Consider the following 66,874-nt stretch of genomic DNA (forward strand, 5'->3'; position numbering starts at 1 on the left):
CATAGCCCTTAACCTCATCCATCAACATGTCCCAACAAGTGAGGAACAAATACGGTGGAGCATTGTTTTATTGAAGAATAAACCACCTGTGGCAGTATTTTGTCATTTGTAAGCTCAGAATATTTTCAAGACCTCAAAGCTGAGGTCTAGACCTCCTTTGAAATTTTCGGAGAGTTTCATTGTAAGAGATCAGAGCAACCACTCCAGTTTGCCTCAGGTTATTTATTCAACAAAAGACAGGTATTTTTTTACCAGTATTACAGGCTGACAGAGGGAAACACATCCGAAAACCTTAAACAAACTATTGATTTGTACACCAATACTAATAATTAAAAATAAAAAACGACTTTTGTATATAGAGCAGCTATTAGCCTCCTGGTTCACCCGGGTTTGAAACCATCTTTACATTCTGTAACAACTCAATGGGAAGTTCCTCTGAGGTGTTTAGGCATTTCTTATTCCCTGAGACAGCACCTTGACCCTTGACTCCTTCTGGGCAGTTAATCAGTCTGCTATTGTCAAGAAGAGCCCTTTCTTCTTCACAATCAAAAGATCATTTCTCTCATACTTGTTTTTTTCTTCTTCATTCACTCATCATTGTTTTGAGGTTCCTTGTTGGGAAATGTTTACAACTGCAACATGTGTTTTGCTGGCTGTGAGACTATGAAGATTAGCACTGACGAGCGTTGGATTACAGGGTCCCTGCTGTGGTGTCAAAGGGCCTGCCTGGCTCTTTTCACCTCCGCCCTCAGTGGACCAAATCTTCAGTGATCAGTAGGACCTACTATCAATGATTTGCTTCAAGAAGATCAGAAGGCCTAGTCAGCTTTCAGGCTCACTATTGACCTGCAGCAGCCCCCATTCTCATGCCATCTTGTTAAAAACCAACACAAGAGGATTTCCCTTCAGAAACCTCATTTTAAACAATGGAGGTTACAAGCTTAATGGGTACCACTCAGATACATACACTATGATGTGGCAGCTCTCCTTAAAAAACACAAAAACAAGCCATTGTGGACAGGTGTACATACACCCTTGGGATATGCTAAAGTAAGGGTATGTAGCTCTGGACACCCATCTAGCTCTGCAGCTTTGCACATATTTGGATTAACCGAACACTAACAAGATGGTCAGAGCATCCTATAAAGAGCTTACAAACTCGTCACAAAACAAATGTGATTTCAAGGAAGGTTTGTCTGGTTTTATTGGGCTTCATAAACTAATTTAAAATCACAAAAAAATGCTACAAAAGAATTTAATGCACATTATACATTCTTAGATTTTAAATAGATTTTGTATAATCTGACTTCATTGTTTAGAGACACTCTTCATTAAACACATGTCAAAGTTTTTTTCCGTATCTCTGCATTGCGTTGCGTTGCGTTGCATGACACCAGACTAAAAAGTACCCTTCCAACAGCATAGATGCCGGGGGAGGCTGTTCTTTTTGTTGTCATGCTTGTGTGCTCAGCTGGACAGCTCATCTTGGGATCACCGCCAACGTTTTTTGAGGAAATATAAGAGGGCAACCTCCTGCAATCAGGCTGTGTTGGTGACCACTCGAGTGCAACACAGTGGTGAGTTGCCACTCATGATGCCGCCAGATCATTCTTTAGATGTAAACTCCTGATGAGCTGTGTGTATGTAGTCTAGACTGGTTCTGGAAACAGCTGTTGTGTGCTAAACAGCTGCTGGACGTGCTACAGTCTGCACATGAGAGATGAGAGGCACCTACAGCTTAGTCTATGTGTTTGTTACATGCTCCAGCATGTGTTAATATTAAGTTTGTGAGCAGCTGCAGGCCACTGCTGCCCTCTATGGACCTCTTAGGCAATTACAGTCTCTTCTCACTTGAGCCAAATTGGACATTGGACAGATTGGTGGGGCTCTTAAATTATATTACAGCTAACACACACGCACACCCACACAAAACGCAGTCACAATGTTGTTCAGTCTCTGGTGTTTCCTTTGACAAACATGCTTTGCAGGATCGACAGTGTTTCAGTTTGAATGGAGACTTCCTGCAGTGTGCATCAGTGGCACACTACTGAAAGCCTTGTATGCACAGGCAGCAGACATACAGACATACATTGAATACATCGACACATCTGACCCCAATGCTGTGCCCGTACCCCCTGTTGCTCTTCTGTGTTTTCCCAAGAGGGTCCTCACATTCATTTGGCTCATTTGAATTCCAGTATGGGAGACCTCTGATGAAAGGGGTGAACTATTACACTACACGACAAGACAGATTAATCACAGCAACTGTACACATTTCTGTTGACTTGTGTACATAAATCTGTCATTTTTTCACTTGCAACCAGTCTGAAGTCCGTAATGTTTAACTGTTTTGTATGGAATCTTATTTTAGATGCACATCTATGTACTTATTCCTAAAAAGGTTCAGCAGTAATACAAGCAGGCTTGGGTACAGTAGTGCCGTTGGATTAAGGTTATCTTTGGTTGCACTCTGCCAGTGGGAAACTGGTCTTGAAAAACATATTTTTTATATGCATAGTTTTTCCAAATGACGGCACCAAGATGTCAGGCATCTGGAACAACCCCTCTCACCTTTGGGCTTTGGGCAGCTCCTTTAATCACAGCAGTAGCTTTGGCAACTTTGATCCAACAGTGGTCAGACTATAAAATGCTCATAAAAATTAAGGGAACATCTAAACAACACACATGAAACTCCAAGTCAGTCACACTTCTGTGAAATCAGCCTGTCCAGTTAGGATCAACACTGACTGTGGATCAGTTCCAGCTGCTGTTGTGCTCTCACCCCTAGAGGTAGCATGAGGCGGTGTCTACAACCACACAGGTTGCTCAGGTAGTGCAGCTCATCCAGGATGGATCAATGCAAGCTGTGGCAAGAAGGTTTGCTGTGTCTGTCAGCACAGTGTCCAGAGCATGGAGGAGATACCAGGAGACAGGCCAGTACACCAGGAGACGTGGAAGGGCCTGCAGGATAAAAACAAACAACATAACAAACAGGCTGTTCAGCAGAAGATCCAAATGTTAGGACCATAGCCTTAAAGGCCAGGATCTGCACAAAACTCTGGCTTTTTTTTCATTATCTGTCAGGTGTATGAGAAAATATAAAATATGAGCTGATCACTGATGAACAACACACAAAGACTAATATATAAACGAGATTAAACACAAATTTGTAACTTTATCACTGTTCAGTAATGTTGCAATAGCTCCACCATGTGGTGAGGTCAGAGCTGTGGCAAACAACAGCATGCTCACGTTTCAGCTGATGTGACATTTTGTGGAAACATTTCTGAAGCCTGTACAGTTAATGTCAAGTATTTTAAACTCAATTAGTCTGCAGGATTACATGTCAATATATTAAACATACTTATCCCCTTTCACTGCCTTATAATTTGTTAGTAGAAGAATCGTGTAAGTAGCCTTTCTAGGTTTACATACACTTGTGTGAGCCACAGACTACTAAATTAATCAGTCACAAATTGCAATTGCAAATATGAGGTGAAATAACACTATTAACAACCAGCAGGTTTTGCTGTCACAACTAATAAAATGTGGGAATCGAACCAGGAGCCTTCTTGCTGGAGGGCTGCTGGCTGCTGCTTGTTTCAAATAACCGATCAGAAAAGTGTTTGTGGTGGTGATGTTGTCAGACCAACAGGGCAATGTTAATTGTTCAAAACACTCATACATGTCAAAAGGTTGGTTTACAGGACAGATGGCAAGATGTCCACTGGCAAAGTTCTACCACATGGTGGCGACATGTTTATTGAAATCCTGCCTCTGAGTTCATTTATCCAGTAAACTAACACCTGAAAATCTCAAATGATATAATTGATGACATTCATTCATTAAAATACTTAATAAATTAATAACTCAAGCGATACACTCCTCTGATGAATGAGTACATCCCCAATGACACCTTTCACAGGCTCCATCCCATCACTTTTGCCTCCCACACTACAGACTCCCCACAACTTCCCACTCCAGAGTCTCCCTTCCCCAAACCCCACATACACTTACACCAATCTGGAGAGAGATGCCACCCCCTCCTTACAATGTTTGATGATCTTTGTGAGGGAATAAGTGCTCTCATGGGCACACTGCATCAGTCCGTTCACTACAATACATCATGAAAAATAAATTAGGCTGCAGAAATAGATAGTAAACAAAACAAAAACATCATCATGTTGTTCATCATGTATGTAATATCTGGCAAATGTAGGCCTGTATTAAGTATTAAGTATGTATTAAGAAAGCTAAACTTGTTAGCAGCGTGTCTGTGGGAGTTAGCTTGTAGCCCGGCGGATGTTTGCTCAGTCAGATCCGCCTGTCGCTACTTCCAGCTCCGCGCAAAACATGGTCACGTCTGGCACCAAAATGTTACATGACGACCAGGAAGTAAAGAAATCGAGGGCTCAAAAAGGGAGTTCACGAACTAGTGGGCGACGTTCAATTTTTTATATACGGTCTCTGGTCTGAGCCTCGCAGCTTTCTCCAGTTGATTTTTGCATGGAAGCTACCGTAATTAGAGCGAGAGGCTTTTAGAGCCAGGCGGTATTCTGGTTTAAACCACTTCCGCGTTGGCCTAAAAAAGATCAGCCCTGATGTTTGCCGCCTGGGTATTTGACAGTCGGCTTCCTGGAGACAAGTGGGCGGAGCCTATCATGGAATTCATCGAATGATGTCATGACGTGGTGATGTCATCGATAGGACATATGTTTTTTTGATGACATATGTTGTTTTGATGACATCATATTGGAGGCCATCAAACAAGAGGAGGATACTGTAACGTTCAGAATAGGACACTTAACACTTTCAGGATTTCACAAAATGTTCAGGATAACGGAAGAAGTCTTCAGTACGGACATGACAGAACTCACTGAAACAGACCTGCATCCTACAATGGACAGAGAGCAGAGCGTTGAAGATCTTCAGCTGAGAGTTGAAGAACTTCAGCAGTGCTTAAATGTGGTAACATGGGAAAAGAACCATTTTACAACACTATATTGGGGCACAAGCAAGGTGATCGATAAACTCTACGGTGACTGGCACAGCTTTCTATCTGAGTTGGAAATGCTTCTACAGGAATTAGTGAAGGAAAAACTTGCTGCTAAATGGGACCAACTACATCAGCTGATAGAAGAAAAACAAAGAGACGTGGACACGTTGACAAATGTATTGCATGATCTTAAAAGCTTTGAAAAGGCTTTCCCAGCCGACACACATCCAAGTACATCCAGGTACCAGACAGTAGAGAATTCATCACAGCTTGGTTTTTCTGCTGAGGAACTGCAGTGGTTCACATCAAGGTGTGTTGCGGAGATGCCAGATTCCAGCCTACTGAAATTTGAGAAGAAAATTACCCGTCTTCAGTATGAGTTATATAAAGAAAGGAACAAAACGTCCCACATTAAAAACCAATATTTCAACACAAGGGTTAAGCTCCAGGATTCTCAGACGAATTGGATGAGCTACATTTGCAAGTTTAAAGTGAGACTACAGATGGTAGACAGTGAAATGTCAGATACAGATGAAATAAATGAGAAACTCATTGCTGAACTGGACCAACTACAACATATGATACAGGAAAACCAAAAAGAAAGTGTGAGGACAGGATTGACTGATCTTCAGTGTCAAGTAGAGAAGCCTAACCAAACTGACACTGTGCTGGAGACAGAAGACAGTTTAATCAAAACTACACCTGAGAGGAAACAAGAAGACCCTTTAATCGCCATGCCACCTGACGACCAAAGTAAAGACCAAAAAATGGTGTCTTCTGCCACTCAGACAGAAGACAAACAGATGGTCTCTTCTGCCACTCAGACAAAAGACAAAGAGATGGTCTCTTCTGCCACTCAGTCAGACAAACAGATGGTCTCTTCTGCCACTCAGACAGACAAACAGATGGTCTCTTCTTCCACTCTGACAGAAGACAAACAGATGGTCTCTTCTGCCACTCAGACAGACAAACAGATGGTCTCTTCTGCCACTCAGACAGAGGACAATCACATGGTGTCCTCAGGTGAGCCAGTTCAGACTAAAAGTTCCTGGTGGCCCAGTGCTAAAACCCTTTGCAAAATAGCTCTACCTTTGGGCCTTGTGGTTGCATCTGTTATAGCGTACGACAGGATAGGTGCAACGTGTGAAAAGATTATAACAAACATAGTGGGGTGTCAGTGATTAGCCATGCATATTAAAATCATTGTAACACCTGTGAACATGGGCAGTGAACACTTTGCCTTCAAAGTTCATGTGTTAAAGCAGAAATGTGCTCCTAGTGTGCAGCTATTTGCATTTTATTGACAACTCACAGACAGTAACTACAAGTTGAACAGATGTTGGTGGTGGAGATAACAGCCATCATTTAGCTGACGGTGACGTCAATCTGCTGTCTTGATGTGACAGTTAATGTTAGCATGTAGCATATAGCCTAGCAAATAGTTGGCAAGTAGCCGCCAAATGAATGATAGCTTGATGAGGCGACACGTGACGTCCATTGCCATGGAAACCACATGGTTTATACCGGTAGTCTTCTTTAAGACTTATATAAATACTATTGTATTATAATATTATCTAAATACTATACATCATAATATTAATATGTTTACCATCGTGATTACTACCAATATGAAGTGCAATTTAAATATTAATACACAACTTAGAAAACAATATGAACAAACGTGCACCAGGCAAAAGATTGACACGGATAAATATGTGGAAGATTGTGGAGATGAAGTATACATTAAACCAGGAAACCAAGTAAAAAATAAACATTTAATTAGATGAAATCGCTTAGTGAAATGCATGCGTTGTCGCAGGCAATTTACGTAACCACGAGCGGCCCGCAAGTTGCATTACCATGGCAACGTGATGACGCTTCCGTCCAGAGCAGCTGCTAACCGACGTTAGCTTTCATCGTCTTTCAATCTAGTTGTTGTCAAAAATGAAATAACCACATGCTCACTTCAACAAGTGTCTCCATGTTACATCTACACACCCCATTTGCCATTATTTCATTAGGAAACGCTGTCGCACACAATTATATCAAGCACCGTTGCATTAGAAAACAACTTTTATCGATAACATAAACGTGTATGTCGACATAGATGGTCGTGCTGGGCCGGTTCGTTTGTGTTAAATAATAATATCATAGTGATTGTTTCCTAAAAACGTTTATTAAGGGCCAAATCGCTTAGAGAAATGCGTGAATTGTCGGAGCAACATGACTATCAAATCTGCACGTTTGATTGACTGTGTATCTTTTCATTTAGATCGTCATTTCATTTAAAACAGAGAACATGCACTCTTTAGCTAACTGCATATGGGATCGAAAAGAATCATGTTTTCCATATAGTCCGGCTGAGGAAGCGGCCTTCAAGCAGCAGATAGTTCGTGTAATAATAACCATCCCTCATTCATTTCTATTGGCGCGCATGTCCGTGGTGTCCACACATATTGAAAACCCGTGGTGTCCCTACGAAAATGCCCCGCATTGACTCTATGGAGACAGTTTTCCGTGGTGCCTGCACGTAATTTTTACAACTTTTCGTGTTGGTGCCACGTAATGCAGCGTTAACAATCCGTGCGTATGTCACATATTTCTGTGACATCAGGTTGCCATGGGAGGCCATCAAACAAGAGGAGGATACTGTAACGTTCAGAATAGGACACTTAACACTTTCAGGATTTCACAAAATGTTCAGGATAACGGAAGAAGTCTTCAGTACGGACATGACAGAACTCACTGAAACAGACCTGCATCCTACAATGGACAGAGAGCAGAGCGTTGAAGATCTTCAGCTGAGAGTTGAAGAACTTCAGCAGTGCTTAAATGTGGTAACATGGGAAAAGAACCATTTTACAACACTATATTGGGGCACAAGCAAGGTGATCGATAAACTCTACGGTGACTGGCACAGCTTTCTATCTGAGTTGGAAATGCTTCTACAGGAATTAGTGAAGGAAAAACTTGCTGCTAAATGGGACCAACTACATCAGCTGATAGAAGAAAAACAAAGAGACGTGGACACGTTGACAAATGTATTGCATGATCTTAAAAGCTTTGAAAAGGCTTTCCCAGCCGACACACATCCAAGTACATCCAGGTACCAGACAGTGGAGAATTCATCACAGCTTGTTTTTTCTGCTGAGGAACTGCAGTGGTTCACATCAAGATGTGTTGTGGAGGTACCAGATTCCAGCCTACTGAAACTTGAGAAGAAAATTACCCGTCTTCAGTATGAGTTATATAAAGAAAGGAACAAAACGTCCCACATTAAAAACCAATATTTCAACACAAGGGTTAAGCTCCAGGATTCTCAGACGAATTGGATGAGCTACATTAGCAAGTTTAAAGTGAGACTACAGATGGTAGACAGTGAAATGTCAGATACAGATGAAATAAATGAGAAACTCATTGCTGAACTGGACCAACTACAACATATGATACAGGAAAACCAAAAAGAAAGTGTGAGGACAGGATTGACTGATCTTCAGTGTCAAGTAGAGAAGCCTAACCAAACTGACACTGTGCTGGAGGATACACCAGACCAGAGGGGTGTCAGTGCAGTACAGATGGACATCCCTAAGCAAAGTGAAGACAGTTTAATCAAAACTACACCTGAGAGGAAACAAGAAGACCCTTTAATCGCCATGCCACCTGACGACCAAAGAGAAGACCAAAAAATGCTGTCTTCTGCCACTGGGAAAGAAGACAAACAGATGGTCTCTTCTGCCACTCAGACAGAAGACAAACAGATGGTCTCTTCTGCCACTCAGACAGAAGACAAACAGATGGTGTCTTCTGCCACTCAGACAGAAGACAAACAGATGGTCTCTTCTGCCACTCAGACAGAAGACAAACAGATGGTGTTTTCTGCCACTCAGACAGAGGACAATCACATGGTGTCCTCAGGTGAGCCAGTTCAGACTAAAAGTTCCTGGTGGCCCAGTGCTAAAACCCTTTGCAAAATAGCTCTAAGTTTGGGCCTTGTAGTTGCATCTGTTATAGCGTACGTCAGGATGGGCGCAAACTGCTACTGTTTCATACAATAAAGTATGTAAGATAGTTGTATGTTTGTACAAACAGAGGAAACAAGAAGACACTTTAATCGCCATACCACCTGATGACCAAAGAGAAGACCCTTTTCCTCCTTTCCTGCCTTTTGCTGAAAAACTAGAGGAAACGAATACATTTCAATCATGAAAGACTCAGAGAACTAAATGAGAAATATTTATTAAGTACAAAGTTTGAATGTGCATTGGCGTCCTAGACCCCTAGATTGCTGCTAGGCAATCACACTAATAAACTCTTGTTCTTCACCCTCTTTCTTCTTTTTCTTTTTTATTCTTCTGTATGTTTTTTGGCGCAGCGTGTCTTCAGCAAACATTGACTGATTTCAGCCATTCAACTATCAACATGTTCATCTCACAGAGGACATTCCGGGTCAACTTCAAGTTTTTTTTCAAAAAATTATAGTTTTTCAAATATTAAGCAATTTCGGTGTCATCTGCCAAATGTATCTCCTCCTACAAATTTCAAGCTACAGACTCCATCTTAGTTCTAAAACACTCATTAGATGCTGCTCTATCAAACTTGTATTCAGAATTATCGTTTCCACGCGCCAGGCTGTCAAAGGTGGAGTGGTTTTTGAGGTCTCCTCTGAGTTTAACATGGCAGGCAGAGCTGTTATCATAGTGACAGGCTGACACACAAGAAGCATACAAAGCAGCCATATTTGTAGTCTTTACCACATTTTAAGCATTATATGTGTCAGCCTGTGCTTCTTTTAATCTTATGGTATTATTCCAGCCTCAGACCTTTCATATGGTATATTCACAGGCTATTCTTTAAGGTCATGACTTCATACTGTTCTTGTCTTCAGCAGTGTCTCTTTCATATCTTCATGATGAGATTTTCTACTTTTAAAAATAAGAGCTTCATCTTTTCAAATTCTTAACCGTGTTTCAGCAAATTAAATTCAGATTGCTGATTCTCCAGCAATTCAGAGCAATCCTTCACATCAGCATGTATATATATATTTTATATAAAGTTTTTTTTTAATTATTAATGATTCTCTTTTTTGTAAAACAGAAAAACAAGATAAAAATACAATTGTTTCAAATATACAAATATTCCAAAATGCAATAATAAAGAAACTATAAACCATAAACCTACAAAATACTCAAAAGTACATTACATTATGCATTATACAGGTAATGACTGATACTGTCTCCATGTGCTGCCACATGGGGGCAGTATTTAGTCATGTTCATCTCTTTCTGCTAAAGCGGCTCGTTGCACCTTCATCCTCTGCTCAGTTTCCTCCCGCAGCTTTCATGCAGAACCTGCCAACAGTCCTATGTGGAGTGTTGTGTAAATATAGAGGCAGGTAAACAAAACAAATAAATAGTTCTCCACACCAGTTAAATAAAAAAAAAAATTAACAAAAGAGCCATTTGAAGAGCATTATTAGCATTATTGAGTTACATGCAAACAGAGGAATATATATTATATATTAGTGTTTCTTTACATTTATGTGAAATTAGAATATAGTAAAAACAATATTTCCCAAATGTAAAAAAAAAAATCCAGCAAATGCTTTTGTCTGTTTTCTATGCAAAGTGTCAACGAGAGGCAGAGCACGTGTTAACATAACTGATGAGAGTTTGTGCAGAGGTGACAAAAAAGGTGAATGAGCAGATAATCCACAGGCATGTAAGATGTTCAACTTGCTGTTAAAGTTAGACAACACTGCTCTGACAGAGATATTAGTTTAATGCTTGCAGTTATATTAACAGAATAAACACATTATGCAAAGTTGCACATATTTGTTTTTGCATCTGTAAACATATTTGCACATTCTAAATCCTACCTCTGACAATTATGCATAAACAATGCACCTTAAACACTGATAACACTTTACCCTCTGTACATAGAACTGCACATTTTGCTCATTTTATTTTTCTTATTGCTTCTTGCTTATGCGTATTTTTATTCATTCTTATGCCTAAAATAAGTCTACTGTTTTTTATCTTAGTTTAGTTGTACAAAGTCTTATGAAGGGTTAGGGTAAAAGTAAGAACTTCATTGCTCAGTGTGACTGTAAAGTGCTCTGCATTGGACAATAAACGTCTGGAATCTTGAATCTTGAATCATTAGGTCATTCACAGAACTCAGCAATCAAATCAGTGTGTGTGTGTGTGTGTGTGAAGGAGACACTGTCCTCATTCTGAGACTTGAGCGTGGAAAGTCAATCAGATTTATGGTGTCTGTGATGAATTTGAATGGCTCTCTAAAATAGAGGGTGTCTGTACATGAACAGTGACATCAATCGTTGCATCACAACAATTCAATTCAAACAGGAAAGGAGGTTATAAAACGTCAGTCATGCCCAAACGTGCTCAGACATCAAGGTTTGTACAGCACCTGTCAGAGGGAGTGACAGCACGTGTTTAAAAAAGGTGACTAAACTAAAGCCAGGTCACAGTCACAACCTCCCACATGACCACGGTCAGAGTCTCAAAGTCAGGATCCACAAACAGAGCGGAGAACTCTGCTTTGTAGCATCCACAGACACATGAACACAAGCACATGATGGACTATATCAACATGTCCATAAGCATTTAGGAGTGACTACTGAGACTGAGGTTTTTATACCCATACCCACAAATTTCTAATGGCAACAACACTGTGCACGTTTGTCCAGCTGACTGAAAAAGTTGTAAGGACATCGTTTTTCCATACACCATCATCTTTGCTCTATATATGTGGAATTAAAGACTGTAGTGGCCTAAAAACACAAGAGCGCCTTAGAGGAAGAACAAAGCCAAAGGTTACTCCTGGTTTATTTAGGGCCGCAGAGGAACAAGGACAGGTGCTCGTCAGGACATGATGGTTTGTAAACTGAGCCAGCCAGACTTCAAACTGCGTCACTGTCGTAACAGAGAGTCAAAAGGCTCGCTCTAAAGGCGGTGACTCGTGCCCTCACATAAGGATAGACAGACAGCCGACAATTAAACAAGTGTAGTTAAGCAACACACCCCAGGACCAATGCTATTTGCAGATATCATTTACTTTTAAAGAGAGACCATAGTGCATGGCTAAAGTTAGCGAGCAAACAGACAGATAAGATGCAGACATGCACCTTTTGTTAAATGATATCCCTTATTAATATCACTATTGGGATGTTTTCCTTATGCAGTCATGGTTTGGTACTTACCATGACTGTATACACTCACACAGTGTAAGTTATATGGCCTGTACATATTCAGTCTTGGAGACATTTAGAATATAAAACATGTCTCGTAAGAGACACAGTTACAATTTAAAGCAGTTTTCAGAATGCAGTTGAATAACACATTACAAAAATAATACTTGTTACATAGCTGTAGTTTATTTGACTCTGATCATAGCGAGCTACCTGCTCAGCTGAATCGTTTGCTGACAGCAGAACAGGTGCTCCCAGTCTGTTCGGGGACCTGTGCTGTCATGATCCTGAGTGTCTGGGTTATGTTGGTATGATTGTATTTTCATGGTTTGATTGTTTCCTGTTTTATTCTGACAGTCTCGTTCTCCTTGTGTATCCCTGTGTCAGTTTTACCTTCTTGTGTTTTCCCTCCTTTGTGATCAGCTGGCCCGCCCTAATGTTTTTCACTTGTGTCTGATTGTCTTCCCTGCCCTTGTGTATTTACTGGCTGTGTCTCCCTTTGCTCCTTTGCCAGATTGTCTTGTGTGTTAGTTCTGAGTATTCCAGCAATCTAGTTTCCAGTGACTTCTGACTGCTTTTTAGATTTTTTCCAGTGTTGATCGCTATCATGTGTTTGCCTCCCGACTCTAGAGAGCTGCTTTTTCTCTGTTGTACTATTGCTTGGTTTGACTGCCTTACTGTGTATCGATCCCTTGCCTGGACTGTGACTCACGAGATGTCTTATTAAGTTAGGTCTGTATTAAGTTAATGGAAGTGATTTTCACAACTATTAAATCTGAGCCTGCTTTTGAGTCCAAAACACCTGATTTTCTGACATGTGCTGTGTCTGCGCCATAGTGCTGTCCAAATGTGTAGTGAGACTTTTTAGTCCCTATATAGTACACTCAATCCCACAATGCATCATGAAAAGTAGTGTGCAACCGAAGGTCACGACATTAGCAATACGTCCTACAAATAGAATGATCTTTTTAACTCATGTAATATGACCTGTTAAGTTTGTGTTATTGGTTGTGGAGTGGTGGTGTCCTGATGACCACACAGGGTGTGAATATTGAATCTAGATGTATAATAGCAGGTACAGTAGTAGTAGCATTAATCACATTGACGTTTTAATAACTTGCAATGCCTATAATTACAATAAATAAAACCAGGAGCAGGAAAGGATTCATGTCTGAGAGCTGGAAGGTAAAAATGAAGGAGCCGTTTTTAGTTTGTTATATTTCTGTATTATCGTGGTCTTACCCAGAAAACTCCCAGAAAACACATTTTGTTTGTTCTACGTTGAAACATAGTTCTGACATGAAACCTCCATACAGAGAAACATACACCATTTCATTCCTTTGGATCTAGATCTTCTTCTGCACACTGCATGTTAAGTCTACACACACTCATCCACTGTACAACAGTATTTGTACTTAAAGTGCTCGGAGCGACAGATAAAACTACTGCCCAGCATTGAACAGCTTCTTCCTGCCCTCCATCCCAGACATGGCCTCCACGTTCTTACGCCAGTCTGTCACTTCCTCTTTCTGTTTGTAGAAAGAAGAAAAAAAACATTCTTAGTGATAGAATATATTAAACCCTGAAACACATGCAATACAGCACGATCTGACGATGAAGTCCATCTGCTGTCATAGTTACGGTACCTTCTCCTCCTCCTTCTTCACAGTCTTCAGGTTGGCCTTGAAGTCCACAGACTCTTTGACCTTAGCGCCCAGCAGAGCACCCAACATGGCGTCGGCTGAGATCTTCACCCTCTTCAGGGCGGGTCGCTTCATCTTGCCCTTCAGCTCGATGATCTTCAGAGACAGATTTTCAATCTGCAGGAAACAATAACGAATGTTACTATTCAGCCAATTAATAATCATATATAGACCATCAAAACCTCGTATGAATCATTTAATATGAATGAATACCTCTTTGTTGTTTTTGACCACCTTGGAATCAATGTCATATCGCTCTTCATCTACCACATCGATCTTATGATGTAGTTCTTTGCACAAAGCCTACAGACAGAGAGGGAATAAAAACCACTTATATCTGCTGCATAACGTTTTATTTTTCTAATAATAAACCAACATGTTAAATTTGTGTGTAGTGCTGGATGGAAGCTAGCCTCTACCGCACCTGTTGGCCATTACCACGCTGCGTACATGGCAGCTATATGCACTAGGAGGATGTTTATTTATGGAGCATCGTGGACCGTGTTATTTCACATACTTGCAGGTCCTGTATGGACAAACCAGACAGCTGAAGCGGAGGGACCCTCTCCTTCAGAGAAGCTTCTTTCTCCAACTTCTTTTCCTCCTTCTCCTTCTCCAGCATCACAGCTGCCATTTTCAGCAGCTTGGTCTAAATTATGTAAAAAAAAAGAAAAAGAAAAAAAAAAAAGTGAAATGACGTGATTGCAAACACTTTGAGAAGGAAAAGAAGCCGTTGAATTATAATCAGCTGTACTACAAACAAAGGAAGAGTTTACCTTAAGAGCTAGTCTGCGTGATGCAGAGATCTTTGACTTTTTCTACAAATAAAAACAAACATGTGTCACAACATATAAGCAAAACTAAACATGAAAACATACAGTGACATAATAATAATTATATAAACAACTTACTGGTCTGTGGACATTATAATGTAGAAAAAGAAAAGTAAAATCTATTAATGTCAATTACTGATTTTAGACATGCAAATGTGCATAATTATATAAAAACTGATTACTTACGCTTCAGACATGGTTGTTTTTAGTCTGGAAAAGAAGGTTTTATATTTTTGTCATCAAACAGGAAGCATTACGTATAATTATAATTGATAAATTCATATAATTCATAATTATGCCTTTAATTTCTCCCACCGCACACGCAGTTTGTTCTCTTGCATAACTTGGCTCCAACTTAGAGTTGGAGCCATTCAGACCTTGGAATGGTAACATACCAACATTAAACCTCTAAATTAGCAACACTGCATGCTTGAGTGCTGCAGATGGTTGGGATGATAGCCCCTATTTAAGCTCTAATGGAGCTAATCCAGTTTAAAGCCCAATTCAAAATACTATATGTTTTCTTTTTTTAAATAATATACAACATAATGTACTCACAGTAGATCAGACTGTGCATAGTTATATGTTGGTATAGTAAAGTTACATCTGATTTACTTTAGACATTAATAAAAGGCTTACACAGACAGAGTACCCATCGAACAATCTCTGTATAAATATTACATTTTATGAGCTGTAAGTTTGCCTGCATGTCTCACGACGCTTGCTTCTACTTAAATGAATTTTACATCAACGCAGCAGGTGAAAAAGCCAGCCCGTAAAAAATATCTTTCACGCCAACACGTACCTTTTTTTATTTATCTCAGAGAAGAAAAGCCCCTTTATGTGATCACTCTCCGGCTTCTTGTCAATGACCAGAAGAAAACTCAAGTCAAACTTAACGTCTCCTTTTGTCTTCTGTGAGTGGCCAACTAAAATAGCCTGCCCTCTCCTGACAGTTCATCACCACACTTCTGCCCTCCTCCTCCTCCACTGCAGCACACTCAACGACACATTTAACATTATCGACCATTTTATCTGATGTGTCGAGATTGTTAATTGCATATTTTTTGCATATACATTTTAATATAAAAGACAAGAAAAACACTCAAGTTCAAGTAAATGGTCACAGTGGTTTAATCGTGTTTTAGACAGTGAGAGCGCCATCATCTGTGTCATGCAAACACTGCACCTTGAAAGTTTTACTTAATCTTCCTTCAGTACAATTCCAGTATGCAAAGAGTACAGTATATAACACGGCCTATACGTCTGCAGTTATGACATACAGTAGTATTTATTCTAGTTTTGAGTATTTTACAGCAGGTTCTATTTCATCCTGACATGAAACCCGCCTGAGTTTTGACTCTAATTCTGACATAAAGGGATTTATTTTTTAAAACAATGGACATAAACATTACAAATTGAGGGTTTACTTCAGGAAGACGACCTTTTCTTAAGGTCATTAACCCTTAATACTACCAGCACCTTCTTATTGTCCGGCATTGAACAGCTTCTTCCGGCCCTCCATGCCAGACATGGCCTCCACGTTCTTACGCCAGTCTGTCACTTCCTCTCTCTGTGGGTTTGAACATAAACATGCAAACAGTTGGTTACGATTGTTTTCATGTCATTTTGTATTTTTAGAGTATTTTCACATCACGTTTACCTTCTCCTCGTCTTTCTTCACTGTCTTGAGGTTGGCCTTGAAATCGGCCTTCATGAGTTTAGAGGTGTCGGTGCATGCGCCCAGCATATCGTCTGTCGTTTTCTTCACCCTCTTCAGACTGGGCCTCTTGATACCCTTCAGCTCAATGATTTTCTGACTCAGCGCCTGGATCTGTGCAGCAAACATCACCGTTTAGGAAGAACTACAACAGCTAGTGAATACATTAAGTTAACATATGACACATTTTCTGTACCTCCTTCTCATTTTTGGCTACTTTAACCTCCATGTCATAACGTGCTTCATCTGCTACATCTATCTTATTATATAACTCTCTGCACAGATCCTGTGAAAAGGAGTAAAAAGAGAGCAGTCAAAGTGATGTAAAAAAATAACTAATTAGTGAATTAGCACAGCGGCAGTACCTGAAGCTCCTGCATGGACAGACCTGACAGCTTGAGTGGGGGGGAGCACTCGCTCACAGCCCGCTCTTTCTCCAGTTTTTTCTCTGCACTTTCAGCCACCAGCATGGAAGCCGCCTTCTTCAGCAGTTTAGACTAAAAGACAATAAGGCCTGAATGAATCCCAAGACACTGTCCAATCACAGTAGACACAATTCACAGTGCATAGACCTACTTTTAAAAGAAGGCGGCGTGTGGCTGAATATTTTGTCTTTCTCTGTAACAAAGAGCAACGTTTACATATTAAAAAATAAGCTGTAACTGTAGATGTGGCCAAAATAATGTGAACATTTAGACACTTCGTTGATAATTGACTCACCGGTCTTCATCATCACATGACATGGAAGAAAATAAACATACATACGCATGTGAAAAATTTTAATATGTCAGGAATTGTGGGTCCTTTTAAGAACCACTGATACTCACCCCTCAGACATGGCTGCAGCTGACTTTGGAATGAAAAGAAATCTTAATTAGTCATATATTTGACCACAAACTGTGTACTTTTGATACTTATAAGGAAAATTATCCTCAGACTTTAATGATAACTTGGTAATGTGATGGGGGGGGGGGGGGGCAGTGGAGGACAGGTGTATTTTAGTTTTTACGTGAAGCCTGTGCCACAGCTATATTTGGCCACATTGCCCCCGTGCTTTGGTGTGTCCCATCAGCTGCTGTGGCCTTGATAATGCCAGAGAAAGCAACGCTGCACAAAGGTTTGGCAGCAAGGACGGGACGGCACCAAATCCACGAGGGATGAAAGAGCACATAAAAAACACAGTTCTCATTCTGGATTATGTTTCATGTTGTTTGTTTTCTGTCTCACGGGCTACTTAATGTGTCACCAACATACACAACACATTCCCGGTTAGCTGGTTACAATGAACATGAGAAAACAATTGATAAACAAATGATTTATGCATCACTAAAAAATACGAACATGTCAGCAAATAAAAGCATGTCAGGGATGATTTGTACAATGATTTGCTTTAAACTAAACCAGTCAGAAAGGGGTGAAAGACAAGGTAAACAAGCTTAACCGCATTGCCCTCTCCACCCAGGAGCTTGTCAGTTTTAATACGAGTAAACAAGCATACCATCATCACTTATCGCAGCAGCCATCACATCACCTTTCAGGACACTAAAAGGGTCAAGCATGCTGTAAGGAGTGCCAGTAATTCATACTAAGGCGGGTAAAGCGTCAGGTTACATTTCCTCTCTTAAGATCAAGATATCATCAAGAAGCTTGAGGTGTCGTGGAAGTCACAGCAGGCACGGACGTTAAATTACTTTAAGACCTTAACAAAAGTAACGACATAGCAGAGATTCCCTCACATAAATACCAGGTGCAGTATCTGTGTCAGGAGCGCATGCAGTCTTCGCTGCTCCCTACATATAAAGCTGGACTGTAAATGTACTTGGATCCCTGCAGGAGTAAAGGTGCCACATTCATAATAAAACTGATCGGTTTCAATTTTCAACTTTGGTTTCAAACTTACCTTGAAGGGGAGAGGAGATCAGACGGAGCGGTGATGGGCCACGTAAAAGGAAAGCACTTTATGGTTAATAGCTAAAGATCTGTGTATTCAAGGTATCATGTGAATGGCTTGCTAAAATAGACCCCTGTCCACCTGACAATAGCTACATCATAATGCACGATCCCTTTTTGATTTGCCCTCAACCCGTGACCCATTTGTTTCATGTGATTGCACAACCCATACCTCACACGTCCCTCACCTCACGGACAGCTGAGCTCTCCTCTCTGCAGACGCCAGGCACTCAGAACCTGTTTCCTCTCTGAGCCCTGGTGGAATAAGACCAATCAGTCGTTTTAAAAGCCAAATGTTTACAAGGTTCATTAAAATCAAATGTTTTAATAGTTTTAGTGTTTATTAATGTAATCTAAAAAACATGACTTCCATCTAATAATAACTGTGCACACATATACACTTCATTCACTGGCTGGCAGGGATGAATGACAGATATCAGGACGTCATCTGTCTCCATCAGCAAATGCTTTAGAATTAAACACAGGCATCCACCCCAGTGAGCACTGTGTCTACAGCTTAAAGGAGAAGCACTCATCCAAAACAATAGAAGCTGGCATAACCTTTTTATTGGGTCTATTATGTTTTAAAAAGCACTGAGTGGCAACCACCAGTCCAGTGTCCACCTCTCACTCGTTGACAGCTAGGATAGGCTCCAACCGCCCCATGATCCGGTAGAGGATAAAGTAGGTTAAGAGAATGGATGGATAGATGGTATTATTTCTGCATTATGCCCACAAGAGGGGAAATATGTGCATATGTTAGCAATCGACGCTTTGCAAATATTCAATATCAGCAGCAATTTATAGCATTTGCTTCATCTGGGAGTATTATTATACCCGATTACTGACTTGACACCACATTCCTAAAATATTCAATATCAGCAGCAATTTATAGCATTTGCTTCATCTGGGAGTATTATTATACCCGATTACTGACTTGACACCACATTCCTAAAAATTGCAGAAAACATCAGTAACTTTCCACTGTACTATTCACAGTGTTGTTGTCTCTTATTTTACATAACTGTTGTTGCACTTTATGTTCTTTTTTGCTTTGGCATCAAATCAGTACTCAGTATATAAACATTTTAGGCCCTTGGTAAAAAAATAAAAAGTACATTCTTCTTTGTAGGTTTTATCCTAAGTGCTGCAGTATAGGATTAACAAAAAAAAGTTATCCCCAAAAGTGCTGTCATCAGCACCCTGATTGGACCCTGTCTGGACCCTGTCTGACCACCAGCAGGTGCAGCTGTGCTCACTGGACGCTCACTGAGAGTGATCTAACACACCCTCTGCTATCTATTCTGACCAGATTTCCTCAGCACATGACAATTTGTGTGTCTGTCTCACAGTAATGTAAAGTGATACAGCTGAGCTCAGTGTGCAGTAGGAGACTCAGTTACTCTGAGACAATGCGACAGGAATTAACACCAGTAGCCACGGCTGGATTTTTATCCATACAGTGTAATCCCTGGTAAACCATGCAGTGGATAGCTGAGGGTTCAGTGGTTAAAGTCCTGTATAGCCCGTTTGTGCATTGATCCACTGAACTTAGATGTTAAGGTATGTTATCTGCATAGTTGGGTTCTATTGTCCATGGGTCACCTTGTCCTTCTGTCTGCTATATCTGCAGCTGATGGTTATTTATTGTTTGTCCACAATCAATATATTCTGACATTATGGACAAACTGTGGAAATGTTTCTAGACTGACAATCGCAAACCTCCACTCATTTAGTAATTGTTGGAACATATAAAGAGAATTTAGATGATACTTTGTGTGTTTGTCAGCTTCCTGTTTTAATACGGCATACAAGTACAAAGCAATGATCTTCTCAGGTTTGGTGTGGAAGAACCAGCCTGTCCTGACCTCATCACCCTTTACAAGACTTTGATGGGAACTAGAAAACACCACAGCTTAGGACGTGAATGGATTTTTTTATCCATAGAGTATATGGCTCTCTGTGCAGCAGAGGCAGACTGTTCCTGTGTTTACATTTCCTATATTGGCTTAAATGTGTGTCAGTGTGTAAATCTGTGAGAGCTTACCCTTCTATTCCTCTGCAGTACCTGCTGCGCCACACTGGTGTTTTTACTCCATGTAACTGCACCTCATTCTTCTGAGGGTAAATCCTTCCCCCTAGTGGTTAGATGGAAACACTGCAACTTAAAAAAAAATACCAGTGATCAGTCACACGTGATTTAACAGAGCTGCTGAGAGTATGTTTACACTCTTTCTATCATCTAAATGTGAGTGTCTGTATATCTGTAGAAAGAGAGATATTTCGATACCTGCTCCACCAGCTGTTGATCCTCCATCCTGTCACTCCTTCACTCAGCTGCTTCAAAGCTTCCATCTTTCCCTCTTGGCATTTTTAGCATTGACATTTGCTATATAAACAATGGCATGGTGAAATGAAGTGATATTCATCTAATGTCGTATTTCCCTAATACTATGACCCACTACGATCAGATAATGATTAATAGATGTGTTTTACAAATTAAATTCACCAACAGAAAATGGTAACAACAAAGTTTATTGTATGATACACTGCCTACATGATCATAAATAGATTAAAAATCCTTACCCACATAACCCCTGTCATTTCTGTCCATTGTGGGAGAGCTGCCTGATAATGAATTGCTTGCGTTAAGTCAAAAAGGTTCAGATTACGATACAGTATTACTTGCATGAATTACATATTGCTTCAAAAATGTGCTATAAAAAATTGAACACGCCACTTTAGAAAAATATCAAAATAGAAACAAACCCCCCCCCCCAGAAATTTCCTCACCCAGACATCACCTCTCAGTGAATGTTTCCTTGCTACCAAGCGGATAAACAACCCCATTCAGAGTGATCTACAGTGTCTATACTAGTGGTAATTTCTCCCAGGCCAAAGGGCAGTTCTGGTGAGAACAAATGGGTCAACTGTCCCATAAGGATTTACTTACGCCTGTGTCTCCTTTCATGTCTGACCACATGCAGTCAGTGAGGTGGGCTATGTGGGTGCACTGCATTAGCCAGTCCCATATAAAGGACTGAAGGATCTAAAATCTTATAAAAACAGAACAAAAAGCACAACAGAGCACTAAAACCCACTGCATGTAAACTCAAATAGGCATAATGACAGTGATGGAATATTAATCATCTATGATCGAAATTTTAGTTTCCCCAAGCAGCATTTGTCAAACTGTAGATAATCAATACTAAAAACTTTATTATTCAAGATTTTTTTTTCTTGAAATTGAATATTGATACAAATTTTCTACCTTAATCCATGATCATGGTTTCTGTCTGCATGTGAGCATAATTAAGCAGTGATCAGCTGCTAGGAAAAAAAAAAAAAACTTCATGATGAAGGTGGACCAATTTTTCCTCATGCAGCGACGTGACCTGATTACACCACGTGTCTCCTCCCAGCACAGACCACACTGAAGAGTTTGAGCTGAATCAACCTGAGCACCATAGAAATAATGAATCACTCTATCTGTATAGCTACAGAGCAAAATTTGGAAATTATACAGAAACACGTGTAGACATCCTGATATTACTACAAGCACTGCTTGGTGCTCAAACAAAAAAAAAATGGGAGGGCACTAAGTGCTAACAGTGTCCAGGCACTTCACCATCAGAAAAACACCTGGCTCAAAGCATTGGGTTAAAAACTACAGTATGACCTTCAAAAAACTACAACCATGCATGGATAAACTGGCCTATCGGTTCTGCACTCATGTCTACATTTAAGGGTTAAATACACACAAAGACACAAACAGTTCACAGATTAAAATCAACATTAAAATTAGTCTCTTCTGACTGCCACAAAGTTATTCAGAAGCTACTCTTTGAATATACCTCCCTCTTGTGGTGGGATGAAAACTGGAGCCTGCAGAGAAAGCGTTCAATTAAATCTGTGCTCTTTTTTTTTTTCCAAGGAACAGAGAAGACATGAGCCAAGTTTGCTGTTTGGGTTGTTGTGTCCTATGGCAGCCGGCAGGGAGGTGGTGTAGGCATGGTGAGGGACTGCTGAGGGTCTTTAATTGCCGGTGCTCTCTGTAGCACTGCTGCTGATGCCCAGATAGTTGGCTGCCATATCCACAACACCCTGGAGCGGGATAATCACGCTGTCCAGGTGGCCTTTCAGGGTATTAATCTGATCGGAATCCATGTTCTGGTAGACATAGTAGAGAGACCCACCCACCACAACAAGGAGTAGAAGCTTCAGCAACATGGACAGGAAGCCTCGTCGAACGGGTGCTTTGCTTGAAGAGACGCTTGTGCCCGCTCGGGAAAAAGACTCCGAATAGGAGCGGCTCTCAGTGTGGACGCTGTGCTCCAGAAGGGACTCGTCGAGCCAGTACTCACTTGGTTTTACAGGCCGACCAGCAGCCCCTCTGATTGGACGCCTGCAGGTTGCACTAAATGGAGACACAATGAAGTGAGCATTTAGATTAAAGTTTATATTTACAGGCTTAAAAAAAGTCTGCTCATTTGTCACAGCATGCAGATCTGTCTCATCTAATGTGATAGAAAATCTGCCTATTCCTGCAGTCAAAAGAAAAAATAATTAACATAAGACAAATGATCAAGTGTTACCTAATTCCTGTTGGTGTGCTTATTTCATTGGCGAGGATATCCTCGACAACGCTCTCACTGGCCTTTTTAGGGGTTCCTTCAGTAATAACCTCCTCCACCACCTGTCAGCGCAACATAAAAGACGTTTGTGTGTAACGTGTTACAAACAAACAGTGAACTGCAATCAACGAGATTAGAAAGCTAAGACATTTGTCTCACCTTGGTTTGTCGTCTGCTGCTGGTTCTGACAGTGACTGGGGCTTTCCCTCTGCTTCTCACAGGCTTCTCTACCACAGGAACTGGCTCTGGCTCAGAGGCAGCGATCTCCTCTGAAAAACATACAGTAAGACGACAGTGGAACGTGACTGTATATTAGCACAATAATAGGCATTTAAAAGTTTGATGCAAATATTTTAGAGAATTTCAGTTGAATAAAACGACATAAATTAAACTTACCATCTTCTTTGTCGCTGTACTGGTCTGAATTTGTGTTGCCGTTCTGGTTGCTGTCTGCCTTGGGTAAAGTTGTGACCTCTGTGGGAGCTTCAGGTTCAGCTGAAGGCTGGTCCAAAATCTTCTGAAGCTTTTTCTCATACACTTTACGAGTAGATGCTATGAACAGGTGTAAAAAAAAATAGGGTTTGCTCAAATAAACCACTCATAATTACTGTGTAATTACTTAAAGCTTGTTCTTAATAACAGAACAATTACAACGTACTCTTCACACAGCATCACCACTTATGTTCAAAATGAAATACCAGTCCACCAAGTACTTGATATTTACTAGACTCAGCATTAAAGCTGCACCTTGTCTTGTTCCGTATCAGTATTTCTTCCTCTTTAAGTGTAAATCTAAGACAGGCACGCAGGATCTCACCAACAATAGGTCCCGAGTCCACACCATGCTTTGCCAGCTGCTGTTTCAAATCTTCATCAGTGAGATCTGTCACCTCCACCTCTTCAGTGCGCGGCTTATCCGTCTTCTTGGTCGCTTTCTGCAGACAGATGCGTCCATTATCGCGAGAAAATGACGGAGTAAAAAGTTAAATCTGACCCACTGAGTCTAATGTGATTTCTAAAGGGAAGAAAAAGAAAACTTACTCTTCCAGACCGACTTTTGTTGGAGACCACAGGAGCAGGTAACTCCTCATCGCTGGAGAAGGTATCTGCAGGTGGATTGTTCTTGTTGTTCAGGATGGTTAAGTTCTTCAGATACAGCTGCACGTACACTTCTTTCTTATGTTCTCCGCTCGGAAGTGGTACATTGTTTGCCGTAAGCTCATTCTTTAGCTTATCCTTCGTGAGAACCGACGGGTCTTCGAGGAATTCTGCCATGCTGAACCCTTTTTTTTAAACAATGAAAGATGTCCCTCTTCGCTACTCGAAGCTAACGGAAATTAGCTGGTTCGCTGAGACGCTACAAATAACAACACCGGGAACGTGACGGTACAGCGTCAAACAGAAGTGGCGCCTACTCTGCCAATCGAGCTAGGAAGACAGAAGCGGTTTATCAAAATAAATGCCCACGTTTGCTTCTTAGCCTCAAAGAAAAAATATCTGGGAATAGCGTTGATTTTTTGTAAACAGATACAGACCTGCGTGTTAAAAGAAACTAATGAAAAAACCTGATTTAAGCAGCTGTAAATTGATTGAATTAGCTTAGCTTCAAAACCGGTCCACTTGCTTCTGTCTGTCCGCGGTCGCAGCAGGGCCAAACAACGAGGAGCTTTGCTATTGGATGGCAGAGCGCAGTAAGCTGGCCTCTGATTGGCTGGCTATGAATGGAACACAGTCAGGCCGCTGCCACAAAGAAACCACAGGCTGCGCGTTTAGATAACCGCGCTGCATAAAAACCCCGCCGACGAAATAAAACTAACTCCGAGCAACGACTCGATTAAGATTTTTATATCGTTGAGTAGACGACTGCGAGTTTGAGCCCAGTATCGAAGCCGCGACGAGAGGTTAATGTTAGTGGCGATATAATGGGTATTGTTTGCTTTTTTTTAGTGTTTACACTTCAGTTTCAGTCATGTTTATGCCGGCATTCCATTCATATTCTCGTTCAATACAACCGATTAGCAATTATAAATACTTTATATTACATCGTTGTTTGAGGATTTAACGTTACATAACGTGGTTTCGGTTGCACGTTGAGTTATTTTGATCAAACAGAAGAGGGCAGCATTGAGCCACAGCATTCTGATGAAATGGGGGGTTTGGCTTGTAGAAGTTGTGCTATTACAAACCAGCAAGCAATCAGATTAAAGTTATAAAATACCCAATGTGTTTTAGAAGACACAAGAACCTGCATATATAAAAAATATCATTTATTTTTGCAGGTTCCTTTTCTTTTCTTTTCATTTTAAACCACAAATAGTGCTTTAATCATAATTGACAGCTGGAAAACTGAAAACAACTATATGTTAGTCAATAAGCCCCTTTTACAGCTCCCCTGTCAACACACACACACTCCCTCACATGCACACATGTAATGTTTCTAAAGTGTAAAGAGAATGTATGCAGCGATTTGGACTTCATTTTTTTTAAATAATGACTCAAAAGAAAGCTTCTTGCAGGTCTCCACACTCTCTCACAGTCACGGCAGTGTTTGACCTCTTCCGGGACACTCAGTGGTTTGAGGTGGCACTTGTGTGGCTCCCCACCTGTCCTTCAGACCTGCCTCTCTGGGGTTTCTGGGATGCTGCTGCTGAAACCAGGCAATTGATCCCTGCCTCAGCTCCAAACCACACTAAAATACAGCACTTCAAGTGTAGTTCAGCTTTTCCATAGTGGATTTGCCAATGGAGTGTAAGCGTAAAAAATGTTGAGCCCTTGAGAAACACCTCTTAAGCTTTCTTTGTATGTAATTTATACAGAAAATAAGGCTTAGGCCAAGAAACACAGTGTGTGCCTCTTTAAGCATAACAGTCATGGCCTCTGAAAAATGATCAAAGACGACTCTTTAATCGTCAACATTCACATTTTCAGAATGAGTTCATTTAAAATGGAGCCGCTCTGCCCGACGTCGACCGAGATATTTGATGACATTTCATGACAGATGATTGCTAAATAAATCTGGCGAACAAATGAAACCAGGGGGCTAGAGCAGGACAAAAAGCAGTGCAGTTCTAAAAGTCGAATTGGCGACTGAATTATTAAATGTTATGTTGTGTTTGGAACAGAGAGTACATCTCAGATGAACACAAGCTCCAACATTCATGTTCTAAAAGAGGATTTCTGATCATTTAGAAGAATGTTCAACACAGACTCCTCCGTGCAGTTTATCTTGGATTTTAAGTAGTTTTAAATCCCAATTGAGCCAACCACAGAAGTACCTTAGGAAAAGCCAAACTTTACCACCCAGGTAATGTCTGATCCAATTCCACTGACACAAAAAAAGCACACGCAGTACTTGCGAAATTAATTAACGCAGCAGTAAACAGCAGAGCTTTCACCTGACAGACTCACGTCTCCTGTTGTTGTTTGGATAATAACAGTCTCTAATATAAAAGTCTATAGAATCACATGATCGGAGTATTTTCACGTACCACACACAGCCGTAAAGGTCAGTTTTCCTGCACTAATCTATCACAACAATCTCTAATCCTCCAAGGATGTTATTACTCACTGCCAAACTAATTAAGATCAAGTCCTGGGCAGTTTCCTGTACAAAAAGGAGGGTAGGATGCGGGTAGCAGCAGCAGTGTATTAACCGGAGTTGAGATTTGTGTGTCCTGGCCTACGAACAGCCATCTAGCCGTGCTCACACAGTATATTTTCATCTGTTGACAATCCAAACTCTACTTAAAAGACACACACTTAGTTGTAGACATTTCTGTCAGAAGGAAAAATGAGACTGCCTCTCTGGCCCTTGTTGATGCCCATTTGGCCACATGCCTGTATGTATCCTAAGCACTCCCCCATATATTTGCATTGCTATTATGATTTGGGCTTTTCCCGTTTTATTTGGCCATTGAGCACAGAGACACACTTGCTCGTGTCCTCGCTGAACTTAAAGCAAACATTACTGTGTGTGAACTTTCATGTCGTGGATGAAGAATTTCTGTTAAGTCCACACACGGAGGCACCCATGGGACACATCACACTGGATACTTCAACGGAAAACTTACTGTGGACCATCCATCTCCTTGATAGGTAATGCACTGACATAAATGGATTGACACAAATTTAGTAACTACTGGAAGTGCCTCTGCTGTGAATGATGACCCATGCATGTCCTCTGCACCACAAAGAAGCTTCAATTCACAACATAACCATCGTTGTTTATGTGAACCTAGAGACCAAAAAAGCCTCTTGCAAAGCCACTTATCACTATTAGTGTTGGAGGCTGATCCATTTTTGGGAATCCTTGTTTTACAGGATAATGGAGCAAGCTAAATCATGCTAATAATAGCTAGCAAAAAGTAAATGCACACACTGGTCTACAATGCATATGTTGCAGTGTGCTTTAGTAATAAAATTGTAAACCTCACTTTGCTTACATCACATGCTTTGTTTCTTTGATTAGTTGTATGTCTATCCAGATACATCCAGAGGGGGCTTGTTTCTGGATTCATTGGTACTGACCCCTTGCAATGCAGCTTGAAAGACAAAGACCAGACCAGAAGTCTTTACCTGGAAAAGAATTATAGTGGGGCTGGCCAGGTTCTAATCAGCAGAAGGTCAGTATCTTACTAGATGACACACTTACTATGCCTACATAACACAAACCCATGTAAAACATAATATTCTAAGGTGAAGAATGTTCTTACCCTATTGAACCCTATCTTAGATTAGGAATATTAGCCTTTATTAGGGTTCGCAGTTTAAATTGATGAGGAAATGTTGCATTTACAGCTTCTTTTTGCTGCCCCAAATTCAGGGCAAAAATTCAGCTAATGCAATGTAAAGGACAGGATGTGCAAGTTACTTCCAAACACAATCACCAACCTTGCCCGAACTGAAATGTATCCACCATGTTGCAATTCGAACTTTTTTAACAACGAACAGATTTATTGTAGCCTAAAAAAACAGTTAAGTAGTTTTTACACTGAAGAAAATACCATTTAGTTAGAATATCAAAATGCTACATCCATTTGTCAGATTTTACAAATGACTTTGTTCATGGTTCAGCGCATGGTAGCCGTTGTTTTTTTACGTGCCGGACATGGCTGAACCGAATGGCCGATGGCTTACGACTAAAAAGTGAGGGCAACCTTACACAGGTGACTGCCAGACTCTTGAGTTAACAGGAAAGAAATATTTCCGTGCTTAACTTGGCTGAGGTGCTCAACAGACCTGCCTCTGCTTAGTTTTTCTGTCCGCATGGCTGAACACTGGTACCGGACCAGTATGGGAAGCGCCAAAGACTTCTCAAAAGACTCCTGTGATGTGTCGGTTGTGACACCGCCATGCCCCTCAACTGTTTCCTCTCTTTTGCAGATGCCTGGGCTCTGAGCTCACACGCCCCTCACTCAAGAGAGGAGTCACCATTTGGGAGTGTCAGCAATAAGCGCACCTAATGAATGAGAAGTAGACAATCAACAGAGGCTCAGCAGCACTCATAGGTGCAAGTGCCAGATCAAGGAACATGCCAACAGCTCAGTGTATTCAGCATTTTATTGCAATCGTTGGCAAGACTCAAGCTCAATTTTCAATTAAGTACCAAAAAAAGGGAGTGGATTTTATCAAGGCTGACAACAAGAGACCTCTTTGGGGACCTTTGTGTGAGGTGCTTCCATGGACTGACATTACTGTGCTTGTAATTTCCTTGCCGGGTGAATTTGGGGCTTTCTGGTGTCACGTTATTTTAAGTAATAGCTTTCAGCTCTGCATCTGCTGCAGCCAAGACAAACCTGGTACTGCAGCTGATACGTTCTTATCTTTTCAATCTTGAAAATGCAAACCTTTAGCCCTCAGTGTGTCTCCTTTGCTGGCCCTACATCATAACAGCTACAGAGCAGGAGGTGCAACATGTGGAGAAAAAAAAAAGCACTTGTCGTTGTGTTTACAGTACTTTCGGGAGGTAGTCCTGATGGTTCGGCTCTTGTAGCAGCTCATAGTTTTGGGTAGTAAAACACCGGGGGCCTATCGATGTTCTGAAGCCTCACAGCGTGGCTCATCCGTGCCAGCGGTAAAGGACAAATATGCCAAAGTCTGCTGGGTTTGGCTCTTGTCTCACCCCCTGGCGTCCAACACCGATGTATCCAGCTGAGGTACAATAATTTGACACCTCTTAAGCAGCTGGACCCTTTAGCGTGACAACCACTGCTTTGTTTTATATTCCTGCGTATTTTGAACGCAATAAAAAATTACCGTCAGCAACATCTAAACTGTGTTTTTATCCACTTTGGACTCCTGCCCTTCCCCACCCCCTTCAATCTCCTTTATCCCTCCCTTTCCTATGTGGGATTTAACATACACTTTGTGGTAACCTTGCTTAGTTATCAGTTTTTTCTACATTCGCTTACACTGAATAAAGGCTTGTTTCTCTGCGCCTGCTTGTTAAGACTTCAAGGACAGCTCCCTCCATCTGGTATTAAGTATTCTCGGTGCCAGGGTCGGGTTAACTGACACTCCTGCACTTAAACTAATGGCAGCGAACAGTCATCTCCCATGAGGTGCTCACCTTGGAAAAAATCACCCAGCTCCCTCATCCCCAATCATAGTGGTGCTCTCGCCACCCACTGAATGAAACCGTGGGCATGAAAAGAGGGATTGTTTCACTATTCAGGCACATATGAGGGCAAATGAAAACATGTTATACGCATGTCCTGTCTTGGATTTGCTCTCCTCCTGAGTTCAATGAGACGTTGAGGAGTGGGAAGAGGAGGGCAGCATGCAAACAGGAAAAAGTCTGAGTCAGCAAATGAACATTAATAAAACATCTTCGTAACAGCAGAAAACATTGAATCAAGAAACAGAACTACAATTTAAAAATATACAGTGTATAATCACGTTGTAGTTCACTGCTTTTTTCCAAAATGTTACGATCTGGAATGAGACCTGTTTGAACATTTTTTGGTCACCTTCCGTGTTAATAAGTGAGTCAAATAATCAGAAAAAGTTTCAGTTCACATTAACATTCTGACATTTACACTCCAGCATGCACTGCTTCCATCCTAGAATATTGAGCCATAAATATCTCATACAGGTGAGTCCAGGGCAAAGAGAAGCACCTCTCAGACCACAGCAGTGCAGCATCACCACCCGTCCTCCTCTGAACCCCCTTCTCAATGGAAACCTAAACAGCTTTTTAAGAATGAAGAGGTTTTTCAGTTTGTTGCTAAATATAGGCCAGCCCAGTGGGAGGTGGCAGGTTCCAGCGCCATTTTCAACAAAGATGAGCCCCTAGGTCCTGCCCAGGGCCCTGGCGGGTGGTGACTGCCGGTGGTCCGCCTTTCTCTTATGCACCGGCTCTTAAGTAAACAGTGCAATCCTGCGGTCAGCTACAGCATGGCAACGAGCAAAAGGACTCACTGTGCAGTTGCACACAGCTATGGTGTGTTGTCTCCTCTGGCTCGCTTAGTCCTGGCTCCTCCCCATCACAGAGGCCTGGGCAGGGGTCGGAGGGCCAGCGACAGACCTTGATGTGTGAGTCCAGGATCCTGCTGGGAACTCCTGGTGGGGGCAGTGTTGCCTCAGATCCCATCTGAAAATACAGGCTACTTTAATAATATTATCATGTTTAACTTTCTATGTTTTACATTAACAAACCATGACCATCAGATATCTGTTTAACTCTGATAAATCTCTTCAATGCTCTGAGGAATTAAAGGTTTGAGATAAAAAAGACAGAATACTTCCTATTTTAATTGAATTAGCTATTATCATGGAAAGAACCAAAGCCATGAGTTTTGACATAGATGTTTATCAGGCAGAAAACACACAGGTTTAGTGTGCTGAAGAATAACAACCAGAAATATCAGTTTCAATCAGGAAATATCTGAGAAATGAATGTTTTTATCAGAGAGGCAGGATAATACACCATTAATCATCAGAATCACATCCAATAAAGTGCCAGATTAATCAACACAGAGGAATACTGACAGCCCCAGTCCTTATCCACTGAGGAAAATAAGGGGCAACAGGTAAGCCTTTATCCATTGAGCTCTGTTCTTGCGTTGCTCTCCTATACATGGAGATCATAATTTTGGGAGTCTCAGTGGCTACCTGTAAGGACCACAGGGGTGGCAAATAGCAGGGCTGCGGCTTTCTGAGCTTCTTAGTGGTGCGAGCAGAAGGATTTACGGTAACTCTCAGACAAGCGTTCACAGCTTGGACTCTTGGCACGGATTCGATATTGTCTCTGGCTGAGCATCAAACCCACTGAACCTGAGGTCCAAAAGTACCTACACAAAACCCTAGGATGTTTGAATGATAAATCGCCGACATTTAGTGGCAGAACAAAAAATATTGGCCTTGCTGGGGATATCAATTTTAATTTTAATTTACAGTGAGAGCACACACTGGGTGGCTTGATTGACCAGAGATCGGCTTCTGGTTTAATTGACATGCTCTTCTCTTACTAAGGCAAGGATATGAGTTTTCCTGCAAATTCAGCACAGGTGCAACAGTAGAAAGCCACCCTGCAGTGTCAGAGGTGCAGCAGTCACCAGTGGGGGTGATACTGAATATCAACTATGATTTGAGGTATATTAACCAAGTTATAATATCCAGTCCTTTTGGGACACACAATTTATTTCTTCTCTGTGTAACTGGAGCTTGTTTCTCGGTGCCGGCTTTAGCCCACCATCCTAAGGCGCTTCTGGTTTTGATAAAAGCGAAACCAACTCCATGAGATTTCCTGAGCAGCGATGAATGATAAAACCATCTGGCTAAAACACAGCACAAAAGTTAGTATACTGTATCTGACATGCGGAGTAGCATAATGGATCAATTCTGTAATCCGTTCAAGGATTAATGCTCAAACTGAGGATGTTTTTGGAATCGCTGGTATCATTATCTTCTGTGTTACATTCAGGTAAACGCATCATATACAAGGCTAATGCTGTATTTTATTAATGTGCTGACTGCTGATGATGCCAGGAGGTGCTTTACACAGCCGCAGGACTGAATTTAAGGTCAAAGAGGACGCACTGAGCCAACGCACACCAACCGCCACCCTGGAGAAAAAAGCTATGGTGCTAATATTAGGGGGAAGACTGATTACAGTGCTACTATTAGGTTCTGGCATCGATTTTTGTCCAAAGTAGGAACGCCCTCAACACTTCTCTTTGGTGTTCATGCCCCTGGTCCTGAATGGCACACTACATGATATTATGAGGAGCCAGACCAAACATGCCAAGCCAGACCACAGGGTTACTCACAGCCCCTGCACATTCTTTTGAGGCTGAAATGTGACCTGGTCCTATTTTTCAGCAGCTTGTCAGACTCAGTGTGGTGCAGGGAGGTAAACTAGGAAGGAAAACTGTTGTCACCTTTCTATAGCTCTTACTTTTTCAGACTTATAAGATGGCAGCCTCAGGTGTCAAAAATGAGACCATATGGCTGGTTGGGTGGGAGGCTGGCAGTCAACACGGATACGGAAAGAACAGAGGTAGCAGACAATGAATGGAAATGGGTTTACTGGCGAGAGCTGATGGACACGCTCTGGTAAAGTAATAAATGTAGTATCCATATGCATTAGGACATACAGAGTAATGCCGTACTGTATGTGAGACCCAAATTGAAGTGACAACATAATGATTTGAAGCAAATTCAATGAAAATCTTTGCAGCAGCTTGAGGAAACTGCACGTCCAGCTGTGTGTGAGATGCTAAAAACATTGCTTTCCTGGATAATGTCTTATTGGTTTCCAAGAACATTTGTTTTTTTTTTTATTTCCTCCCTCCATACGATTGGAGAGAAAAGTCCTTGTTGGACAGCATCAGAGACTTGGACCAGAGAACACTGTCAGGCATTCAATATGTCCGAGCTTGTCATCAGATGAAGCTCGTTTTGAAAAATGCTTGTTATGACTGCTGCTAACCATATCCACCCACTCATTGCTCAGTGAGAGGGGACAGAGAAGAGGAAGTTTTTCAGGCAGCTGGGTCATGCTTGATCCCTGCAGAGTATCAAATGGATGAATGATAGACAGAGCTTGTAACGTTCCCAGGAAATGGAACTTGATGTATCCTTCAATATATCCAGAAAGGATGCAACACACCATTGGGAGTACTACAGGTAGATTCAACGTAACACACTACAGCGTTCCAAGTTAGCCAATGCGCTGAGAAATGCTATGGTGTAGCTTGGTGATGAACTCATATTCCACTTTTGGAAAGGTAGCGTGGCCGAGCGGTCCAAGGCGCTGGATTAAGGCTCCAGTCTCTTCGGGGGCGTGGGTTCGAATCCCACCGCTGCCAGACTTTTGGGGCATAGTGGAAGAGCAGGGTTGTCCAATAACCGGAAGGTTACAGTGAGAGCACACCCTAGTCTTTGTTGTGTGTCCTTGGGCAAGGCACTTTACCTGCATTGCCTCCAGTGTGCTCACTGGTGTGGCGCTCCTTGCTGGACATTGTATGACACTGCTTGGCAGCAGCCTCATCTAAAACAAGACTGTTGGATATTTTATTCAATGGTAAGTGACCAACGGTGTAGTTTTAGCATGGACGGAGGGGACGAGTCCCCACCCATGTCCAGCAATTACTAAATTGTCCCCACCAATAATTTTATCCCCTCAAAAAAAACAACAACACAGCTTCGCATTGGGTGCGGGAAGGGTTAAATTCTGTTCTTTTGCTGCATCCTACCAAAAGATATCCTCCTGTCCCAAAGCCCTTGGTATTCTGATTCTGACTGGGTTATATTATGGGCTCTGGTCCGACCATAACACATGGCCATGTGATTGGCTGTGCCTTTCCCTGCTGTCACATGTGTGGCTTGGTGCATATCGAAGAGATGGCAGCCATAAAGCAACAATAATAAGCAAGTTGGCTTATGAAATTAGTTCATCATAATAATTATTGTAGGATAATCACCTTGATGGTGACCAAACGTTGCACTAAGCAGTGATCCCACAGTTCCTCTTTCTTTCTGCGGATGCCTCATGTGTTGATTTCTTTAGCCCAGTTTTACACTTCTGTAAAATTTTGTTGTGCATCTCACGTGACAGCAACTATTAAGGGTTTTTCTCCCCTCTGGCATGACCACAGATTGATGATGCTCTGTCTATATTGGAGTTGACCAATCAGAGATTTGAGGAGTGATGGCATCAGTAAGGATTTCTGTTTGGAAGGATGATGAGTCCTTCGAGATGAAAGTCAATAAATCAGTAATTTGTATTATTACTGGCAAATGTACTTATTTTATATCATTTGGCATCGAACACGCTGCAGCAACATGTTGTGGTGAATTACCTGTAGGAACACGGGCTCCTGTGTTTTCATTTTAAACATAAAAGATTGCCGATTAACCTTTTCGGCATGCCACCGCCACGAAAGCTATACACATTCCTCCTCTGAGCACAGCCACAAAAGCACTTCACATTCTCACTGACCAAAACTTACTGTGCGAGTATTCAAATAAAAGGAATCGAATCTCCAAGAAACACAGTGAACATCACCACCACTGAAATAGATTTCAATAAATTTTAATTTCCGCAGCCACTTTTCCCGCTCCTGAGAACGTAATGAATTAGCAAACAAGACCCTGAAAAGAATTCAGTCCCATTTCTCTTTACTCAATGAATTACCGTCGACCACACAAGGAAAACAAAAGATGGCAAGTTTATTTTTCTGTGGTGGGGCCATTTCAACATAGCAATTATTCACTGACACCACCTTCAAAAGGTTCCTCAAAGGTTTTAAGCACCACTGATAGTGCTTAGCAACAGTGGGAACATGCAAGTATGATTACTTTAAAAAAAAAAAAAAAAATTTTCTGTATTTAGTCATAGAAAAATACAATCAGTAACAAAAAAGTTGTGCAAACCTGAAAGTAAAATGACAGGTACTGTATATTTAGAGTTGTAGACAAGCGATGGTTGCTTGAATTTTAAATAAGCAATTATGAGAAAATACGTGTGACTTGTTTACTGACTTTACTTTGGAGACAGGATAGCAAGAGTATTAAATATATAGCCATCCAAGAATATTTACAAAAACAAATGTCATTGAAAAGGCACACATGCCATTAAAATGGGGGTTTAAACAGATGTTTAAAATGTGTTGCATTTGCTCCGACAGACTGATTGCAGAAAATGCATGTGTGTTTGTTTGTGTGAACTTGTATAACTGTGGCCGTCTGTGTATGTGTGTGTGTGTGTGTGTGTGTAAGTGGCCTGTGTGTGGTCAGGTTCACTGGGCTGATCTTGGCCCCTGGCTCTTGCTGGCGTTCAGCATGTCTGTAAAGAAACAGCTGGAGGCAAAGCCAACACCAGTCCCGCTCAGGAGCTCAGCCCTGCCAGCAGCGACAGATTCCAGAACTTTCCATGGTCCTGCGTCGCCATGCCAACAGGTCTTGGCACGACACAGCTGTCCTGATCTGCACACCTGGCCCACCAAGAGTCCAGAATCACCTCTCCTGTCACTGTGTGATGAACAGGTCATTTACAACCCAAGTGTTTGTGTGTTTTTAAGAGCTATGGGCCCAGGTAAAGAAAACACCGTGGCAGAGGACCTCCTGTGTGTTGCCCTAATCAAACAGAGCTGAGGACCTAAGCCCTGTAGAATAGCTGCACTTGAATTAGTTCAAACTTGTACTGTGGAAAACCCACACAGAAGGATATTCAATAACAAACTGCATTATAAATATGGTGCACGTTACTCTAATCAACATGCACATAGCAGATACCCTTTATATTTCTTTGGACCATAATAAGTGATCCTGCTTCTGCACCCTATGGAGAGTCTAAATCAAGCAAACCTCATAAATACGCATCAGTGTCTCACAAATATGTGGAACAAATGGAGCCAACACTCCAGCAGTGGTGACGCTATGAAATAATATGTGAAAAACATGGGAAACTTGAGTGCAGACTTTCTTTTTTATTACCATAAAAACAGATTATCATTTCAATAAATTAAATTACAGAATTTGTTTTTCCTCACAGACCAAAACAATATTAAGACCAATATTTCCCAATGTTTAATCTTAAATGTGGGGACTACAGAATTACATGGGTACATGTGAGAGTACCTGAGTGTTGCCTGCACGTTGTGAGGTGGCAGGTGGTTTTAATCTAGAGTCCTTCCTGAGTAGTGAGTGTTTGGTTAGCCCAGTTTAACCTGCTTACAGTTTAGGAGTTTAGCGGTGCCATAGAGGAAATGAATTCATGACGAGTGAAAGCAGAGTTTAAGATGTTTTTACTGGAGAAACGAACACAGGAAAAAATCCATTATGCTGCTGTTAGAATGATAGATGGATACCAACGACAGTGGGTGTTTAAATGGCTCGCTGCAGTTGTCTGGACAGTGTTGTGAATCACAAGGAGGGATGTCTCAAGTGATCCTATGACTAGAAAACTGAGCCAAACACCAAACTGGATACATACAAAACAATGGAGCACAGGCTAAAAGACAAAGCGGTCACAGAGGAGAGCAGGACCTCAGCATTCCAACATAACGTCTGCAACCACGAGCCGGATGGATCAACCAGGGATGCAAAATGTATTAGCAGTCAATAAGGCAATTCAATTAGATTTTATTAACAATGATTCTTTTCAATTATGACTCAGCTGCAGTAATATGTAACAGTTCTCATTTTAAAGGGCTATCTGCTTCTGAAGAAGGACTTTAAGAAGGACTTTTCAGTAAAACACTGATTTCCCCCTCCATTCTATGCCAATCTGAGAACAGCGATAACAAAATATGACAATATTGTCATTTTACTGGATGTTAGTTGGAGGACTTGTGATTTAACATTAGTGAAAAGCTAAGGTACATGAAACAAAGCGTTGATGTTGATAAATACATAAATGTAGCTCTTAGCGTAAGTTCAATCAGGAAGACTCTGTTTCCCATCATTCACCATTTATCCCTATCCGCTACCTAGTCTTTCTCCTTCTATCCCTCACTCCTCTGCTCCCCCTCTCTTTCGCTCTCTTAGTCAGGTGCTTAGTAGAAAGCACCTCCCTCACCAATCAGCTGTCGCTTTCCATCCCTCTCCTGACCAATCACAGCTTAGCACGAAATTTAAAAGTCTTCTTCTCTCCTCCAGCTGTCTTCCGATCGAACCCGGCAACCCTCCTCCACCCCAAGCACCACCAGATCCACGCCAGTAAGGCCTCCTATCTCCTGCCCTCCAGCTCTCCACCACCACCAGGTCTAGACCCCGGGGGGATCTTCTGATCCAGCGGCCTCTCCTCTTGCGTTTTCCCCCCTTTCCGGATCTGGTCTTCACGACGGGGTCTAGGACGCCAATGCACATTCAAACTTTGTACTTAATAAATCTTTCTCATTCAGTTCGCTGAGTCTCTCATGATTGAACTTAACTTATATATAAATTATTGTGTGCCTTATGTTAGGGTAATTACCTTTACAATTGAAATTCCTTTAAAGCAAAAAGAAGCCCAACAAATTAAAATGAAATGTATGTATGAAATGTATCATATTAGTTAGTCGTTTACCATTTTTGGTGACTGGGAACAGAAAAGCTTGTTTACTATGTCTAGTAAAATTAGCTTCCTGTCTTTTAGTAATATATCCAGTTTAATAAAAGTAAATAAATAAAATAAAATCTGTAACTCAGATCATTTTACATTATATTGAACACGTTAGCATGCTAACTATTTGGTATTGCACCACTCTGATTGACAGAGCAGTTCCTCTAAGACAGTTTGTTATGCATCTTCTGCCTGATTTCCTGATCTGATCACAGATTCTGTGCGAGTACAGGATATAAACACTAGATGATGATGGTCTCCAACAATAATATTTTAATAATTACCAATTTACACTGTGCTTCACTATGTGAACTTCCTGGATAAAGGAGTGAAGAACTGTAGGTTTCCATTGAAGCTGAAGCTTTTTTTTTTGTTCCCCTTTAATCCTTCTGAGCACAAACTGAGAGGAGCAGCTCTTACTGCTAAATTGTTGCCATCCTGGGAGGTTTGAGGCTGACAGAAAATGACCCACCAAACTTTAACATGAACACAGCCAGATTCATGACAGCCAACATATGCAGCCATGCCCTAAGATATCGAATGTCATACCCGATGTCAAGTAGTCAAAAGTGACAATTAGATTATGGCATTTCAGTTGTGAGCTATGTAGTAATCCTGATTACAGTCACCAGCTTGAGCTCTGTAAACAGGACAATTTTCCTGTCAGCTGCATTAGCCAAGTGATTCTTTGACAGCATCTGGGCTGAAAACTGTTGATGTGTTCTTGAGTCAGTTGTGACTAGCCACTCTAATTCAATTATGGAAAAACCATTTCAAAACCTGATATTTAAGGAGGAGAAATAAGAGGTTATGCACATCATAAAAATGCACATTTCACCTGGTGTACTTTGGCTCGCCCTTTTCATAAGAAGCCAATTGGAGTTTTGAAGTGGTGTGTGTCTGACAGGGATTATTTCTCGCTCTGTCTCCCTGGATATAGTTGCCACCCATGACATCTAAGTCCAAACGTACACACACACAAACACTCTCACACACATTAGGGGTGGAGTACTGAGAGAAAACATGATTTGTGTGTGGATGTCCAGCATGTGAACATTTTGATTGATGGGCAGCTAAAGAACACAGGCTGATCCTTATTAGAGGCTGAAGCCTGCCAGCTCTGAGGGATGCGTGGGCATGTCCTTCTTGGTAAATGATCAGGTGTTTGACTGTCTGGTAGGAAGGAAGTCCTTATTAATGTTGAGGAGAAGGCCGAGGCTCAGCAACCTCAGGCATGCCTGCCCACACACACACACACACACACACGCTCCCGTCCAAACAGCACAGCGCACTGTGGTTCATTACTGTACAGGAGAGCTGGTGTGCTTTTACACGAAAAGTTCTGATTGGGAACATATCTACAGCTGTGGAGGTGTTAAAATAAATCTATCGACATCTTTTACTGTTTTTTTTACATTGAAATACTTGAACTTTTATGAACAGTTTTGGAGCCAAACTGACGTGTTATTTTATTAATACATTGTTGTTGCTGTCCAGAAAGTGTGTGTGAATAAAGCAACACAAAGTTTTGCTTCTGACAAACATTCATTCTATTTTTGGCTTTAATCGAACCACTTCCACATTTTGGGATGGCTGCATCTCTCAGTGCTGGTGGGTCTTGTTTGAACAGGGAGTTAGAATTTTCCATTTTCTCAATTTCAACTGAAACCACTCTCAAAAAAGCTCAAAAACTCTGACCCCAGAATCCAAGATGGCCGCTACTGTGTTATGTTTTAAAGTTCACCTCAGAGAGGGCCCGAATTGCAGACTCAGAGGAAAACAAATGTCAAAAGGGGAGCTTTAATTTAAATAAAGCCAAGAAACTCTCAAAAAAAAGACAAAGACAAAACAAAAGAGTGAAAATGAGACTAAAAACTTACCTGAAAACAAGGCACGACGGCAGAGAGGCACACGTGGAGCACACACAGGGGCTAAACAAAACAAAACCCAGGCAAAGGGAAGCGCAAGACTTAAATACACAAAGTAACAAGACACAGGTAAGAAATATTAGGGCGATCACAATGGAGGGAAAACATGCGAGGACATGCAAGGAAATATGACTTTCAAAATAAAACAGGAAACAAACACACGGCAAAATAAACCAGGAAAAAAAATATATAACCAGGAATACAATGGAAAACCTGACTGAACCATGGATCTGACATACTGTGTAACAATACTGTTTATCTGCAGGAGGCAGGCTGGGGTACACACACAACATGGTGGATCTTCACTCTGAGGGTCGAGCTCCTACTGCAAGCTCTTTTGTTTTTAACTGGATTTGGAGATTTGTTTGGTTAAGTTTTCTTTTTAACTGCAGATGGGTTTGAAAAGAGAAGTTAAAGGCAAAGATCATCTTAAAACACATTTCTAATAAACACACTGTACAAGCAAAAAATGCTCATGTTGCTCGCTCGCCTTTTTTGGCTGCCATTGTGACCCAAAATCATGTAGAGATGTGATCAGAGAAAAACAGACACACACACACAGAGAACTGAAATATAAACCTCATGTTACATTTTCCTGGTGAGGACAGCCTATACTGACACTTTTGCCAGAATCTCTTTGAGGAGGAGGAGGAGGAGGAGACCTCAGCGCCTCGGGATTCCCCTGGAAGAGCTGGAGGAAGTGTCCGGTGGGAGGGAAGTCTGGGTGTCTCTGCTTAGACTGCTGCACCCCCAACCCGGCCCCGGATAAGAGGTTTGATGATGGATTCATGGGGGAACGGATGGATGGATGGATGGATGGAATAGAATATACTTACAATAGAATATACTTTATTAATCCCTTTGGGAAGGCCCCTCAGGGAAATACGGATGGATGGACGGATGGTTGGATGGATGGATGGATGGATGGACGGATGGATGGATGGACGGACGGGTGGACGGATGGATGGATGGATGGATGGATGGATGGACGGATGGTTGGATGGACGGGTGGACGGATGGAGGGATGGATGGATGGATGGATGGATGGACGGATGGTTGGATGACACTTTTGAATGACAGATGGCTGTTGTGTCAGATTGCGAGATACCTGCCGGCCCATCTCAGCTCCACCTGTACTCCACCTCGTTGCTGCCAACTGGCGCTGTCATGTACAATCTGTGGTTCTGAGCTCTAACTTCCAAAGTCATGGGACACAACATAAAAACATAGTTTGCTTTATTAAAAAATAACAGAACTTGCCTAAAAAGCTCCTTCACAGCACTGTTAGTAGTATGTAGTGTTATTTTAAGAGACATGTTGCTGTGGTCGCTAGCATCTAACACATCGCCTGCTGTGTGTTTATGTGATTTTAAAACCTAAAACAGCTGCCTGCTGCTAAACAACAAAAAAATATATCAAAGCAATGAGCTCATAGAGCTTACCGGGCTCATTACAAGGTGTCAATTACTTATAAAAGAAGTTATTCATTCAACTGTTGATGTATAATATTGATTAGTGTAGGTTTAAAGTTGGTATTTTTACGATTACAAAAAAAAAAACACCCTCCAAGGCCGGCGTGGGAATCCCCCTCTCCCTCCACTGACGCGGACAGAAATGGCAGCGACCTGTGAAACCAACACATCACACCTACACAGCCACTTCACTCCCACCATTAACACTGAACTTTAAGCGTCTACAACAGCTCTTTCCCCGCTGTAATCCATCTGCACCACAAAGCTCAGCTCTCCTCAGGGACAGTGTAATATAAACATGTTCAGCTTGCCTCAGTATTTCCAAAGCCACCCACACAAGCCATACCCCATCTGAGAGAAAGGGGATCTAGGTCTGAATCAGTGCTGCTTTATTTACAACTCTTACAAAACAAACTTTAAAAAAAAACCTAATTCCTTTTTGCTCATGCAGTGGAGACGCAATGAAAGCCTGGCCTTATGTTACAGAGTTGTGAGACCGTGGGCAGCATAAAACAAACAGTTGTGAGCTCTGCCTTCCTTCCTTCGCTTTACAAGGGGATGCAGATTGGAGAAATATGTTGGCTGTTGTGAGCAACTCCGCCTCATGGATTTAGACTGTTGGAAAACCACAGTCGGACAGAAAACAAGCTGCCTGGCCGGAGCCCATGTTTGAATTACACTCGGTGTTGATTTATCTCCTGCCCAGAGTATGTAATCGAATGTCTAATGGACTCACTGTTCATTAGTAAATTAACACTTCTGAACATTTACATCATCAAGGCCGAGCACATGTTTTCAATTTATGAAAGAAAAAGTTATTTTAGAGTTTTTTTGCCTCAGAGGGTGTGGCTATATTTTTTCTCTCTATGAACCATTCTGAAAAATATAGAATTACAGAACAAGTTTCATCCACTGAAGGTCAACACAAGACCACAACACCTCTAAACACACACCTCGTAAAGATTTAACAGGAACATTACTGGCAAGCACCAGTCCATAGATGTGACTGATACAATGGTGCCTGTTTTAGGTGTAGCTCAATGTTTACAGAGTTACAAAAGTACTGCTTCTCTGTCATGACTGTCTATCCCCAGACAACATTAAGGGCTCTGCAACTTGTATTTTTGTCGCCTTGAGTTTGGTCAGCATCTGAATTTGATTTACCGCATTTTTATATTTTTGTTCAGGGCAGTTCTGATGAGGCATAAATACTGTATGCACGAAGTGTCCTCATTTATTAGTCTTGTCTGATGACTGAGCTCATGTTTGTCTGCCTGTGTTTGTTTAAAAAAAAACCAGTAACAAAAGATGTGGCTGTCAGTAAAAAGGACATGATGTCACTGCTCACCACATTCAGCTTTATAAGCCAGCTTGAAAGCATTTCCAATAAAACAACAGATCCCTTTATTCAATATTGCTGAATTAATAGATCCTTTTATAGAGAGTTCTGCTAAAGACCACATATTGAAACCTACCAATTAATCATAACTAACATAATAACAAACATAACACATCACTTCTCTATTTAGCACCAAGGATTCTGACACTGAAGTTTTCCATCGATCATTCTTACAGTTGTTTTGATATTTTGTCCATCTGTGTGTGTGTGTGTGTGTCGCCTGATCTAAGGTTCTCTTAAAGAGGGCAGTGACTTACTGTTTGTTTTAAATGTATGAATAGAATTTGTTAAATTCTTCATCTTTAAACGTATGTAGGTCCAAATCATGTATTGATTACATGGATCAATACTGCAGGTAAAGTAACGGACGTATCCACATACGTTTGTTGCTAAAAAAAATCAAATGAGGTCCTCCTCTCTCCCTCTCCCAGAGGCCCCGTTCACACTGGAGAAAGTCATTCCAGCTAGAGTAGGATTGAGCCCAGACAGCCTTTAAGCTGGATGCATTCAGACCTATTTTCAAATCTGGCTAGCACACACTTGTGTCCGCATTCAATCCGGCTTCATCCAGCGTGTTTGCTGTCCTCCAAACCACTAGGTGGCGCCTCGTAATATACAGAGTCCGTTCACGCCGCGGTAGGACCGCGTGTGCACATGCGTCATGCGCTTTTTTTGTCCCGTGTCACGCCCCGTGAACCGGAAGTAGCACATCGATAACTGGAAGTAGCATGTTGCTAACTGGAAGTAGCATGTCGCTAGCCGGATTCGCTCGCCACATTTGCGTTCACACCTGAGCCACATTTGAGCCAGTCCGGCTAGATCCACCTCTCGTGGGTGGATCCAGCCGGATTGAAATCAAACCGGATACTGCCGGATTCAAGGTGTTCACACTCAGAAAAAAACACATCTGGATTGATCAGGATGTGGCCGAATCCTGCTTAAGCCACATTTTTTCCCCCCAGTGTGAACGGGGTATCTGTGACAACTATCTTTTCACTCCGTCTTCCCGTGTGGCTGTTCAGGGAAACTGTAACCTGGCCCTCATGATCTGCTTAAGACCACCACTTGGATCAGGTGTATTTAATCTACTTAATACTAGAATCTACTAGCTTTTCATTTCTCTGGTTAACCCTGATACCTTCTCATGGTCCTGACGTCTTTTTTAAAAAAAAAAAAGTCCACAGTGTTCTTCAGTTCTCCCGGAGAAGCAGAAAATTGAGAGGTGAAAACTGAGGCCTGGGAGTGCCGTGCCAGTCACTGTGCCCTGGTGAGAACGAAGCGGGTGGCCTCGCTCGACGCAGGATAAAGCTGTCCAGAGGCTGCCTTCAGCATCCGTGTCTGTCTGCCAAGCTCTGCTAGCATGTCCCAGGGCAGGCTGGGAGGACAAGACTGCTCAACAAGGCCTCTGCATTGACTGCAGTCCATTTAAAATAACCTATGGATAAATAAATACAGGACCTAAGTTCACTGTACAGTAATTGGCCAGGAAACCAACAGAGACAAGCTCATTTACAGTAAATGGATCAGCTTTGAGTCGGTGAAGTGCACTTGGCTCGCACTGTGCATTATAACGATTTGGAAATTTCAAGTGAAGTTTTTTTTTGGGTGTTTAAATATTCACACTGAAATGTCTCACATATATTTTTTGACTAGGAAAACAAAACTATCAGTGTGTGTCAGAGCACAAGTAAACAGAGCATGGTGTTAAATATAGAAACATTACAGTGTGTTTGATGATGGATGATGTCAGAGCAAAGTGACCACACACAATGAAAACAACAGGAGTGTGACAAATTCAGATATTAGACAACATAGTTTTATTTTTCAAGGGCATGCAAAAGAAAATGTACACAATCTCTCCGTCCCCCTCTCTCTCTCTCTCTCACACACACACACACACACACACACACACACACACACAGTGGTTAGTCTGGCCAACTGTGTTGACCCACCAGCTTAGCTGTGGTTGCACGCTGGACGCAAAGCACTCATTAACGATTTGAGCCTGCTCTTCACTTATGCAAACAAACAGACTCAGCCCGTCATTACCGTAACACCATGTGTGTGTGGTCTTCTCAATCAGACCTCTATTGATTCTTCAATTTTCGCAGAGGCTGAGGCAATGCAAAAACGGCACGATTTGTCAAGCGAGCGAGGACATGGAGCTCGCCGGCTTGCGGCATGCTTCAAAATTGGTTCACACACTGGTGGGCACATTTTTCATCAGCCTCAAATATTGTACAGTAGTTGTTGCAGTGGGCAGGAGTCTGTTCCACAGGCAATGCCGCGGCATCACCCCAAGCCACAAAACATAAAACACCACAGTCGGTTTTTATGTCGCGTGTAAAATGCCATCATAACCAAAAGCACTTACCAGATTCACTCTCTGCCCTCAGACAGAGCTATCTTTACATGGACGAGCAGTGCACAGTCTGACTGTAAGCGCTGCTGTGTGTGTTGCTTGGCAGCTGGGCAGGAGTTTATGGTAATGTTTTGGGTGATAGGTCAGAGGCAGGAGGGTGGTGATCACTGGTGGTGGCTGTGTGGGGTTTCAGGGCATGTCCAGCTGGCCTGGATGCTGCCTCTGAGGTCAGGAGAGAGGGAGAGGGGGGCATCAGACGTTGGGCAAATTGTGGTTTGGGTTTGGGAGGGGGGGTGAGGTAGGAGTAAGAAGCCCGCCCCCCCTCTTCCCTAGAGCCTGGAGCACAGGGCCACTGCAGAGAGGCAGGCACCCCACCATTAACCTCTGCCAAAGAGAAATGCTAATGTGGTGGGCACCTCATAAGACCAGGTCAAAGACTTTGGAGGCTTTGGAGTTGTTTTTCTTCTTTTTGAATCACTCTGAATCACATCTAGCGATCAAAGACACGGTTTAATCATAAGATGAACAACATGTAGAGTTTACTAGAAACAAGCAGTAACTTGGAATAGGTGAGTGTAAAAAAAGCCTTCAGTTTAGATGAGGAGAAAACTGTGCCAAGCAGGAATCATTTCATCTTAGAAATACATTTTACAGGCGAAATGTCCAATGGCAGATATTTCCTGTCTGAAAAATAATGATTTAATGTACCTGTGCTGCAGACTTAGTCTGGACAACATGCTTTTGTCCTGGTGGGACCTCCCCGACTGACTGTCTCCAGGAGCTTGACATTTATGGTTAACATTAAAACAAAATGTAGTTGTAAATAAGAAATCAGTCCCAAAGCACTACCTGAGGAGGATTATCGTATATCAAGCAGCAGAAACAGAAACAGACAAATCTTGCAGCTACTTTCAGATCAAATAAATGCATGACGGAGGAGGCCGTGTTTGGGTAACCCTGAGCAGGAATTAGGTAATGTTCAGGATGTACGCCTCTTAAAGTGCGGAGCACTGACCCTTCTCTGACATTCTGACTAAACAGCCCATTGTGCATTGTGCTTCTGCATTTGCAGCTGGAAACAAACTCAAAAACTGTTAAAGGACATGAATGTAATACAAAGGCGATGCAGCTGTGAAACACTGGATTAAACAGTGTTTTAAGTGGGAGAAATCTCTCAGTAAAAAAAGGACTGCAACAGCTGTACCAATGGATTCCGGTATTGTCACTTATACTGACCAAACAGGATTCACATTTTTAGTTAAGTAGTTTAAATGTATATGTTACAAATGTTCACTTAAACACACACAAACATTCTGCTACCTTTATTTTCACAAACAGGACCTCGTCTTTACCATCCTGGCATGCTACATTGTTTTGAAAGCTGCACCCATTTACTGCCCATTTGAGGTCTTCATGGGTTTGTGGTGACATCACTCACGTTCCATGATGCCAGGCTACTGATGGTTTGACGTAGACCAGGTCTGACGATGTTTAGTTTAGTCCTCAGGTCAATATACAAAGCTAAAAAGTAATCATATTAAGAAAATGTAAGTAAATTGAAACGTTGTTTGGCAAAAACCCATCACGAGTCAATGAGTGAGTTGAAATATGTGACCGAGAACGGCCAAACTAGAGTGCAAAACTAGCAAACATTAGCTTACCAACGCAGAAAATACACCAAACAACACCAGATTCCAGCAGTGTATATAAGTTAGCGATAGCTGCTTAGCCTAGCTTATTTGCTTGCATTTGTCATAAGTGGCAAAATAGGATCTGACCAGATATGATCATACATAAAGGGTCTTCACCGAGAAACGTTTTGTGTTTCACCACACATGTTGAAAATACAATAAAATATTTTATAGATTTGACACAAATCCAGACTCAATTTCATTTTCTTCTTCATTCTTATCCCCTTCCCTCTTCACCATCCTCACACTCTCTTTCACTGCACTGCACTCCCTCTAGTGACCTCCCACATAGTCAGGTGTTTAATAGATGGCACCTCCCTCACCAATCAGCTGTCGATCCGTCCCTCTCCTGCCCAATCATAGCGTAGGAAGAAATTTAAAAGCCTCTGTCTCTTCTCCGAGCTGTCTCCTGATCGAATCCGGCAACCCTCCTCCACCCCAAGCACCTCCCGATTCATGCAGTTCATGGTCTCCCCTCTCCTGCTCTTCTGCTTCTACACCACCACCAGGTCTAGACCCGGGGGGTCATCTGATCAGCGGCCTCTCCACTCGAGCTTTCCCCGCTTTTGGACGTGGTCCTCACGACGGGGTCTAGGACACCAATGCACATTTACAATTATTGTATTAATAAATTCTTTCTCATTCAGTTCGCTGAGTCTCTCATGATTGAAATATAAGTTAGCCCATATGTCTTGAAAAGATAAGACAGTGAGTTTCTATTAACATGAGTAAAACACTATTCAGGGGAACATTACAGCTCTTAAACTGCAGTTCAAAGTGACATCTTTAAGTTCTCTGTTGATCTCATGAAAGTCTGGTGAGTGGACGCTTAACGTAACAAAACTTCCTATTAAAAAAAATGTGCACACATCATGAGCCACCAAGTGGAAAAAAAGAAAACACACAGGATCAATTTTAAATATGTATATAATCTTCTCCTGAGCATGTATGAATAAAACGCTGCCTCAGTCGTGGGGGCTGTTGAAAATGGCCGAACCAGAAGAAGGTAAAGAGGAATAAAAAGCATTCCTGCAATGACAGTTATGATTGGTAGGTGTGAATGATATGCAGAAAACTCTTCCAACTGCCCACAATACTACATTATAAAGCACGCCTCAAATGAACTAGCTGAAATGGCCCGTACAGTAACTCACCGTTAAAAAACCATTAGTAGGGAAAAGTAACTCTGCAAAAGTCATTTTTCAACTGAGGTTTTCCAGGATAACAAACCTGAAGTTCTCATGTGAACAAATGGCCGAGCGATCAAAGCCCTGCCTGCATCATAAAGGGACCATTATCAAATATACTGTAAAACCTCTCATTTTGTTATTTGCAGCTGAATATATGGTTACATGGACCTTTTTAAGGGGTTTGCATAGGTTTGTAGGATGGCTTGTTAATAGAAACTGCAGTGAATTATTTTTTTAAAAACAGATTTTTGATGTTTTCTGTCTTCACTTTACCATAATGTTCAAATCCCACTTTAAGTGACGGTTCGGATTTGAAGGCTGTGAAAGCGGCCTTTGCATCATTGTGTGGCAGCGAATTACGTGACACACACGGAAGAATCCTTGTGTGTCACATGCATGATGATGACTTTGAATGTAACTCCGCAACAGAAGCACGGCTGTCAGGAAGTTAAGTCAAAATATATGACATAATAGGGTGGACCAATGCAGGGAATGAGTACAAAACATCCAAAAATAGACGTTACATTTTGGATTTATACATAAAATGAGGGTGTTTCTCTGGATGCGGAGTGTGTATGAATTAGTTGCCTGGAACATGAGGGTACACATTCTTTGGAACTGTGGTGGGTGGGTGTGTATATATGTGTCGTACGTGTGAATGTGAATTAGGTGCAGTGTGAAAAGGATGAAAAACGGACAGGAATACTGTTCTGTGTTGAGAGTGCAATTTAGCATGAATCAAAAGCAGCTTTCCTGGCTCCTGTTCCATGCACTGCAGTCTGCCAGGAAATGGGATTTTTTTTTCTTCTTCTTCTTCTTTTTTTTCTGCAGGTAAAGTCTTTGCAGAATGGAATCAGATGAGGTATTTTTTTCCCCCCACCGAATGTTGGAAGTTTGAGGCAGACTCGCTGGAAACAGAAGAAAGCTACATTTTGGAGACAGCGGGGGGGCTGGTCATATATTTGTCCCAGCCCCAAAACCCTTTCTGGACCCCTTGCTGAATTGAATCATGACTGCTTGTAAAATACTGAGCCCTCTATTAAGTAATTTACCACCAACTGGTCTCCAGACTAGCCTGAAGTGATTCTTTCAATCATCACCGTACATAGTAATAATTTATGGGTTTTACTCATCAGGGGAAAAATGGAAGTTATTCCATTTTGTAAAGCAGTTAGGTACACAACCACATAAATGACTCAGGATTTTGAATAGACTGTATCTCATCTCAATCAGCACACAAATATTCATATTTTGTCAGAGGAGAGGAGACATCATCCCAAAATTAAATATTTTGTAGACCACAACTTTTCTTAAAGAAACTAAAACTCCAAAACACATGTTAGCAACATCTGTTTTTACAAATAATGACCTGATTACTCTCAAAAATCCTGTTTGTTGTTAGTCGACCAGGCAACTGAATGACTGCAAAGGAGACAGTGCACATTAATGTTCATGACAAGTCCTGCTGTCACTTACATGAGCCTGTCCCACAAATAGTCCCTTACACAAAACTGAAAATGATAAACTATTGCCAAATGTATGCAAGCATCTATAGGCATAACGCAGGTACATGATCGCAGAGACTAAAGGAGGGTTTGTGCCACACCACCAGTCCCAGGAGTCTATAGCTGCTAATAAATGCTATCATAATGCTAAGCCGTTAATATTTGAGTTAAAGGTTCACGTCTCAGCAGGACGTGGCTGACGGGAGGGTCATTATGTGTACAGGTATCTGGACAGAGTCATAAAACAAAGCCACGCACAAAACAGCATAATAACCAGATGATGGAGCTGAAGATGAGACGTTGTAGTGAGAGAGGTTCCAACTAATCCATCCAAAAAGTAAAAGTGAAAAGAACGTTTTAGCCAAAACCATAAATGTGAGTACATGGTGTTGCTGTTAAAGGAAACATGGGGGATTCGTTTTCCGGGAGTCACGGATGTGTGTACACAATTTTTACGGTAATGCATCCAACAGTTGTTGAGATGTTTGAGTGTGACGGACACTGATAAACCATCAGATTAATAAGAGTTTCTGTTCCAGCACATGATGCTTTGGTGTCCTCCAAACTCACCAAACAGCTGCTACCAGAGCTGAGCTTCAGTCCATTGATCATATTGATCGTTATGTATCAGTCATTTTTATTTTTGTTGTACTGATCACTTTGAGCAGCAGAACAACATGTTCAAAATGTACCAAACAGGAATGTTTTAGGTGGAATTTGCCAACAGGCGGAGGCTGAATTTACAGTCCTCAGCTCCATGAAAATAACACTGCAATTCATTTTATATAAGACATCGTATTTTTAGAGTGAAGAGTGCAGCACTTTGCTCCAGACTAAAAAATATCTCAACAACTATTGACAGATTGCCACGAAATGTTGTTCAGGCTTTCATGATGCCCAGAATGCTAATGACTTTGGTGATCCTGTGACTTTTCCACTAGTGCTGCAGCAAGGTAGACATCTGTGGTTTTGGGGCTGCACCACAGAGCCACTAGTGTTTTATATTGTTTATTACATTTTTTTTTTCACCCTCACCAGACAGTCAATAATCACCCCTCCTGGTTGCATACTCTGCCACTCAGGCATGCAGCACTCCGTCAGTCAACGTGATACTAAAAATACATGCACATTCGGACTCACAAGTACCGAGTGGTCCATGAGACAACTGAGCGTCAACATTTTAATACATTTTTCATACACTTCCTGGATGTTTAAGGCTGAGTTCGGCGTCTAGGGTGAACCCGGGCTGGTTATACAGCTGCCTTAATGCAAAGCTCTCTACTCTCCTTATTAGCTGAATGTCAGAGATACCTCAGAAGCCACTGTAACCATTTGGTGGTGAGCTGGTTTGCTGAGGCAGAGTGGAGGTGAATTGAATGGTCTGCAGTGAGAGGCTGTGGGTTGGGTTTCTCTGAGGTTATGGTCATTCTCCCCTGGGAAAGTGGTTAGGCCTGGCTGTTTACTTTGGAATAACCCTGCCCCTCCCCTTATACTGTTACCTCTAACCCATGATTACCTACATTGGTACGCACCTGTCATTTTTGACCGCTTTATGCAAGAGTTATTAGTAGACTGTGTTTTTAAAAGTGCAGCTAAAATTGATCAAAAATACAGTCATTTGAGTTTCTCTTCAGCGCACGGTTCGTGTTGGGTGTTGCATGGGCGCCACCTTCATGTCATGGCAGGTGTGTGTGAAGGGTTAGGGGGGGAGGGAGGGAGGTGAGGGTTGGGCAGGGTGTGAGGACTGGCCTTAATGGGTAGGGGCTGAGGTAGTGCATGCATCTTCACCCAAAGAGGAGCGCCTCTCTCAGACAGACTCACACAGGCTCACTCACTCAGTGCTGGACTGAAGCCTCCTTTCTGCTCCGCTCTCCAACTCCGGCCACCCGAGAAGATGCTTCAGAGTTACTCTTCGTGAGGACCGAGTGCAGTGGCAGCTCTGCAGCTGATGGGCTCCTGCTCTTTCTATCTTTATCCCTCTTTTAATTTGGACACTGGGGAGAAATAAATAGCTCAACACACACTGTTGGGAGGCAAATGAATGGAGTCGACTGGCAGGGGATTTCCCCAGGCTGCTTTTACACGAATGGATCTGGACACAAGTTCTGAACCAGCCAAATTTTATTTGGCAGAAGACTATTTTTAATCATATTTTTTTGTAAACTGATTTTGAAACAAGATCTGAAGCTTTTGTCTGTTTTTGTGGATTTTAACTGTGGGGAAAAAAAAGTCCTACAATGTAAGTGTCTGTTTTATTTAAAAAAAAAACACTGTGTGCTGCTTTGGTGATGAGAAAACTCAAGCAATGTGTCATTTTCAGGTGAAATCAGAAAAACAGCTGAGCATTAATTCATAAACAAACACCTCACTCAGTTCATTGGTCATGTGTTCCTCAGAATTTCAGCTGAAGGATGTGCTCTATAGTCATGTTCCATCAGTGGAGCCTGGCTGTGTTTCTGCTGTGCACCCCAGTGACTCTTGATGGGAGACCAGTTGATGCACTTTGTAACAGAATGTGAGTTATTTTTATTATTATTTTGGAGCATATAGAAGTATTGAACTGAGCTGTATACAATCTAATCTAAAAAACTAAACTAAAACAACAATAATTATGATTAAGATTACGTTTTTTCAGTTGATTCCTGATGTCTGTGTTTTAATAAATATCACACCAGTGAACCTGGATATATTAAAGTGAGCTGAAGGAGGTTTTCTCCATTATAGGTCTGTCTGAGCTCAGATTAGTGACAGCTCAGACTTGTTTATGCTGCCACCTACTGTACTGAGGTTTCCTGAAGCCTGACCTTACATTTCAGCTGCCACCACTTCAAAAACTGCACTCAGCTCATAGGTTAAAATATATCAATGTGGATTGTGTCACTCAAAATAATAACTAATATAATCACACCAACTACTTCTGTGTTATCTTTACATAGAATGTGGGTTTAAGATGTGAGTATGTAAAACAATAATAGGTCCTTTTCACCACTTTCTTCCTGTTTTTAATGCATGTGTATTCCTGTGTTTTTGCGGTTATAGGAAGAGGTCAGTGAGCCACGCCCAGCTGATGCATGATAAGGGCCGCTCCCTGCAGGAGTTTAAACGCCGCATGTGGCTACAGGACCTGCTGGAGGAGGTGCACACGGCAGATGAGCATACACCACCTATGCAAACCAGAACCTCGAGCCAAACCTTCAGTGGAAATTCTCTACACCAGAAGCCCCCAGGGGCCACCAAGGACCTCCCTGACAGGTTCAGACTGGAAAGGGAGGGCACACACCTCCCCCAGGAGACCAACAAGGATCTGGCGTATAAGGACCAGCCACTAAAAGTTGCCACCAAGAGGAAGAAAAAGGTGAGGTTAGGAAGGCGTAGAGAGAATGAGAAGAAGAGGAGGAGAGCGCGGTCTTTGATACGAGAGGCACCATAAAGGACCTTCTTTAAAAAGTGCTGCCTGACAGACTCAGACACTTCTTATTACGGCCCCGGAGTCATGCTTGTACAGTAAAGTTTTGTATTTTTGTTTTACACACACACTCACACTTCCTGAAGTCTCACAATTGTACATCTAGGTCCAATATTTATTTGGAAAATCTTTACAGCTCTGTAACCCTGATTAACTTCATGACATATATTGTTAATTTCTAACCTGCTGTGTGCACACGTAGAGCACAGGAGGGCCTATTTATTTCCTTTACATGGTAGCATCGGATGCTGAATGGTCTGCTTCTGTTTGGCTCTATATGTGGACTTACAGTCACGACAACCAGTTCAAAACGTTCTGCCATAATTTATTTCACTTTCAAAATGTATATTTATTTTGTGAATGTATCATGGTGCTGCTGACTAAATTTCATAATGCACTTTAGTTGTATCCTGTATATTATGTTCTTTTGTGGTTTTTCATTTAATGATCCTGCTTTCCTTCCTCACCTTTGACCCCTCATGGACTTATAATTTATTGGATGCCTTATCAAGTCCACCCCCCCCCCATTACTTTACACTATAGTTTATTTTTTTAGAAGAAGCCCCAGTCAGGGGGCTTCACACTCGTTCTGTTCATCACATGCACTGAGGGCATACTGTACAGGTTTCCAGTTAATCAAACATTAAAAATGTAGCCAGCAGAGATATTCGGATTCATGCTGTCTTTATTCACCAGCCATATGGAATATGTTTTGCATTTAAAACACGTAGAGCTAATTTAAGTAAATAAGTCACACAGACAGTCAAAGAGCATGTTGATGAAATGTTGTCTTCTGGGATATTAAATGGAAACTCTTTGGAACTTTGACTGTAGATGTGCTTTGGCAGTCAAACTGTGATGCACATTTTTACATTTTGTAGAAAAAAAATCATCATTTTTTTGTATAGCAGCACTAATGTCAGACAAGGTTGAAACTGGTCAATGTCCACACAGATGTACTATACACGTTATATATTTCAACAGGTATGTTGTAAGGCCTAAAGAATTTACAACAGCTAAGCAAACTCGCAAATTCCATTGACACCCAGCTGGGTCCATCATACGTTGCTAGGTGACAGACGAGCTGAGTGTACAGACTTTGTTTAATACACAAAATGTATGGATCTAATTACTGATAAACTTTTATGGCCCATGCAAAGCAGTGAAGATACAAGAAGAGAGAGACAACAAGACAAGAGGGTGACAGTAGATTTTTAAAAAATCCACTAATTTTAAATATTTTTGTTGGCCACGCTCCACTAATGTTTTCACTTCTCATGTGTGTAACTTAATATGATATATGGAAAAACAGTGAACCTGTTAATCTCCCACTTGAGAACATGTCGTGTTTTACTCTATTGAATGACAGACACAGACCGGACTGGTAATGGAGGGGTTAGCAGATGCATCAACGTCATCTTATTTCCTCTGCTGAGAGCAGCTGTGTACAACAAGGGCCATTAGCCGACAAAGAGTCATAAATGCTGATAAAGCCAGCGTTAGGAGCGTCAAAGCAGCTTGGACTGAAGAAATCAATCAAACCATAGACCAAAGCATTAATATCTCCATTACATGTTGGGACTTTAACTGTGCCCTTTTGCACAGTTAAAGTTTTAGAAGAATTACCTGTAGCATGCTAATAACATGTACCTTTTCTTTGAACATAAAAAAAATCATTATAAACTGTAAAGCTACTGTTTAATTTTATTTATTAACTTTATGGAGGATGATCCTCCTTGCAGTCACTTTTTCTGTGATCATCACCATTATCGATATTCACATATTTAGAACATCACTGGTTAAACTAAAACACAAGATACACAAAATAACAACAAAGCATCGACAGCTGCTCTCTCAGCAGTGAGCAGAGGCCATTTCTCTTTAAACCTAGTCAACCAGAATCAATGTGGTCCAAGTAATGTTTGCCTTCTTTCCCTTCACATTCAGCGATCACACTTTGTAATGAGCGCATCTCTCGCCTGTTTTGTCCATTCTATCAGGATACAAACCAGGAAAAGAGAATTTTTCTAGGTTTTATTTTTAGGAGGGTTCCATCCTAGAGAACAGAAGATCCAGCAAAAGAACGACGATGGTGAGTCATTTACCTCTCTGGCCATTGTGTCAAGCTTTAGCAAAGCTGTATAAATGTAACATTTATCTTTTTTTAGCTTTTTGTTTATAAGTTTTGTATCAAGGAGCAAATTTTTGGAATAACCGTGTATTTTTTTGGCCAGGTGATGACAAGCTGATAAGAACATGGCTGTTCCCAATACCTATGGGCTGATCTTTGCCTGTACCTGTGGAGTGATCCTGGGCATTGGGCTCTGTGCCAACCTGCTGGTCTTCTCTTTGTTTGCCAAGTACAACACATTGCGTAAGAATCGCCTGGACATCCTCCTACTCAGCATGACGCTGGCTGACTTCCTAACCCTGCTGCTGATCCCCTTCACGTTACACTCAGCTGTTAGTAACTCGTGGCCTTTAGGTGACACCTCCTGCAAAGTCTACCAGTTCTTGCTAGCGTTCAGCCTCGCCGCGAGCACCTACTCTCTGTGTGCAGTGTCCGTGGCTCGGGCCATGATCATCACCAACCCATACCAGCCACCCACCATGGACCTGGTCATCCTCATGTTTGTCTTGGTCTGGGCCCTGAGCTTCTTCATCAGCCTGCCTCTGAGAATGTTTGCTACCAAAGAGAGTCTGGGCCAGAGTTTGGCAAACTTCACTTTCTGCCTTCCAACTATTCATGAGCACCACTACCAAGTGGTCCTAAGCCAGTTTGTACTTTACTACTTTGTTCCAATGCTGGTCATTGCCTTCAACTATGTCCGCCTGGCTCTTTTTCTGCACAAGAGCCCTGTAATGTCAGTGTCCAGCGCCAGGAACACACGCAGAGCCTCTGTCATGGTGTTCTTGGCTGCTGCTACCTTCTCTCTGTGCTGGCTGCCTGGTTATGCTCTGGAGCTGTGCGTGTACCTGGGGCTGTATCATCACGGATCGGCTTGGGACATGTTCTACTTCATCTGCACTGTGCTCCAGTACCTGCACCCCTGTGTAAACCCAGTGCTCTATGTGCTGCTGTCTAAGCGCTATCGCCACAGGAGGGCAGCCTGGCTCTTCAACTGCAACAGGAACAGAGTGCAGCCACAGGTCATCAGCGTCACCACAGACAGCTTTTAAAATGAGATCTAACAGGCAATGACTTGAGGACACTTTTGGTCTTAATTAGCTACATTTTATGGAAAACCGTGACTCCAGTACAAACTACCCCACGATAAACTTAATCAATAAGATGATGGATGTCATGGTGTATCAGAGGAAACAGAGGAGGAGGAAGGTGGAGGGTAATATTCAAATAAAAACCTTTGAATATTGATAAAAAACAATAAATTGTCTGTCTTGTATGTCTTTAATGTCACGAGATATCTGAGTATTTATTTCCCAGACTTGTTTTCCTTGTAAATGAACTACTTTCTCAGAATATTACTCCCCACATTCACTCTATAATATGCCATAATATGATGATAATGCAGTGTCTGATAAAAACACTTTTAGATACTAATTCTTAAACAAAGGTAGCAAGTATTTAAATATTCGTTCTGTAAACAACTAAAATGACATTAACTGTAATACATGCATGAATGCACGGATGTGTGTACTACAGTGTAAAAGCAGTCTTCATCCACAGTTCTGCCACCTTGGCGGAGGATAATGTGAGCAGTAGCCTACATAATTGAGCGATCAAAGTAATCAGAGTGAGCCAATTACAGCACTACTGTAGAACTTCTAAGAACATTTTTTTCAGATGTATCCACCTACCTGTCATCAGGCTGTGCCTGTCATCGTGTGAACACATTTTTTTGTTACTTACATTTCAATTCAGCTCAGCAATATTTAGTTCAGAACACATTGTGCTATCACAGGATACTGTGGAATGCCATATCCCCATGTGACATCAGGTAATGCAGTCAGCTATAAACTGGGTGGGGTGGGTGGTGGTGGGGGGGTTACTCACATGCTCATTACACAGTCCAACATTACCAACAGAATGTATTTTAGGGTTGACTGCTCCTTTAAAAAAATGATCTTAATCCCCCAGGAGCTGTTGGCTGTCCACTGGGTGGATCAGCTGCAACACCAGCAGATCCATTGTGCCCCATTCTTTCCCCATCAGCACCACACACACACACGTCAGACACACCTCTGCTCGCACATTGTTCTCAGGCAGCCACAGGCCTGAAGTGTAGCGTGGGAGAGGAGCCTGCACAGAGGGCTGTGTAGCAGGTGCTGTAGCTACACAGAAAGAGACTAGGGAAGGGAATAACAAGGCTTGGTAGAGTTCTGGTGGGTGTTGCAGTAATAGGAAACCAGCCGCCCCTCCCTCTGTCAGCTCACCCCCTGACTTTTGGCCTTCTCCGTAGTGTACAACAAGGGCAGCTGGCCTGGCTTGTACAGAGTAGTAGCCAATCAGCATGTTGGAGAATATAGTGGGACAATAAAGACCACATGCTCAGGCGTCACTGCATGAGAGTGTCTCTCTCTGATCACGTGGTCTGATCAATAGGTGCAGAAAAACCACACCTGTGAAGAGCTGAACCAACAGTCTGTGCAGCTTTATTGTATACTATTATAAATAATCCCCATGTGTTTGTTTCATCAGCACATCAGTCTGTCTGTGCATCTTATTGGTTATCAAAGATCTCAAATTGATTTTTATAACTGTATTGATTCCACTGTGAACCATGCAGCACCGAAGTAATGAGTTAAATATGTGCTTTATACAGATGTGTTTTTATTATTGGTGCAAAAATATACTATTGCACTATAACCATCCTCATTATAAATCATTGTAATATTCTAACTCAATTTAGTGACTTCCTTAGAGACCACATTCTTGACACACTCCACGAGTTAGGCAACGCACATATGCAGAAAATAGTTGTGGCTACGCACTGTAAGATCACAGGGCTCTTACCATGAGCTAATCATTCCATGTGCCGTATAGGCAAGTGTTGAACGAGTGTTGCTGTTTATTTATAGTAGTCTCTAAGGTTCCACCGAAGAGGGTTGCTCTTTGAGCTGGATTCAATTACAGCCCTGGTGAAAGAGGAAAATACACCATCTATACAGACACAAACATGAGTTTGAATTCTTAATAGGAAACTATAAGCTGAGTTTATTGTTCTGTGTTTACTGTAGCTGAAACACACAGTGCTGCTGTTCTTTCTAAAGAACAGAGGCTGTAAATGCAATATTAAACATTAAACAAACAAGGCTGCATTTTGAATATTCATACGTGTCACCCATTTGTTTTCTTAGTGCGCAGTATGCAGCCAGACATGTAGTCAGTATGTACATTGTACTTCCAATACTGTACAAATATAAAACGACTGTTATGGTGGGAGCTCCCACCAGAATCAGGTCAGCTCAGCATGCGCTGTCAACATCCTGAAACCAGTTAACCAGCGGTCACAGGAGGAACCCGCAGGTCCTCCGTGCTTAAAAGCTAAGTTACAGAAACATCCATCCATCCATTTTCAACCACTTATCCAGGACCGGGTCGCGGGGGCAGCAGTCTAAGCAGGGACACCCAGACTTCCCTCTCACCAGTTACAGAAACAGATTACAGTAATATTCCCCCTAGCAACATTTCAAAATAAGCCCCAGAAAGGTGAGACAGTAATCAGCCTTTATGAACATAAGGAAGTAATACCCGATTTAACTTAGATGTAGATTGAGAAATGTTATCAGTCACGCGGCAACGGCTTGCAGTCCAGATGGTCAGCAGCAGCCCCGGCATGACCTAATATCACAGCTCAGGAGTCTGTTTACATTGTAGAGCTTACTGTAACATGTAGGGACACAGCACTGCAGGTGAAGAGCAAAAAAAAGGCTCATGTTGGCCTGAGCAAAGTGAGGATCAGAGCAAGAGAGGCCTTTGTAAGTGCCGTGTTTGTATCCAAAGAAGAAAAAGATCAAGAATAACATCTGTAGAGGCAGAATATTTGTGATCCTTTCCCTAACAACATAACAAGACTAAACCATCAGCACGAATCACATCAGCAGAACAACACGTCCTCATGGAATAAAAATGCCACGTTTGGTCCATAATACATTCACCAGATCACACACGTGGTTTGTGGTAATGGATTAATGTTCAATATTTTTTGTTAGCTGATTTATGTTTTGTTTTGGAAAACACTGGAAAAGAGTGAAAAATATCCAGCTCCGCTTACAGAAGCTCCAAGGTGATACCTTGTTTGTTTTAATCAACACATGGACAAAGAACAGCAGAACACTGTCACAGCAGGAATAACACATTCAGCAAACATTACGCTAAGTTGGCTGATTAATGAGTGACAGCGGGTCTGTCAATATATCAAACTTTAACGAGGATATTCTGCTTCAAGATAATAATGATGTCTCACATATTCATGCACTGACAAAAGTCCAGTGGTGGAGGAAGTACTGAAGCTTGGTACTTACTCCTAAGTAAAAGTCTTAAGTACTTACTGTACTGTACTTAAAGTATTAAAAGTAAAAGTACTCACGCACTGAATATATATGATTAATTTCCATTGCAAAGGATCTAATCGGGTTAAAATAATCAAAGAAATCATCTTAAAATTTAAACTGACAATGTGTAGTTAATTTACATTTTCAGTACAGACATCTTCGAAATGTAGCAGCTATGGACAGGTCTGTGTGTCATGAGGCAGGCTGTGGGCATCAAGTGAACAGAGAGGCTGGTAAATGAATGATAATCAATGGCAACTAGAAAAAGCATTTCCTGAAGAAAATGCAAGTTTGATTGCTGCAGCTGAAGCATTGCTCTGAATGCTGATGTGAAGGATTGATGCTCTGAATTGCTGGAGAATCAGAGCAATTCAGAGCTTTGTATGCCTCTGTGTGTCAGCCTGTCACCATGGTAACAGCAGAGGAGACCTCAAAAACCACTCCAACTTTGAGAGCCTGGCGCGCGGAAACGATTCAGAATTATGAAAATTCTGAATACAAGGTTGATAGAGCAGCATCTAATGAGCGTCAGAAGACTAAGATGGAGTCTGTAGCTTGAAATTTGTAGGAGGAGATACATTTGGCAGATGACCCTCGTTGAAGGGCTCTCTCATAGACTCCCATGTTAAAAATGACACCGAAATTGCTTAATATTTGAAAAATTATAATTTTTTGAAAACTTGAAGTTGACCTGGAATGTCCTCTGTGAGATGAACATTTTGATAGATGAATGGCTGAAATCGGTAAAATGTATGCTGAAGATACGCTGCGCCAAAAAACGTACGGAAGAATAAGAAAGAAGAAGAAAGAGGGCGAAGAACAAGAGTTTGGTTGCCTAGCAACGGCAACCAAACTAATCATAACATTAATGGGTGGACCTGTGTTAGCAGACAGCAGCTAACTAGTTAGCTAACTGAGCCAGAGCACCGGCATCATAACTGAGGCTCATTATAGAAACACAGCTGGCAGCGTGACACCACCTCCATGCAGAGTCTGACCTCACATCAGTCCAGCTCTGTGTTCATCACATGGAACAAGGAACTACAGACACTGTAGAAATGTAGAGGAGGAGAAAGTACAGGTAACAGCTGCAATGGAGTAAACGTATAAAGTATGCACTATTATTCTTACTTAAGTAAAGTACAAATACATAAAAATTTACTTAAGTACATTAATGAAGTACAAATACTTAGTTACTTTCCACCACTGTAAAAGTCACACCAGAAGCGGCTGTGCAGCCAAACGACAAATGAAGGAGGAAGAGTCTGACAGACTCATGATATAAACCTAAAGTTCCCAATAAAAATGACCTTTGAGATCTTTGAAGTCATCCTTGATTAATAACCCATGTGTGGTTCTCCTGTGAACTGATCCCCTGCAGTTGGCCCCTGTCCTGGGCATTTGGACCACACGCCTGCTAAAAAAGGGAAAGACTTGATCAAGGAGTGAAATGATAATCCGAGGTAGGCGTAGGATGGGACATGCAGAGGTAATTCCAAGGAACCCTGCCCTCCGGATCTGAGGTATCCAGTTTCATCTCTTGCTGCATGCTTCATTACCTATCAGCAAAAACAGGAACATCAACTTCAGATGACAGCAGGCTAAAATTGGTGGCTATCAAAACGCAGGAACTGGCGTGGAGCATTGGCTGGGGTGTCCGTTTTCTGGCGTGGAAGCCCTGGGTTCAGACACCTCAGGGTGAGGAGACGCTGTGCGCTGCTCACTTGCACAGCGGATAATGTGGACGGTATAAACACAGCTTAGGTTCTATTAGGCAAAAATTTTCACACTGTTAATTAGATGCAGCTGCACACGCTCCTCACATCTTTGCCATATACACTGGCTGATGAGTGAAGACTAACGTGGATGCTGTATGCCACACAAGGTTCACCCCACAGTTTAGGTTTCACATGTCTGCACTGCTCACACAGTATCGCTTTTTCAACAAGAATTCAAATACAGATCCAGCAAAAGCATCGATTCGTTAATGATGAAACCCAGCACGCATCGTTCATCTAAGACCTCCCCCATCTCTTTAAGCAGTTACACCCTTCATTTTCATAATGAGTGACCCCACACAACAATTATCAATAGAGACCCAAACTGCATTTTAAAATTCAGCCTCTAGTGGCCGCGCATGGAACAACCCGAGCCTTTAGCGTTTAGTTTCCATCATTGGCACTAATAACCTGTGGACGAAGTTTCCATGGCATCACCAACAGGTTTCTGAAGCGCTATTTTTAGGTCCCTGTGGCAGCGTCACAATCTGCCTGAACTCTAGATACAGACAAGCAGAGCTGAGAAGTCCAAACCGTGATACAGCACATGCCAGTCACACAAAGTGGTCACGCCCATTTAAGTCCCAATATGATTAAAATGAGGGAGTTAATAAAGTTATTTTAAAAATTAACCTCTTACAGTGGTGATTAAAAATGATCTGAGTCTTTTTTTCTATACCTCAGCTGTAAAGCTGGACATTTTAACATGGGAGTCTATGGGAATTGATCCACTTTTGAAACCAGCCCCTACAGGCTGTGGTGTGAACTGCAGCTTTATAACACTTCTGCATTGACTGAGGCCCATGTCTCAGGCCCAGGGGTTTGTTTCTTTGGGTTTGTGTTGAGCAAAATGTTATTTTTGAAGTTGTAGGTCATCATGCGTTGTATCTTCTTAGATATGATTCTACCTCTATGGAATCATTCCGGTGTTTGAGATGCTGTCATCACCAGTCATACAGAGCATACATCATACAGGGTCACATATCCCCCTATTTCATCTCGAGCAGAGCTGGCACAAGAACGATGTGATCCCAAGGAGCTGTTGACTAGCATGGCTGACCTTCTAAAAACTCCTCTTTCAATTTATAACACAGACACACACACACACACAACATGACCCACACATGCATTCATTCACCTATCGTACTAATAGCAACTCCAGATACACACTTACAGAAATACACACATACACACACTTTGTAAATACTTGGCCTGAGGTTACAGTGGAGGTGAGAGCCAAGCGGACCCACTAACACAAGTTGCTGCTGATTACCTCACATCTGTGATGCATAAGGAAGAAAACTCATTCTGTGTATTTTTAGACTAGGATCAAGTGCAGCTTATTAATTAAACAGCTTTTATGTAAATATACTAACAATATGTTGTTTTTATTCATACAGTTTATCTTTGCTGGCGACTATTGTCAAATTAAAATGATGTAATTGTCAGTTACTGGTTTTGTCTCAAGTGATTTTTGAGGATTGATGAGCGAGCCGATGTTCTCTTGCTGTGAGTGAATCCACAGTGGCCTATCAGATTACTGGGGGGATCTCCTGCATTCATAGGTCGAGCCATTAATAACGAAGGGAGGTTCCTCACTGTCAGTGTTCATGCACCCTGCCGGCTTTATGGCATGTGTCTCATTACATGCGCTCACTGTTAAGCATGCATGCACACACATATCCATCTTCAAATGTACAGATCTGTATGGAAAGCATGACACGTGAGAGCCCCAACACAAACACACACACAGGCACACACACACACACACACATATATATGCATATAGAAAAGAGAGTATAAAGTATGTTTATGTTATTTAATTAATATGGATAATGTAATAAAGTTGAGCAAATGATGTTTAAAGCAGAGGGAGGTCAATCATTCTGTCTTTTCTTCATGCTTGAACCCATGTACAAGAATCATATGTCAATTCCTCAGCTTGTTTGTTATCATTCGTTGCCATGGATCCAGTCAAGGCCTAGCACCTCCGCTTGACCCAGACAGTCATTTGGTGAATGCTATATGCTAACACATTAGCAGCAGGCGGCACCATGTCCTGAAACTGACACCGGACCATGAAATCCAACTCTTTGTTCAGTAAATGGAAAGGGTGAAGATTCGAGCACTTCTTGGAACTTGTGCTTGTTAACCTGACCTGATAAAAGTGTGTTTTAAATGGCATGCATTATACCCGGGGACAGATTACCCACATCAACATAATAATGCAAACCATCCAGGTTTGGTTTTAGTAACACTGATTAGCACCCCTGTGCTATTATTGTTGTGCTGTGGGGTTTACAACTGCAGTGTGTGACATAACTGAAACAGCTTTACAGCAATCAAAGTGGAAAATAAAGAGCTATAAATAGACAATGCTGCACATAAGTTTCACTGGAACTATGTGTTTTTAACTTTTTTATCATTCAGTTCACTGTACAAAATAAAATAAAAGTGTGATGTCACTTTTGTGTGTAGGGGCTAGGGGGTCTAAATAAGACCTGAAGGCAGCAGTGTGTTTTTCCATCACTGCATATCAGTAACCCTTAGGATGGGTCACTTGTATTCTGGGGCTTCCTATGCTCCAACTTGTACAATTGAGCCCTTTAAGTGCAAGAAACGATGAATGTTATTTTGGCTGCAGCTTCCCCAAGCCGCTATCCTCTCCGACTACTCAAGTGTCAGTCAAGACAGCAGTTTCCACTGGCCGAGCCCTGGGAGGGCCCCTCCTTATTACAAGGCTCTGAGCTTCAAAGCATTCAGTTAATTTCATCTTATTTATTTTTAAGACACATCTAATATGTTGCTGCAGAGAAAAAATATCTTTTAGGTCACCGTGTTAGATCTTTTTGTCATGCTTCATCATGTACTCCTTAGTTTGTGACCCAAAGTAGACACAGCCGCTGGTCCTGGAGGTTCCCTCTTGTGACAAGAATAACCCCATGATTTCATGAATGAAGCACCTGCAGGGTGAGAGACTCCATGTCTGAGCAGACTCTGAGCCGTGCTCTGAACAAAACAAGACTGGGGACTTGGACGCTGGATATAATTTAGGAGAAGAAAGAATGCTTTCAATTCAAATTAGAGACATTTGTGAAGCGACATGTAAATCACTGCACTGCTACAGAGCAGTGAGTGAGAACGAGAGGGACAGCAGCAGCAGCAACAACAAGTGTCATCTGGTCTTCCAACTTGGGGAGGGCTTTGGGGTTTAAAATGGTGTGAATATGATAGCCTCCTCTTGGTATAGCTTATGCAAGTAGAGATCTGTGTGCAGCATTGAAAGTTGACAGTTCAGAGGCACTAATCTGACAAAAGAGCGGTGTAAATCAACAACTGCACAACGATTTTGGATATCTACAAATAAAAAAGAGGGACTTTGCCCGAAATCTCGGGTGGCTGCATGAGAAAAAGGCTTAGGGTTAGGACGCACGGGCAAAAGGGCAAGAGGAAGGCACCAAGGAGGTGAGTGACGGATTTACCCGCAGAGGGGTAAAAAAGATGACTGTGTTGTCCCAGGAGAACCATGAAGAGACTGTGGTCGTTACTCCTTTAATGCAAGATGCTGCTGACTTGGAACCAGAGGACCAGGAGTGCAGCGAGAGGGTGGTCATCAATATCTCAGGTCTGCGCTTTGAGACGCAATTAAAAACCCTCTCTCGCTTTCCGACCACTCTTTTGGGGGATCCGCGTAAAAGGATGCGCTTCTTTGACCCGCTAAGAAACGAGTACTTCTTTGACAGGAACAGACCGAGCTTTGATGCCATCCTTTATTATTACCAGTCGGGAGGAAGGCTCCGGAGGCCTGTGAGCGTACCTGTGGACATTTTCCTGGAAGAAGTAAAGTTTTATGAACTAGATGAAGAAGTCATAGAGGTTTTCCGTGACGACGAAGGCTTGGCGAGGGAGGAGGAACGCCAGCTGCCAACGAACGAGTTCCCGCGTCAGTTGTGGCTCCTGTTTGAATATCCAGAAAGTTCAGGACCTGCACGGATAATTGCCATTGTGTCAGTCATGGTCATTCTGATATCCATTGTTATATTCTGTTTAGAGACTTTACCCGAGTTTAGAGAAGTCCCCAGAGTGCTAGACGATCAAATCAATGGAAGCGGTCCCGGCAAAGCGCCCAGTCCATTCACAGACCCGTTCTTCATGGTGGAGACACTTTGCATAGTGTGGTTCTCTTTTGAATTCACCATGAGGTTTCTGTCGTGTCCCAGCAAAGCAGCTTTCTTTAAAAACATCATGAACCTGATCGATGTTGTGGCTATAGCTCCATACTTCATCACCCTGGGCCTGGATCTTGCAGAGCATCAGGGCAGCAGTCAACAGGCTGCGTCTCTGGCTATACTGAGGGTCATCCGTCTGGTCCGTGTTTTTAGGATTTTTAAACTCTCCAGACACTCAAAGGGTCTGCAGATTCTCGGCCAAACGCTTCACGCAAGCCTCAGGGAGCTGGGACTGCTTATATTTTTCCTTTTGATTGGAGTAGTTTTATTCTCCAGTTCGGTTTACTTTGCTGAGGCAGAAGACCCCGAATCTGAATTTTCAAGTATACCCGATGCGTTTTGGTGGGCTGTGGTGACAATGACCACAGTTGGTTATGGAGACATGTGTCCCTCCACAATTGGGGGTAAATTCGTCGGATCTTTGTGCGCTATCGCCGGAGTGCTAACCATAGCTCTACCTGTACCTGTAATCGTGTCCAATTTCAATTATTTCTACCACAGAGAGAACGAGGAGGAGGAAAACGTTCAGTATGTACACGTGACTTGTGGGCAGCAGCAGTCGCAGCAGCCCTCCTTGGGTGAGAGTGATTCCACCAAAAGTAACCAGTCGCTCTCCAAAACGGAGTCCTATAAAGAGAGCGACGACCTGGAGGTTTTAACTCACCCAAACGTGAATCCACTGGAAACATACACAGGGAAACTGACGGACGTGTAAAGAAGATCTTTTATTTCTGGTGAGTTCAGTTCCAAAGGATATGCAGGTTTATACGCTTATATCTGTCAGCTGCTCCAGGTGTTTTACGCATGGTGCCTCCAGTGATGCCTCATGCTACATCCCAACAAGGATGTTGGTTCATTTCCTGCACTCAAATTCACAAGATCTTTAGAAAGAAACTCTCTTCCACTTTATTTTTCACACACAGTGGCCACTGGAACAACCAGTGGGGAAACAACAGACCTGTGTGAACAAAAGAATCAGAAATGTTCTCTTATCTGCAATCTCACTAGCCAAAGTGTCCATATTCTGCCTTTACGCGCAAAGAACTGGCACCACAATCCACAGGTTATACTTCTAGTGTTGGAAAAAAAACAACTCAGATTTGGTTTATTTCAGTTCAGGAGGAGATGGGTCCTCTGTCTGCGTAAATTGCTTTAAAATGTAGGTAGAATGTAGGTAGGTAGAAGTTAAAACGCGCGTAAAATCACCATTACGCACACAGTGTGTCCTCCACGTTGGTGCGCACGGCAAAAACAGGACAGACAGGAACATGTGTGTGTAACAGACAAAAGCCCTGGAGAGATGTTAACATTCTGCGTAACGCGTTTTCGTACTAAATGCTAACACAGCATTATACTTTGTGAGGGAATTTGCCATTTCTGCCTTATTTAATCCTCATAAAATGACAATTTATCAATTTTGCCTTCAAAGATGTAGCCAAGATAGGTAAACAGAAGTCAGATAACTTTTATAATTAAAAAAATCATCACCATGTTAAAAATACTTCTTCTTAATTTTATACACCTTTGTAGTTTGTAGACTGTATTTCACCTTAGAGGTTGTAGTGCGCTTCTATGTGAATCTGCTCAGATCTATAAGAACAGGTGAGCTCTGAGCGCCACTGTGTGGACGATACACATCCCTGCAGAGAGCTGCTCTGCTGCCGCTCAGGCTCCACAGTGCGCAAAACGAACACTTTTAACTTGACTAACATTTGCACTGGGCAGCTGGCCTTGACCGAGTGTG

General features: G+C 41.9%; 6 protein-coding genes and 1 non-coding gene across 9 annotated transcripts in view; 4 read left to right on the plus strand and 3 right to left on the minus strand.

Moving 5' to 3' along the window:
• Window positions 1-13,409: 13,409 nt before the first annotated feature.
• LOC114451748 (troponin I, slow skeletal muscle-like) lies at window positions 13,410-15,686 on the minus strand. The gene is made up of 8 exons (XM_028430573.1): window positions 15,548-15,686; window positions 14,929-14,952; window positions 14,821-14,824; window positions 14,686-14,727; window positions 14,427-14,558; window positions 14,123-14,212; window positions 13,853-14,026; window positions 13,410-13,735 (listed from the first exon to the last, which is right to left on the minus strand). The coding sequence occupies exons 2-8, from the start codon at window positions 14,937-14,939 to the stop codon at window positions 13,649-13,651; spliced, it is 540 nt and encodes a 179-aa protein (XP_028286374.1). The 5' UTR covers window positions 14,940-14,952; window positions 15,548-15,686; the 3' UTR covers window positions 13,410-13,648.
• Window positions 15,687-15,852: 166 nt separating this feature from the next.
• On the minus strand, window positions 15,853-20,574 carry LOC114451749 (troponin I, slow skeletal muscle-like). Its single transcript, XM_028430574.1, has 9 exons — window positions 20,460-20,574; window positions 18,363-18,667; window positions 17,290-17,312; window positions 17,183-17,186; window positions 17,039-17,080; window positions 16,828-16,959; window positions 16,659-16,748; window positions 16,406-16,576; window positions 15,853-16,315 (listed from the first exon to the last, which is right to left on the minus strand). The coding sequence occupies exons 3-9, from the start codon at window positions 17,298-17,300 to the stop codon at window positions 16,229-16,231; spliced, it is 537 nt and encodes a 178-aa protein (XP_028286375.1). The 5' UTR covers window positions 17,301-17,312; window positions 18,363-18,667; window positions 20,460-20,574; the 3' UTR covers window positions 15,853-16,228.
• Window positions 20,575-20,928: 354 nt separating this feature from the next.
• tmpob (thymopoietin b) lies at window positions 20,929-24,690 on the minus strand. The gene is made up of 6 exons (XM_028430572.1): window positions 24,088-24,690; window positions 23,864-23,981; window positions 23,443-23,598; window positions 23,206-23,315; window positions 23,008-23,108; window positions 20,929-22,829 (listed from the first exon to the last, which is right to left on the minus strand). Exons 1-6 carry the CDS (start codon window positions 24,319-24,321, stop codon window positions 22,448-22,450), a joined length of 1,101 nt encoding a protein of 366 aa, XP_028286373.1. The 5' UTR covers window positions 24,322-24,690; the 3' UTR covers window positions 20,929-22,447.
• An 8,584-nt stretch (window positions 24,691-33,274) lies between these two features.
• trnal-aag (transfer RNA leucine (anticodon AAG)) lies at window positions 33,275-33,356 on the plus strand. The gene has a single exon. It is a non-coding gene; the product is annotated as a tRNA-Leu (tRNA).
• Window positions 33,357-51,216: 17,860 nt separating this feature from the next.
• On the plus strand, window positions 51,217-52,666 carry LOC114452351 (parathyroid hormone-related protein-like). The gene is made up of 3 exons (XM_028431624.1): window positions 51,217-51,380; window positions 51,538-51,656; window positions 52,181-52,666. The coding sequence occupies exons 2-3, from the start codon at window positions 51,553-51,555 to the stop codon at window positions 52,569-52,571; spliced, it is 495 nt and encodes a 164-aa protein (XP_028287425.1). The 5' UTR covers window positions 51,217-51,380; window positions 51,538-51,552; the 3' UTR covers window positions 52,572-52,666.
• Window positions 52,667-54,863: 2,197 nt separating this feature from the next.
• LOC114451707 (galanin receptor type 2) lies at window positions 54,864-55,787 on the plus strand. Its single transcript, XM_028430504.1, has one exon. It carries the CDS (start codon window positions 54,864-54,866, stop codon window positions 55,785-55,787), a length of 924 nt encoding a protein of 307 aa, XP_028286305.1.
• Window positions 55,788-63,893: 8,106 nt separating this feature from the next.
• LOC114451828 (shaker-related potassium channel tsha2-like) overlaps window positions 63,894-66,874 on the plus strand; it is a 5,938-nt gene continuing 2,957 nt past the window's right edge. For all 3 annotated transcript variants that reach the window (XM_028430749.1, XM_028430748.1, XM_028430747.1), the window contains exon 1: window positions 63,894-65,864. In XM_028430749.1, the coding sequence (XP_028286550.1) occupies window positions 64,403-65,845 (1,443 nt within the window). In that variant the 5' untranslated portion in view covers window positions 63,894-64,402 and the 3' untranslated portion in view covers window positions 65,846-65,864. The remainder of the gene's footprint in view (window positions 65,865-66,874) is intronic.

The sequence above is a fragment of the Parambassis ranga genome, chromosome 19 (assembly GCF_900634625.1).
Source record: "Parambassis ranga chromosome 19, fParRan2.1, whole genome shotgun sequence".
Taxonomy (NCBI): Eukaryota; Metazoa; Chordata; class Actinopteri; family Ambassidae; genus Parambassis; species Parambassis ranga.

What these genes read in the sequence shown, in the direction of transcription:
- LOC114452351 (XM_028431624.1), top strand. Translation starts at nt 51,553, where the DNA reads ATGTGCTCTATAGTCATGTTCCATCAGTGGAGCCTGGCTGTGTTTCTG. An exon ending in GATGCACTTTGTAACAGAAT is followed by an intron (nt 51,657 to 52,180) that starts GTGAGTTATTTT and finishes TTGCGGTTATAG; the next exon opens with GAAGAGGTCAGTGAGCCACG.
- LOC114451748 (XM_028430573.1), bottom strand. An exon ending in TGTCCATACAGGACCTGCAA is followed by an intron (nt 14,213 to 14,426) that starts GTATGTGAAATA and finishes CTCTGTCTGTAG; the next exon opens with GCTTTGTGCAAAGAACTACA. An exon ending in TGGTCAAAAACAACAAAGAG is followed by an intron (nt 14,027 to 14,122) that starts GTATTCATTCAT and finishes TGTTTCCTGCAG; the next exon opens with ATTGAAAATCTGTCTCTGAA.
- tmpob (XM_028430572.1), bottom strand. Translation starts at nt 24,321, where the DNA reads ATGGCAGAATTCCTCGAAGACCCGTCGGTTCTCACGAAGGATAAGCTA. An exon ending in ACAAAAGTCGGTCTGGAAGA is followed by an intron (nt 23,982 to 24,087) that starts GTAAGTTTTCTT and finishes ATCTGTCTGCAG; the next exon opens with AAAGCGACCAAGAAGACGGA. An exon ending in GGACTCGGGACCTATTGTTG is followed by an intron (nt 23,599 to 23,863) that starts GTGAGATCCTGC and finishes ACCTGTTCATAG; the next exon opens with CATCTACTCGTAAAGTGTAT.
- LOC114451749 (XM_028430574.1), bottom strand. An exon ending in CACGCCGCCTTCTTTTAAAA is followed by an intron (nt 16,960 to 17,038) that starts GTAGGTCTATGC and finishes ATTGTCTTTTAG; the next exon opens with TCTAAACTGCTGAAGAAGGC. An exon ending in TGTCCATGCAGGAGCTTCAG is followed by an intron (nt 16,749 to 16,827) that starts GTACTGCCGCTG and finishes TCCTTTTCACAG; the next exon opens with GATCTGTGCAGAGAGTTATA.
- LOC114451707 (XM_028430504.1), top strand. Translation starts at nt 54,864, where the DNA reads ATGGCTGTTCCCAATACCTATGGGCTGATCTTTGCCTGTACCTGTGGA.